Consider the following 72,089-nt stretch of genomic DNA (forward strand, 5'->3'; position numbering starts at 1 on the left):
TTCTCTTGTGTTTCCTGCCTAAAGAAGTTCCTTTAGTACTTGTAAAGCTGGTTGGGTGTTGCTGAATTCTCTTAACTCTCGCTTGTCTGGAAAGATTTTAATTTCTCCACCAAACCTGAATGCGAGTCTTGCCGGGTAGAGTATTCTTGGTTGTAGTTCTTCCCTTTCTTCACTTTAAATATTAATTGTCTATAGCTTAAGCCAAAGTGGCTCTTTGTAATTGGTGATCTTTAGGTTTCAATTTCATAAACTTGAAGCAGTTACAAACCTAGATTTTGATTTGCTTGCCTAGGCTACCACAGCAACTAGCAAGGATTAGAATTCCAGGCTTTGTCTGTGGGTTCAATGTGCAGAGACAAGAATCTGTGATCTGAAAACGTTTGTTTTACAAAAACTGGTTTCCGCAGTGGGATAGACATAATTAGGCAGATGAGAAAAATAAATAAATAAATAAATATATCGTGCCATTTTCTTCTGGTTTGTGGAATTTCTGTTGGAAATCATATTTACTTTTTGTGCTATAATAAATGAAATGGTTTATAATTTTGCTTTAAACCATTTGCTACTCGTATTTAAAAATATGGTTTGTTTTTTCAACTTTTATTCTATAACCTTGCTAATCTATTTCAGTGTTGTATGGATTGTTAGCATTTTCTATATTCTCAATCATTTCATCTGTTAGTAATCTATTAATAAATAGTGGTTTATTAATAGTGAGCACCGAAGAAGTGTTTCTTTTGAACGGTGGTGTTGGAGAAGACTCTTGAGAGTCCCTTGAACTGCACGGAGATACAACCAGTCCATCCTAAAGGAAATCAATCCTGAATATTCATTGGAAAGACTGATGCTGAAGCTGAAACTCCAATACTTTGGCCACCTGACACAAAGAACTGACTCATCTGAAGAGACCCCGATGCTGGGAAAGATTGAAGGCAGGAGAAGGGGACGACAGAGGATGAGATGGTTGAATGGCATCACTGACTCAATGGACATGAGTTTGAGTAAACTCTGCGAGTTCGTGATAGACAGGGAGGCCTGGAGTGCTGCAGTCCATGGGGTCGCAAAGCGCTGGACACACCTGAGTGACTGAACTGAACTGAAATAGTGGTTTAAGTGTCCCTTTCCAACCTGAATATCTTTTATTTCATTTTTAATTGTGTATTTTCCATTCACTCGGTGAAGGACACCTTGATTGCTTCCAGGTTTTGGCAGTTATAACTAAAGCTGCTATAAATGACCATGCACCAGTTTTTGTGTGGATATACATTTTTAGTTCATGTGGGTAAATACCAAGATGTGCAACTGCTGGACTGTTTGGTAAGAGTATGTTTAGTTTTGTAAGAAGCTGCTTGTCTTCCTAAGTGGCTATACCATTTTGAATTTCCACTAGCAATGAATGAGAATTCCTGTTACTATACATCCATGCCAGCATTTGCTGCTCTTAATGTTTTGGATTTTCTCCATCTTATTAGGTGTACAATGGCATCTCATTGTTGTTTTAATTTTCAGTTCTACAGTGATTATGATATCATTTTATCCCAAAAGTTACTACCAAATCCAATGTCATCTGGATTTTCTCTGCTGTTGTCCTTTAGGAGTTTTAGAATTTTGCATTTTCTATATAGCTTTTATATAGAAAATCCTAGGGACTCCACTAAAAAACTGTTAGAACTTATCAATGAATTTAGTAAAGTTGCAGGATACAAAGTCAACATATAAAAGACAATTGCATTTTTATACACTAACAATGAACTATTTGAAAAAGAAATAAAACAATCATGCTTGCAATAGAAAAACAGTAAAATACTTAGGAATAGATCTCTCCAAGGATGTGAATATTTCTACACTGAAAACTCCAAAACTGTGGTAAAATAAATTGAAGGAGACAAACAAATGGAAAGCTATCCTTGTTCATGGACCAGAAGAACTGATATAGTTAAAATGTCCATACTACATAATGCCATCCACAGTTTCTTTTCAATGCATTGAAATATTCCAATCACATTTTCCATGGAAACAGAAAAAAGCCCTAGAATTTGTATAAAACAAACAAAAAAAGACACAACATTGTGAAACAGTTATTAACCAATTAAAAAAATAAGTTTAAAGAAAGATAATACCAGGAAAAAAAGGATGCTGACTACCCATAGCAATCCTGAGGGGGAAAAAAGACAAATAATTGTGGCAAGTCAATTCAATGGAGGAAATAGTCCTTTATCATGTACTGTGCTGGGATAACTAGATAGCCACAGACAAAAGAAGAGAAACCTCTACTTTTCACTATATACAAAATTTTGGTCTAAATGGATCAAAACATAAACATAAGAGTTAAACCTATAAAAAAATCTTACAAGAAAGCAGTTATAAATCTGTTATCGAGTCCTAGCTCACTCTGCTTGCTGCACAACAAGCCAATAAATCTAAAAAATTTGTTGAGGCAAGGAATAAACTTTATTCAGAAAGCCAGAAGACTGAGAAGATGGCAGACTAATATCTCAAAATAATCATTTTATTTGGGGTCTGGATGCCAGGTTCTTTTATAAAACAGAGTAGGGGAAGAGCTTAGGAAGTAAAGTAAAAAGGCCATTTTCCTTGCAACTGTCTCCTAGAATGGTCAGCCTCCAGGAAGGGATGGTGTTCAGGCAGAGGGACAGGGTTCCTTGAGGCAGGCCATTATGTGTAGACAGTATCCTTTTAGTAAACAAAAGCAATGGGAAGCAAAGTAAAAAAATTAGGTATGATACCAAAGCACAAACAACACAACATAAAATTAGATAAATTCAACTTTATTAAAAGTGAAAACTTCTCTACTTAAAAGGACATTATTGAGAAAGTGAAGAGACAGTCCCTTGAATAGGAGAAAATATTTTCAAATTACATATCTGCTAAAGGTCTAGTATCTAGAATATATAATAACCATTATAATTCAACAACTAAAACAAATAGCTCAGTTAAAAACTATATGATTCCATTTGTGGGGCATTTTGGAAAAGGCAAAATGTAAGCATAGAAAACAGATAAAAGGCTCCCAGGGTTAGTGGGAATAGTTGACTAGGAAGGGGAACCTGGGTGTGTTTTGGTAGGATGATGGAACTGAATATCTTAACTGCTAAGTCACTTCAGTTGTGTGCGACTCTTTGTGATCCAATGGGCAATAGCCCACCAGGCTCCTCTGTCCATGGGATTCTCCAGGCAAGAATACTGTAGTAGTTTGCTGTGCCCTCCTCCAGGAGATCTTCCTGACCCAGGAATCAAACCTGGTCTCTTATGTCTCCTGTATTGGCAGGCAGGTTCTTGACCACTAGCACCACCTGGGAAGCCCCTCGCACAGCTGAGGTGCATATCAAAGGAATGATTTCAGTAAGCCCAGACTTTTGCGTCTTCCCTTACATAGAAGAGCACTAAATTCCTTACCTCGAGGTAACTGTTTTTTTTTTTAAATCAACAGTAATTTTTTGAGGTTCCTGACTACCTACCCTTAGTTACAAAACTTCTATATACCCTGGCTCCTCCCCTCGCTTCCTTGGAGGAGTTTCTCAGATCTGGAAACCTGACTCCTGGATTGCAGTCCTCATTTTGCCTCAAATAAAGCTTAACTCCAAACGTTGTACAAATATTTTTCAACATTTATAGCCAATAAAAATATAATTTAATTGAAAATGGTATCTTACCTTTGCATATTGCTATTGGATTTTATTCAGTTGATGTAAATGATGAATTATCTTACAATTTATAAATTGTATATTTAAAACTTTTTTGTTCATATAAAAAATATTCAACCTGACTGTGATCCAGTTGCTCATATATGTAGTAAAAATTTTCAGAATCTGTTTTTATTTTACAGTGTACATCAAGGACACAAGATATAGCAGATGTTTATTAATGCTTATGTTCATAACAATTTTATATTTACCTTTACACTTTATATTATATATATATTATAAATATATTTATATTTATACTGTCAGTTACACAGATGTAAATATTCACAAAGAATCCACTAGTTTGCTAGAACATAGTATGCCATGTAGCAGTATATTATACAAAGATTTATATAAACCTTAACATTCAAAATTCAAAACATTCAAAAATTTTTTGGACTCCAAAATCATGGCAGATGGTGGCTGCAGCCATGAAATTAAAAGATGCTTGCTCTTTGGTATTTTTTTTTTTCATTTATTTTTATTAGTTGGAGGCTGATTACTTTACAATATTGTAGTGGTTTTTGTCATACATTGACATGAATCAGCCATGGATTTACATGTATTCCCCATCCCGATAAGAAAAGTTATGACCAACCTAGACAGCATATTAAAAAGTAGAGACATTACTTTGCCAACAAAGGTCCATCTAGTCAAAGCTATGGTTTTTCCAGTAGTCATGTATGGATGTGAGAGTTGGACTATAAAGAAAGCTGAGCACCAAAGAAGTTGTGCTTTTGAACTATGATGTTGGAGAAGACTCTTGAGAGTCCCTTGGACTGCAAGGATATCCAACCAGTCCATCCTAAAGGAGATCAGTCCTGGGGGTTCATTGGAAGGACTGATGCTGAAACCGAAACTCCAATACTTTGGCCACCGCATGTGAAGAATTGACTCATTGGAAAAGACCCTGAGGCCGGGAAAGATTGAGGGCAGGAGGAGAAGGGGATGACAGAGGATGAGATGGTTGGATGGTATCACCGACTCTGTGGACGTGGGTTTGTGTGGACTCCGGGAACTGGTGATGGACAAGCAGGCCTGGCGTGCTGTGGTTCATGGGGTCGCAAAGAGTCGGACACGACTGAGCGACTGAACTGAAAGTGAATCTTTGTTATTTTGTCTTTTAAAATCAGCAGACATTTTAAAAACACTGACCATAATTATTCAAATACTAATTAAGTAGAAACCAAACATTAAAATAATGTTAGTTTTGTTTGATTTTTAAACACTTTAAGGCACACTAGGAAAACAGTGGGAAAAGAAAAATCAAAGGAAAAGAGTCATATTTCAACCACTTAAGGAAGCATGTATAAACTAAAAATAGTGGATAGGAAAAATGAGGAAATGGATAGGAAAATGTTTTAATAAGCATTACTTTCTCAGACAACTGAAAAATTTGAAATATACTGCAAGTTAATAAAAGTCAAATGGCTAGGTGAATTATGGTTCTTCCATGAACTGATTTATTTTATAACCAGCTAAAATTGTTAAAACTATATTATAAATAATTATAAGTATATGTATGTAAAATATAAACAGATTTCACATAGATTTTTTGTAGTCTGTATGAAATACAGTTTTGGATATGTAAGTTCACTCAGTTGTGTCTGACTCTGAGATCCTGTGGACTGCAGCACGCCAGGCTTCCCTGTCCATCTTTTTGCTTTTTCATACTGTTCATGGGGTTCTCAAGGCAATAATACTGAAGTGGTTTGCCATTCCCTTCTCCAGTGTTTTGTCAGACACCATGACCTGTCCATCTTGGATGGCCATACACAGCATGGCTCATAGTTTCATTGAGTTAGACGTGTAAAAATATATGTAAAAATCAAAGAAAAAAAGGTGAACCACAGTGGCTAATGCAATACGTGTAACTTCTTTATGTATTTCATTATCTATGATCATTTATCTATCTCAGATGATATAATGGACACTTAGGAAGTTATATTTAGAGAATGCTGAGCCTGCTCTTGATTGGGAAATGAAGAGTAAATAAAAAATTACATATGAGAAATGCTTTTTGAAAAGAGTATGGCTTTTAAAAATGCTTTTTGACAAGACTGCTGGCTAAATTATAGTACATCTTTGTATAAAAACAATGGAAATATGATCAAAATGGCTGCAGAAGTGTATAGTTGGGTTTTTTTTTTTTACTTTTATTTTTTACAGTTGGTTTTTAAAGAACTTTTTTGAAAGTTATATTTATTTGGCAGGAATTTTTAGGACTTCAAGCCTGAGGAGGCAGTGTGTCAAATAACCCTGAAAGAACTACTCAGAGGAGGCAAGGTTGGAGGAAGCCAGGTTATATAGAAGTTTTGCAACCAAGAGCAGGTGGTCTGAATGACAAAAGATTAATTAAAAATTAATTTATTTATTTAAAAAATAATTAATTAATTTAAAAACCCAGATATACCAAGTTAAGGAATTTAGTGCTTGTTTGTATATGGGAAGATGCAAGAGTCTGGGCTCACTGAAATCATTCCTTTGATATACAACTCAGTTATCTGCAGCCACCATCCTGTGTTTTCATATCCTGAGTTTTCTCAGGGTTCATCAGCTCACCATCCCTGGTTGCAATTGCTAATGACTAGAGGTGTACAATTTATCATAGGCATATATCTACATTACTTTGCTAAGTGAGAAAGGTACATTCTGGAATAGTAGGTGGAATATAGTCCAAATAAAAAAAATTATTTACCCGCACACAAATATACCATAGAAAACATATAGCAATCTTTTGTAAAATATTAGCAGTTAATATCTCCATTTTATAAGAAATAAATAATTTTATACAGTTTTTATTTCTAATTTATTGTCTGATGTGGGATGAGGGAGAATTTTCAAGAATGAGAGCTGTTTGGCTGTGTGAAATATTTCTTATGTATCATGTAGAATGAATATTGACCATTGAATTCGGCAGGGTAGAGATCACTGTAACATACATGCAACATGAAGGGCAAATGATTGGTATGAGATTAAAAAAATAGAAAAGTATCGGAACCTGAATATATAGAGAGAGCTCTTTCAGGTGTTTTTCTCTGATGGAAACAGAGAAAGAAGAAGGAGAAGGAAAGGGGGAAGAGGAAAAGGAGACAAGAAAGAGGAGGAGGAGCAAGAGGAGGTAAAAAAGGGATACAGAGGAAAAGCAATGGGGAAATATATGGATGCCAGAGGTTTTTGCATGCTTCTTTCCCTCCTTCCTTCCCTCTGAAACTTTCCTTTCCTTCCTCTCTTCCTTCTCTGTCCTTTCTCCCTCCCTCCTCCGAACCTCGTTTCCTCCCTCCCTTCCTTCTGATAGAACAAGTAACAGAATGAATATGGGTAGAGGTGAGCCTGTGAAAATTAAAACCTTGTGATAGAGCAGACAGAGGGAAGAATATATACATCCATGCCCCAAAGTAGATAAGAGAAAGAAGAACTGCACCATTATGTCAAGGCATGCAACAAACCAGGAAAGTATAATCTAGCGATTATCCATAATTTACCTTTTTCCAAATACCTATCTAGAGTAAGAATGAAGTAAGAAGGTGAGCTGGTTTATTTTTCAGACTCTGAATGAGAAATGTTGAGAAAACAGTATTTTGCTTCCATTTCCAAAGTCATATCTTTTTTTGACACAAAACCTGAGATACCTGGTCCCGGATCTGTTTAGTTTTGATCCCATAAATGATGGGATTCAACATAGTAGGAGCCAGAATGCAGACATTGGCCAGTAAGATATGGACATGGGGTAAGATATGATGTGCAAATCGAGGCGTGAAAGCTGAGAAGATCCCAGGTCCATAAAAGAGTATGATGACACAGACATGGGAGCCACATGTATTGAGAGTTTTGTGGCGAGCATCTCGAGAAGGGATGCGGAAGACAGCATGGAGAATAAGCATATATGATACAAATATTAGCACAACATCTAAGGTCACTGTTGACAATAGGACAAAAAATCCATACCAGAAGTTTACTCGTATGTCATCACAGGAAAATTTGGCCACGGCAATGTGCTCACAAACAGTGGTTGGAAAAATGTTACTTTTACAAAAAGTTAGCCTTTTCAGAAGAAATATTATTGGGAAAATTGTACCATAACTTCTCAAAAAGATAGTCACACCAATTTTTCCTATCAGTGTATGTGTAAGAATAGTGGTGTATCTCAGTGGGTAGCATATGGCAATGTAGCGGTCAAATGCCATCACCAGCAAGATCCCTGACTCTGAGATAAAGGTGGAATGGATGAAGAAGAGTTGAGTGATGCAGCGATCCAGGGAGATCTCCCTCGCATTGAACCAGAAGATGGCCAAAGCCTGAGGGACTGTGCATGTGGAGAGGACAAGGTCTGCTCCAGACAGCATGCAGAGGAAGAGGTACATGGGTTCATGGAGGCTGCGCTTTGTGAGGATAATGAAGATGAGCAGGCTGTTCCCAAGCAGGGCGATGACATAGGACATGAAGAAGGGGATGGAGATCCACACATGCTGGTCCTCAAGGCCAGGGATGCCCACAAAGTAGAAGACTGTGTGGCTAACACCGGTATGGTTAAAGGAAGTCATACCTGGAGCAGAGTACTGGGACCTCACCCCCTGTTAACAGACACAATCAAAATTTCAGACTGTACTCAGAGTTCATAGCATCTATCTGATTCTTTTCCACAGTGAGTGAGCCAGGAACAATATAGGATGGGAAGATGAACAAGATATTATCTGTAAATGAGGTAATAATCTCACAGAGAAATGAATGTTTATATAGTTAAAGAAAATTATATGATAAAGAAAGATAACAGTGGTACCAAGAAAAAATACTAGGGGAACCAGATGGAATGAATAATTCTGTCTATTTGGCTATGGGATGTCATTGGATGGAGGTCAATTAGGTGGGGAATGACATGAAGTCTTTTGAGAGTTTAAGGATAAGCTTCTGTCATAGAAATATTTCATGCATTTAAATATTTTTAACTCATTAAATATTTTAAACAGTTTGCCACCCTGTATGTTTGTGTGATCACATCTATATGCAATGGTAAAAAGATAGAAGCAAAAGTATTTCGGCTGTGATTACAAGTTAAGGAGCTTGGATGCTATCCTGGGAGGAGTTTACTATTGTGAGTTTTTAAAATGGAGAAGATTAGATATCACTCTGCTTACTTAACACCAAACAAAGGTCTTAATATTTTCAAATGTCTGATTTGGTTCCCCTAAACAGATTAGTCTTGATGCTGTAATTTTCTTCCCTTCCCCAAAGTTTATACCATATCAGTAAATAACTTACTTACGTGCTTCAAATGCAGTCTTCAAAGAATACAATGTGATGAATCAAGGAGGACTCTGAGAGTTGGACATCAGGGGGCAGAGATTTTTATGCATTTGCCTGAAGACTCCAGGGGAGGCTGTTGCCCCAAGGAACCCAGATTTAGAGCTGTATTTCTTTTTTTTTTTTTTTTTTAAGCTCTTCAATCTCTTGTTGTTCAGGAAAATGTAAATTAAAACCAAAACTATGTCACACCCACTAGTTTGACAGAAATTAACAAGTCTAATAACAAGTGCTTAGAAGGATGTAGATCAACTGGAACTTTCTTATTCTTTGCTTGCCATAGTGTACAACCATAACAAAATTCCATTTAGCATTATTTTTTTTTTTATTAGTTGGAGGCTAATTACTTCACAACATTTCAGTGGGTTTTGTCATACATTGATATGAATCAGCCATAGATTTACACGTATTCCCCATCCCGATCCCCCCTCCCACCTCCCTCTCCACCCAATTCCTCTGGGTCTTCCCAGTGCACCAGGCCCGAGCACTTGTCTCATGCATCCCACCTGGGCTGGTGATCTTTTTCACCATAGATAGTATGCATGCTGTTCTTTTGAAATATCCCACCCTCACATTCTCCCACAGAGTTCAAAAGTCTGTTCTGTGTTTCTGTGTCTCTTTTTCTGTTTTGCATATACGGTTATCGTTACCATCTTTCTAAATTCCATATATATGTGTTAGTATGCTGTAATATTCTTTATCTTTCTGGCTTACTTCACTCTGTATAAGGGGTAGAGCTGTATTTCTAACACCCTTTCCATTGTATCCACATGAGTAAAGTTATTATGGTTCTCTGCATCTGTCAAAACCAACCCCTTCTCCACAACTTTTCATCCTTGAATTGGGTGCGTACATATATTATTTTCAATAAATAAGATATTTATGTCATTATGAAGTAGAGCAGGACCATATGGTCCTTGCCCCCCTCCCATGTCCTCTGTCTTCCTTTTGCCTGCAGAAAACCTTAATCAAAGAATAAATTTAATCAGAAAAGTGAGAAATGCTAAAACAAAGGAAAACTGTCTAAGGCGACTAATGATAATGTAGTCATCAAGCATAGTCAAGGACCTTCAGTTCTTTCTCAAGGGCTGTAGATAATCTGAGCCATATCCTGTGAACTGTCTTATAGATACTAAAACCTGAGGTAGAGAAATTACCTACATATTGAGCGAATGTACCCAGGACATGAGCTTCCACAATTCTGAGAACTGACCACAAAGAAATTGGAACAAATGGACCCTGGAACTGAAGATTAACTGTACCTAAAACATTCAAGATGATGCTGGTCAGACCACTGTGACTATGCTATTTCTGCATGTAACGCCACATCCCCACACCCCCATCCCCTGTGCCTGCCTGTCTATAAATTCTCTCACCCCCTGCTTGTCAGTGGGGGGAGGTGACCTTTGGACAGATGTCTGCCACCCCTCTCCCCCAGTTGCAGGCCTCTGAAATAAAGCAACTTTCCTTTCCATCAATCTGGCCTGTTTACTGGCTTTTGAGCAATGAGCAGCCAGACCCCACAGCACCAGTCCTTCCAACGAATATTCAGAGTTGATTTCCTTCAGGATTGACTGGTTTGACCTCCTTGCTGTCCAAGGGACTCTCTAGAGTCTTCTCCAGCACCACAATTCGAAAGCATCAGTCCTTCGGTGATCAGCCTTATTTATGGTCAAAATTATTAAAACACATAAAAGTTACATTAATAAATTATAAATTCCCATAAAACTTTCATTTAGATTCAGCCACTATTAGTATTTGGCCACATTTCCCTACCTCCTTGCCTCCTTCCTGTACCCCCGCCCCCTCTGCCCCTGGCCCTGTCTCTCTCTCATTCTTAGTCTGATTTTTTTGTTGTGCTATTTAGCAAAATATGCAGTGTCATGACCCTCAGTCTCCAAATATTTAGCAGTGATTTCTTAAGGATAATCTCATAGCAGTGCAATGACCAAATCACAATATTTCACACTGATACAACACTATAATCCAAAATATAGAACATAGTCAAAATTCACCAATTTTCCACAAATTCTTCTTCAGAGTGATTATTATTTTTCTTATCAGATTTATATATTATATCAAATTGTCACATACTTACTTTCCTTCCCGAGGAAGGAGAGTCCAGTCAAGTGACATCCCAGGGACTGTCAATGTCCAGTCAAGTTTCAGAAACCTCTGCTATGAGTCAGTCTTTGGTGGACATCACACCATCCGAAGGGCTTTGTATGTCACAGATTTTGGGCTCCACTCCCAGATTTTCTCATTTTGTGATGTGGAGTCCAAAGTTGTCTTTTTCACATACTCCAGGTTGATGTTAATGCTCTGGGTCTGGGATTCACACTTTGAAAAGGCCGAGTGTGTTTACTGAGATTGCAATGTGACAATCACTATGTTGATGGAGGCACAGGGATATAAAACCTTTGGCTTTCTAAGTGGATGTTTTTCCTGCACCATTTTGAAGGGACGGGACTGTCTCTCCTTACTGTTTCATGTCCCATTTATAATTTTAATGTCTATATCCTTTGCTAGGTCAACGGTGCAAAGTAACAAAAGAAATGGGAAAAAAAATTGCTATATTTCAGCATAGAGTGGTCAGACAGAGCTCTCCTTGAAGACATGGGAAAGACAGTGGAGGCTACTCAGTTCTTGGAGAATCATCATGAATTCAAGAAAATCAAATGGAGGATGTGCAGTGTTGTAACTCCTGCAAACACTATCAGGAGGGATGTTTTCTAGGAATCACTTTTTACACTGGTGAATCATTTTATTACTTATAGGTAAAACTATCTGTATCCTCTCATGATTGACAGTTAAAATTCTAGAGTATCAATTATAGGAAAGAAATAGAAAACAATGTTTGTAATTTTATGCATAATTGAATTAAGTGTAAGCCTCGACATTTCAAACATGTTTTTCACATGCATGTTCTCAGGTCACTGGATGGGGCTGGTGACAAGTTTGGGAGTAGTCTAGGTATTTTGCCTAATATCAATAGTAGCCCCACCCACAATTGAACCCAAGGGCTAAGTGAAGATTTCAAACCACACCCATGGGGTAACCACACCCTTTTGGGAAATTACATTTTTAGGTATTGTTCTGATGCCTGGACTGATCCTCTGGTCAGAGCCCACTATTCAAATCCAATTACTCAAGAGTTAACCCAATTATCAATCAAAAGTTCTCCTCCCACCTGGGGTAGGGGACAATCTTTTCTTTGACACTAGATTAGTCTGAAGAACTTGACCTAGGCTGACTTCTCCCTGGCTTCTGAGTCCTTTAAGAGACTCTAAGCCCACCCATCAGCCTGTAGTTCCAAGTGGCCAACATAATGTCATCCTCCACACTCAGGGTGGCTGTGGTCTGTATGAGCAACATGAACAGGAGCATGGAAGCCCACAGCATTCTCAAGAAGAAGGGATTCAGTGTCAGGTCTTTTGGAGTGGGATCCTGTGTGACACGGCCAGGACTGGCACCCAACCTCCCTGTGGTATATGATTTCTCCACCACATACGAGCAGATACACAAGGACCTTCTCTGCAAAAACAGAATCACTACAGGAGCAATGGTGTGTTACAGATCTTGGAAAGAAATGAGAGAATCAAACCTGGCCCTGAAAGATTTCAAGAGTGCAGAGATCCCTTTGATGTCATCTTCACTTGTGCTGAGAGAGTGTATAAAATGGTGGTGAAAGATCTGTGTGCTAGAGAACAGAAGACCTGGCAACCTGTGCATGTGATCAACGTGGAAATAGAGGACATCCTGGAGGCAGCCACACTTGGAGCTCTGATCTTCTGTGACCTCTGCCAGGGTCTCCAGAAGGAGGATGATATGCAAAGCAGTCTGCCTAAGCTGCTCCAGGCAGTGAAGAAGAAAACAGGCAAGAGCTTTCTGCATACTATCTGCTTCTACTAAAGATCTTGGCTGGATTCAGTTCCTTTGTTGGTAAGAACTTGTGCCTGGACTTTTGGGTTAGCTGGTATTTTCTGTGAGAAGAGTCTTCTAAGCCCTTTTAACTCAAAACCATCTGCACTATTTTTTTCAGGTATACCCCACCCAGGGAAGGAAGTGGAAGAGAACATCATTGCATGGCACAGGAAACATGGAATACCAGCAGACATCTGAATGCTTTCAATTGGATAGATGATGGTGTGGGTACTCAATCTGGAAGCTCACATGGCTCTGCAAGGAATTTAACCTTGAGGGCTCCCTTTTCCCGATGGACAAACCAAGGCTGATCACGCAGTGCGAGACAAGTGATGTGTTGGATATTCCAGCAATACAAAACAAACAAAAAACATTTTCTACTCCATTTATTTATAGTGATAAAAATTTCCTTTTGCTCCTTTGGAGTGGTATACAAATGTGAATTCCTTTTTTTTTTTTAAGTGAGATAGGATTGCATTGAATGCTTGAACTTAGAAATACATTGTTTTTAGGTTGAATGTTCTTTCACTAATGCTGACTTCCATAGAAACTCAGGATAGATAATTGGTGGCTTTCATTAGTAAAATCCTGGCATGATCTGTCCAATTAAACAGCTCATTAAGTAAAATAAAGTGAAATAAAACCTCTCATTTGGTTTTTTGAAAAAATAAACAAAATTGACAAACCATTAGCAAGACTCATTAAGAAACAAAGAGAGAAGAACCAAATTAACAAAATTAGAAATGAAAATGGAGAGATCACAACAGACAACACTGAAATACAAAGGATCATAAGAGACTACTACCAGCAGCTCTATGCCAATAAAATGGACAACTTGGATGAAATGGACAAATTCTTAGAAAAGTATAACTTTCCAAAACTGAACCAGGAAGAAATAGAAGACCATCACAAGCAAGGAAATCAAAACTGTAATCCGAAATCTTCCAGCTAACAAAAGCCCAGGACCAGATGGCTTCACAGCTAAATTCTACCAAAAATTTAGAGAAGAGCTAACACCTATCTTACTCAAACTCTTCCAGAAAATTGCAGAAAAAGATAAACTTCCAAATTCATTCTATGAGGCCACCATCACCCTAATTCCAAAACCAGACAAGGATGCCACAAAAAAAGAAAACTACAGGCCAATATCACTGATGAACATAGATGCAAAAATCCTTAACAAAATTCTAGCAAACAGAATCCAACAACATATTAAAAAGATCATACATCATGACCAAGTGGGCTTTATCCCAGGAATGCAAGGATTCTTTAATATCCACAAATCAATCAATGTAATACACCACATTAATAAATTGAAAGATAAAAACCATATGATTATCTCAATAGATGCAGAAAAAGCTTTGGACAAAATTGAACATCGATTCATGACTAAAACTCTCCAGAAAGCAGGAATAGAAGGAACATACCTCAACATAATAAAAGCTATATATGACAAACCCATAGACAGCATTACCCTCAATGGTGAAAAATTGAAAGCATTTCCCCTAAAATCAGGAACAAGACAAGGGTGCCCACTCTCACCACTACTATTCAACATAGTGTTGGAAGTTTTGGCCACAGCAATCAGAGCAGAAAAAGAAGTAAAAGGAATCCAGATAGGAAAAGAAGAAGTGAAACTCTCACTGTTTGCAGATGACATGATCCTCTACATAGAAAACCCTAAAGACTCTACCAGAAAATTACTAGAGCTAATCAGCAAATATAGTAAAGTTGCAGGATATAAAATTAACACACAGAAATCACTTGCATTCCTATACACTAACAATGAGAAAACAGAAAGAGAAATTAAGGAAACAATACCATTTACCATTGCAACAAAAACAATAAAATACTTAGAAGTATATGTACCTAAAGAAACAAAAGACCTATACATAGAAAACTATAAAACACTGATGAAAGAAATCAAAGAGGACACAAACAGATGGAGAAATATACCGTGTTCATGGATTGGAAGAATCAATATTGTTAAAATGACTATACTACTCAAAGCAATCTATAGATTCAATGCAATCCCTATCAAGCTACCAACGGTATTTTTCACAGAACTAGAACAAATAATTTCACAATTTGTATGGAAGTACAAAAAACCTCGAATAGCCAAAGTAATCTTGAGAAAGAAGAATGGAACTGGAGGAATCAACCTGCCTGACTTCAGACTCAACTACAAAGCCACAGTCATCAAGACAGTATGCTACTGGCACAAAGACAGGAATATAAATAAATGGAACAAAATAGAAAGCCCAGAGATAAATCCATGAACCTATGGACACCTTATCTTCGACAACAGAGGCAAGAATATACAATGGAAAAAAGACAACCTCTTTAACAAGTGGTGCTAGGAAAATTGGTCAACCACTTGTAAAAGAATGAAACTAGAACATTTTCTAACACCATACACAAAAATAAACTCAAAATGGATTAATGATCTAGATGTAAGACCAGAAACTATAAAACTCCTAGAGGAGAACATAGGCAAAACACTCTCTGACATAAATCACAGCAGGATCCTCTATGACCCACCTCCCAGAATATTGGAAATAAAAGCAAAACTAAACAAATGGGACCTAATGAAACTTAAAAGCTTCTGCACAACAAAGGAAAATATAAGCAAGGTGAAAAGACAGCCCTCAGAATGGGAGAAAATAATAGCAAATGAAGCAACAGACAAAGGATTAATCTCAAAAATATGCAAGCAACTCCTGAAGCTCAATTCCAGAAAAATAAATGGGCCAAAGAACTAAAAAGACATTTCTCCAAAGAAGACATACAGATGGCTAACAAACACATGAAGAGATGCTCAACATCACTCATTATTAGAGAAATGCAAATCAAAACCACAATGAGGTACCATTACACGTCAGTCAGGATGGCTGCTATCCAAAAGTCTACAAGCAATAAATGCTGGAGAGGGTGTGGAGAAAAGGGAACCCTCTTACACTGTTGGTGGGAATGCAAACTAGTACAGCCGCTATGGAGAACAGTGTGGAGATTTCTTAAAAAACTGGAAATAGAACTGCCATATGACCCAGCAATCCCACTTCTGGGCATACACACCAAGGAAACCAGATCTGAAAGAGACATGTGCACCCCAATGTTCATCACAGCACTGTTTATAGTAGCCAGGATATGGAAGCAACCTAGATGCCCATCAGCAGATGAATGGATAAGGAAGCTGTGGTACATATACACCATGGAATATTACTCGGCCACTAAAAAGAATACATTTGAATCAGTTCTAATGAGATGGATGAAACTGGAGCCCATTATACAGAGTGAAGTAAGCCAGAAAGATAAAGACCAATACAGTATACGAACACATATGTATGGAATTTAGAAAGATGGTAATGATAACCCTATATGCAAAACAGAAAAAGAGACACAGATGTACAGAACAGACTTTTGGACTCTGTGGGAGAAGGTGAGGGTGGGATGTTTCAAGAGAACAGCATCAAAACGTGTATATTATCAAGGGTGAAACAGATCACCAGCCCAGGTTGGATGCATGAGACAAGTGCTTGGGGCTGGTGCACTGGGAAGGCCCAGAGGGATCGGGTGGGGAGGGAGGTGGGAGGGATGATCGGGATGGGGAATACATGTAAATCCATGACTGATTCATGTCAATGTATGACAAAAACCACTACAATATTGTAAAGTAATTAGCCTCCAACTAATAAAAATAAGTGGGAAAAGAATTTTTTTAAATAAATAAAATAATTAGACCCTCATATTAATAAAAAAGAAAGAAAGAAAGAAAATGTATCTTCTCATTTGTGATAGGGGATGGAGCTTACCAACTGAGCCCTTTGGTTTCTTATTGTTCAAGCTATATAAATTCCACAGTATATATTCCACCACATAGAATATGCATATTCCACAAGATATAGGTCTTCTGAGTTAAATTCACCTATTCCAGTCCATTTTAGTTCTTTCATTCCTATAATGTCAATCTTCATTCTTGCCATCTCCTGTTTGACCACTTCTAATTTACTTTGATTCGTGGGCCTAATATTCTAGGTTCCTATGCAACACTGTTCTTTATAGCATTGGACTTTACTTCCATCACCAGTCACATCCGCCACCAGGTGCTGTTTTCACTTTGGCTCTGTCTCTTCATTCTTTCAGAGAAGGAAATGGCAACCCACTCCAGTATTCTTGCCTAGAGAATGCCGTGGACAGAGGAGCCTGGTGGGCTGCTGTCCATAGGGTTGCACAGAGTTAGACATGACTGAAGCGACTTAGCATGCATGCATACACTGGAGAAGGAAATGACAACCCACTCCAGTATTCTTGCCTAGAGAATCCCAGGGACAGAGGAGCCTGGTGGGCTGCCATTTATGGGGTCACACAGAGTCAGACACGACTGAAGTGACTTAGCAGCAGCAGCAGCTTCATTCTTTCTGGAGTTATTTCTCCACTGATCTCCAGTAGCATATTGGGTACTTACTGACCTGGGGAGTTCATCTTTCAGTGTCCTATCTTTTTGCCTTTTCATACTGTTCATGGGGTTCTCAAGGCAAGAATGCTGAAGTGGTTTGCTATTCCCTTCTCCAGTGGACCACATTTTGTCAGAACTCTCCACCATGACCTGTCCATCTTACGTGGCCCTATATAACAGGGCTCACAGTTTCATTGAGTTAGACAAGGCTGTAGTCCATGTGATCAGTCTGATTAGTTTTCTGTGAGTGTGGTTTCCATTCTGTCTGCCTTCTGATGAAGAAGGATAAGAGGTTTATGGAAACTTCCTGTTGCAGAGACTGACTGTGGGGGAAACTGGGTCTTGTTCTGTTGGGTGAGGCCATGCTCAGTAAATCTTTAATCCAATTTTCTGTTGATGCATGGGGCTGTTTTCCCTCCCTGTTGTTTGACCTGAGATCAAATTTTGGTGGAGGTAATGAAGATAATGGCAACCTCCTTCAAAAGGTCCTGTGCACACACTGCCGCACTCAATCCTCCTGACTCTGCAGAGGGCCACAACTGATCCATGCCTCCAGCAGAGACTCTTGGACACTCACAGGCAAGTCAGGATCAGTCTCTGTGGGGTCACAGCTCCTTTCTCCTGGGCTTTGTTTGTGCACACAAGGCTTTGTTTGTGCCCTCCAAGAGTCTGTTTCCCCAGTCCTGTGTAAGTTCTGGGGGTTCTGTGTTGGGGTTAATGGTGACCTCCTCCAAGAGAGCTTATGCCATACCCAGGTCTGCTGCACCCAGAGCCCCTGCCCCTATGGCAGGCCACTGCAGGAGACACTCAAACACTCAAAGGCAGGTCTGGCTCAGTTTCTGTGGGTTCTCCTGGTTGCACAAGGTTTTGTTTGAGCCTTCCAAGCATCTCTGGTGGGTATGGGATTTGAGTCTAAATGTGATTTTGCCCCTCCTACTGTCTTGTTGGGGCGTCTCCCTTGGACATGGGGTATCTTTTTTTGGTGGGACCCAACATTCTCCTGTCAATGGTTGTTCAGCAGTGAGTTGTAATTTTGGAGTTCTCACAGGAGAAGATGAGCGCAAGTGGGCCCAAAAGATCATAGTCAACAAAAGAGTCTGAAATGCAGTACCTGGATGCAATCTCAAAAATGACAGTGTGATCTCTGTTTGTTTCCAAGGCAAGCCATTCAATATCACAGTGATCCAAGTCTATGCCTCAACCAGTAATGCTGAAGAAGCTGAAGTTGAATGGTTCTATGGAGACCTACAAGACCTTCTAGAACTAACACCCCAAAAGGAAGTCCTTTTCATTATAGGGGACTGGAATGCAAAAGTAGGTAGTCAAGAGATACTTGGAGTAACAGACAAATTTGGCCTTGGAGTACAAAATGAAGCAGAGCAAAGGTTAATAGAGTTGTGCCAAGATAACACACTGAACATAGCAAACACCTTCTTCCAACAACACAAGAGAAGACTCTACACATGGACATCACCAGATGGTCAATACTGACATCAGATTGATTGTATTCTTCACAGCCGATTTTGGGGAAGCTTTATACAGTCAGCAAAAACAAGACTGGGAGTGGACTGTGGCTCAGATCATGAACTCCTTATTGTCAAATTCAGACTTAAATTGAAGAAAGTATGGAAAACCACTAGACCATTCTGGTGTGACCTGAATCAAATCCCTTATGATTATACAGTGGAAGTGACAAATAGAGTCAAGGGATTAGATCAGACAGAGCACCTGAAGAACTATGGACAGAGGTTTGTGACTTTGTACAGGAGGCAGTGATCAAGACCACTGCCAGGAAAAAGAAATGCAAAAGGGCAAAATGGTTGTCTGAGGGAGCCCTATAAATAACTGAGAAAAGAAGAGAAGCTAAAGGCAAAGGAGAAAAGGACAGATATACCCATTTGAATGCAGAGTTCCAAAGAATAACAAGGAGAGATAAGAAAGCCTTCCTCAGTGATCAATGCAAAGAAATAGAGGAAAACAATAAAATGGGAAAGACTAGAGATTTCTTCAAGAAAACTAAAGATACCAAGGGAACATTTCATGCAAAGATGGGCACAATAAAGGATAGAAATGGCATGAACCGAACAGAAGCAGAAGATATTAAGAAGAGGTGACAAGAATACACAGAAGAACTATACAAAAAAGAACTTCACAACCCAGATAATGAAAATTATATAGAAAATGCAAAATTCTAAAACTCCTAAAGGACAACAGAAGAGAAAATCCAGATGACATTGAATTTGGTAGTAACTTTTGGGATAAAATGATATCATAATCACTGTAGAACTGAAAATTAAAACAACAATGAGATGCCATTACACACCTAATGAAATGGAGAAAATCCAAAATGTTGACAGCACCAAATGCCAGCATGGATGTATAGTGACAGGAGTTCTCATTCATTGCTGGTGGAAATTCAAAATGGTACAGCCACTTAGGAAGACAAGCAGCTTCTTACAAAACTAAACATACTCTTACCAAACAGTCCAGCAGTTGCACATCTTGGTATTTACCCACATGAACTAAAAATGTATATCCACACAAAAACTGGTGCATGGTCATTTATAGCAGCTTTAGTTATAATTGCCAAAACTTGGACGCAATCAAGGTGTCCTTCACCGAGTGAATGGAAAATATACAATTAAAAATGAAATAAAAGATATTCAGGTTGGAAAAGGACACTTAAACCACTATTTCAGTTCAGTTGCTCGGTCACGTCTGACTCTTTGTAACCCCATAGACTACAGCACACCAGAACTCCCTGTCCGTCACCAACTCCTGGAGTTTACTCAAACTCATGTCCATTGAGTCAATGATGCCATTCAACCATCTCTTCCTCTGTCGTCCCCTTCTCCTCGTGCCTTCAATCTTTCCCAACATCGGGGTCTTCTTAAGTGAGTCAGTTCTTCACATCAGGTGGCCAAAGTATTGGAGTTTCAGCTTCAACATCAGTCCTTCCAATGAACACCCAGGACTGATCTCCTTTAGGTTGGACTGGTTGGATCTCCTTGCAGTCCAAAGGACCTTCAAGAGTCTTCTCCAACACCACAGTTCAAAAACATTACTTCTTTGGTGCTCACTATTAATAAGCCACTATTTGTTAATAGATTATTAACAGATGAAATGATTGAGTATATAGAAAATGCTGACAATCCATACAACACTGAAACGGATTTAGCAAGGTTATAGAATAAAAGTTTAAAAAACAAACTATATTTTTAAATACTAGTAGCAGATAGTTTAAAGCAAAATTATAAACCATTTCATTTATTATAACACAAAAAGTAAATATGATTTCCAACAAAAACTCTACAAGCCAGAAAAAAATGGCACGATATATTTAAAGTGAAGAAAGGGAAGAACTACAATCAAGAATACTCTACCCGGCAAGACTCATGTTCAGATTTGGTGGAGAAATTAAAATCTTTCCAGACAAGCGAGAGTTAAGAGAATTCAGCAACACCCAACCAGCTTTACAACAAGTACTAAAGGAACTTCTCTAGGCAGGAAACACAAGAGAAGGAGAAGACCTACACAAAATAAACCCAAAACAATTAAGAAAATGGTAGTGGGATTATGCATATTGATAATTACCTTAATTGTAAATGGATTAAAGCACCAATCAAAAGACAGATTGACTGGGCAGATGAAAACAGGTGCATGTATGCATTTCCACATACCACATTACTCTATTTCACCCCCAAAACTGTATGTAATTATTTTATATTGTTAGATTAATCATGTTTCCATTATGGCTTGCAATTGTAATTATCTTTTATTTTTCTGTTTTTGTCTGGCTGTTGATTGTGAAAACTGATAAACATCTTTACTATTGTGACTATGCAACTATTATTCACTTAATATCATTGTATCATGATTGGTCAACAGAAAATAATACAATTCTATTTCACTAAAACTACCATTTAATAGAAAAACTTGTAATCACTTTTTAAAGTCCAGATGCACATCAGGATTATCTTGAAATATTTTGAAAAATACAAATGTCCAGGTACTGCTACTCTTCTACAAAACACCAGATGTGTTTCTAATAAGCAAGCATGTTTAAAAACAAGTGGACTATATGACGATCTTTTACTTTTATCTAGTTTGTTTCACTTTTTCTATTTCATACTGAAGTGTTCCCATTTTATTTAGTTTGTTTTCCAATTTCTCTGTCTCTTTTTGATATTGTTGTTCTTTCTTAAGCCTTTATCAAGCATAGTAAGGAAGCTTTTATATACATGCATATATCCATATATATAACATGTGTAATACATATATTTTAGAAAATTTATGAATTTTTGCTTAGCTAAAAAAATTTATGACATTTTGATTCCACTTTTTCAATTTAGTATCTAGAATGTTAGACTTCTAATTTATATTCATTCAAAGCTTTATACTCCCATGTATTTTGGCATCTAGTATTACTGTTAACATTCTAGACAATTTATTATCTTAAAAAAAAAAAAAAACGAACTTGAATGAGGCTTGAAAATTCTAATCCAATTCTGAGAATATAAAGAAATACTTTGCTGTTAAAAAAAAAAAACCAGGAAATAAACAAGTGATACAGTATTATTAACTGAAGTACAGGTTTTATTCATCAAATTTTGTACATCTTCCCTCATAGCTCAGTCGGTAAAAATTCTGCCTGCAATGTAGGAAACCCGGGTTCAATTCCTGGGTTGGGAAGATCCTCTGGAGAAGGAAATGGCAATCCACTCCAGTGTTCTTGCCTGGAAAATCTCATGGACAGAGGACCCTGCCGGGCTACAGTCCATGGGGTTGCAAGAGTCGGACATGACTTAGCGACTAAACCACCACCAGCACCACAGATTTTGTTCAGATTTCACGAAATTTTATGATACTGTCCATTATTTGTTTTCATACCTTATTCAAGACCCCACATTGTATTTAATTGTACTGAGCAGCTTCAGCCTCATGAAACAAATTCTGTCAAATTCTGTTTTCAGTTTTATTCTGTTACAAATAATTTCTAATTTTCCTTGTTATGGCCCTCTCAGATACACCCATCATTTAAAAGTGGACATTTAATTTCTAAATACAAGGGATTTTATTTAAGGTATCTTTAATATTAATTTCTCATTTTGATTCTAATTTCTCTCTCTCTCTTTTTTTAATTCTAATTTCTCATTTAAATGCTTTTTTCATTGCAAACAACCTTGGTGCTTTTTTCAGTCTAACTTATTGAGGCTTTCAATGGCTAAATTGAAGATCTCTCTTGGTAAATGTCACATTGCACTTGAAAATATGTGTGTTATTTTCAAATATCTTTTAATGTTTATTTCTAAAATAATTTCACAGTGATAAGAGAACAGTTTCTGTATGATTTCAATAGCTTTAGACCATGAAATTTTTCACCTTGCTTTATGTCCCTAGATATATTCCAGGGTCTCCTAGTTTACAGTCTATAGGGGCTTGAATAGAATTTGTATGCTACTGATGTGTGAAAATTGTATAAATTTCAATTACGTTGAATTGGTTCACAGTGACTTTCAGGTCTACTATATCCTTCTCCTTCTCTGTATATTCTTTCTGTTAATTTTTGACAGTTTGGTATTGAAACTCCAACTAAAATCTTAATTTAGCTACTTAAAAAATAATTGCAATATATAGAGGAACTACATGTATTTCCCAAGTGTCCTGTAAATGTGTTATCATACTTTCATAATTTAAAAAAATAAAAAAATAAAAATTTTAAAAAATAAGTAAATTTTAGTAAAGTCATTTTAAAAGGTAGGCATGATAAATTACCCAAAAACTGATAAAACTTAATAGCTGTATGTGGTCAAGAAAAGGGACGTGGTCCAGTTGAAGGGTGGTCAATTGAGCAGAAAGCAGCTTTGAAAGAACAAAAAGTCTAATGACCCTGAAGAGCACTGGGAAGTGTTAATAGATGTGGGGTACTTCTGCAGCCTGTCAGTGAGTCTCAGGGTCTTGCTAACAGAAAGTTTACAAAACCTACTGAGTTCTGTGGTTTTTCTGGTAGTCATGTACGGATGGGAGAGTCAGACCATAAAGAAGGCTGAGCACCAAAGAATTGACGCTTTTGAACTGTGGTACCAGAGAAGACTCTTTTTTTTTTTTTTTCCTCCATTTATTTTTATTAGTTGGAGGCTAATTACTTTACAATATTGTAGTGGTTTTTGTCATACATTGACATGAATCAGCCATGGATTTACATGTATTCCCCATTCCGGTCCCACCTCCCACCTCCCTCTCCACCCGATCCCCCTGGGTCTTCCCAGTGCACCAGGCCCAAGCACTTGTCTCATGCATCCCACCTGGGCTGGTGAACTGTTTCACCATAGATAGTATACATGCTGTTCTTTTGAAATATCCCACCCTCACATTCTCCCACAGAGTTCAAAAGTCTGTTCTGTATTTCTGTGTCTCTTTTTCTGTTTTGCATATAGGGTTATCATTACCATCTTTCTAAATTCCATATATATGTGTTCGTATACTGTATTGGTCTTTATCTTTCTGGCTTACTTCACTCTGTATAATGGGCTCCAGTTTCTGAATTCTTGTTAATGGCCAAGTAATATTCCATGGTGTATATGTACCACAGCTTCCTTATCCGTTCGTCTGCTGATGGGCATCTAGGTTGCTTCCATATCCTGGCTATTATAAACAGTGCTGCGATGAACATTGGGGTGCATGTGTCTCTTTCAGATCTGGTTTCCTCGGTGCTTTTGCACAACAAAGGAAACTATGAACAAGGTGAAAAGACAGCCCTCAGATTGGGAGAAAATAATAGCAAATGAAGCAACAGACAAAGGATTAATCTCAAAAATATACAGAGAAGACTCTTGAGTGTCCCTTGGACAGCAAGGAAATCAATCAATCCTAAAAGAAATCAACCCTGAATATTCATGGAAGGATTGATGCTGAAGCTGAAGCTCCAATACTTTGGCCACTTGATCTGAAGAGCCAACTCATTGGCAAAGACTCTGATGCTGGGGAGGATGGAGGGCAGGAGGAGAAGGGGGCGACAGAGGATGAGATGGTTGGATGGCATCACCGACACAATGGACAGGGGTTTGAGCAAACTCCAGGAAATAGTAAAGGATAGGGAAGCCTGTAATGGCGCAGTCCATGGGGCCACAAAGAGTTGGATATGACTTAGCAACTGAACAACAACAACAATCTTAAATTCAAGTCTATTTTAATAACTTTGCATTCCTCCCCACACACACACACATTCATTTACTATTTGACAGCGTATTTTGCATCTTTTTGTTTTATTTATTCCCTAACAACTTATTTGGATATACAAAATTTTACTCCTTTGGTCTTTTATTTTCTTTGGTTGCACTGGGTCTTTGTTGCTGCTAATGGACTTTCCTTAATTGTGGAGAGCAGGAATTACTCTTCATTTTAGTATCAGGGATTCTAATTGCCGCAGCTTCTCTTGCTGTAGAGCATGCACTCTAGTGTGTGGGGGCTTCAGTAGTTAGTGGTTCACAGGCTTAGTTGCCCTGCAACTTGTGGTATTTTCCCAGACCAAGGATCCACTCTATGTCCCAGCATTGGTGGGTAGATTCACAATCACCAGAAAGTTTTTCCTTTTCCTTTTCTCTTTTTAACCTTCCTGTTAGCTATAAACACCTCTGTATTTGATGTACCATTGAGGTTTTTCCTTTTGTAATATTCACATTTCTAATTGCAATATTTTCTTTTCTACTTAAAGAAGTCCTTTTAACTTTTATTATAAAGCTGGTTTGCTGGAGCTGATCCTCTTTAGTTTTTGTTTGTCTGTAAAACTCTTTATGTCATCTTCAAATCTGAAAATAGCCTTGCCAGGTACAGTATTTTGGTTTTTTCCATTCATTACTTTGAATATTATTATGCCGCACTCTCTTCTGACCTGCAAAGGCTCTGCTGAAGACTCACCTGATGGTGTCATGGGAGTTCCCTTGTATGTAGCTATGAATAGTTGTCTTTATCTTGCTGCTTTTAAGACTCTCTCTTTCTCTTTAATTTTTTCCATTTTAATTAAAATGTGCCTGGGTGTGGATGTCTTTGTATGCATCTTGTTTGGAACTCTGTGCTTCAGGGACCTGGATGTTTGTTTCCTTCCCCAGGTTAGGAAAGTTTTCAGCTATTATACCTTCAGATAAGTTCTTTCCCCTCATTATCTCTCTTCTGATTCTGAGACTCCTATAATGCAAATGTTAGTGTACTTGAGATTGTCCTAGAGGTCACTTAAAACTTATCATTTTATTTAATGCTTTTTTTTCTTCATCTAAATTGCTTTCCACTACTGTGTCTTCCAGTTCACTGATTACTTCCTTTTTTCCAGTTCAGTTCAGTCACTCAGTCGTGTCCCACTCTTTGCGACCCCATGAACCACAGCACTCCAGGCCTCCCTGTCCATCACCAACTCCCGGAGATTACCCAAACTCATGTCCATTGAGTCGGTGATGCCATCCAACCATCTCATCCTCTGTCATCCCCTTCTCTTCCTGCCCTCAATCTTTCCCAGCATCAGGGTGTTTTCAAATGAGTCAGCTCTTTGCATCAGGTGGCCAAAGTATTGGAGTTTCATTTTCAGCATCAGTCCTTCCAATGAACACCCAGGACTGATCTCCTTTAGGATGGACTGGTTGGATCTCGCAGTCCAAGGGACTCTCAAGAGTCTTCTCCAACACCACAGTTCAAAAGCATCAATTCTTTGGCACTCAGCTTTCTTTATAGCCCAACTCTCACATCCCTGCATGACTACTGGAAAAACCATAGCCTTGACTACACGGACCTTTGTTGGCAAAGTAATGTCTCTGCTTTTTAATATGCTGTCTAAGTAGGTCATAACTTTCCTTCCAAGGAGTAAGCGTCTTTTAATTTCATGGCTGCAGTCACCATCTGCAGTGATTTTGGAACCCCAAAAAATAAAGTCAGCCACTGTTTCCCCATCTATTTCTCATGAAGTGGTGGAACCAGATGCCATGATCTTAGTTTTCTGAATGTTGAGCTTTAAGCCATCTTTTTCACTTCTCCTCTTTCACTTTCATCAAGAGACTCTTTAGTTCTTCTTCACTTTCTGCCATAAGGGTGGTGTCATCTGCATATCTGAGGTGATAGATATTTCTCCCGGCAATCATGATTCCAGTTTGTGCTTCATCCAGATTACTTCCTATGTATCATCTAATCTACCATTTATTCTTCTAGTGTATTTTTTTTCTTTTTTTTTCATTTATTTTTATTAGTTGGAGGCTAAATACTTTACAATATTGTAGTGGTTTTTGCCATATCTTCTAGTGTATTTTTAATTTCAGTTATTATATTCTTCAGCTCTCTTTGCTTCTTCTTTATATGTTCTCTTTGTTAAACTTATCACTGTGTTCATCCATTCTTCTTCCTTTGAGCATCTTTAGATCATTACTTTGAACTCTTGATTGTGTAAATTTCTTATCTCCACTCGGCTTAGTTCTTCTTCTGGAGCATTTCTTGTTCCCTGTCAGTAACATTCTTCTCTCTTCTCATTTTGCCTAATTCTTTTTGTTTATTTCTATATAGTAGGTAGGTCAGCCGTGTTTCTTGATACTGGAGAAGTAGCGTTATGAAGATGTCCTAATGGACCTAGCAGCACACCACCCTCCAGTCACCAGAGCTATTAATATGTGTTCTGTGGGTGTCCCACATGTGAACTGCTTGGGCCCTTTTATTGTGGCAGGGTTAAATATCGTGGATGTGTTCATAGGCAGGTCCGGCCCCCCAGCATGATTGACTTCCAGGCCCTGCCTCATGTGATGGCTTCCAGCCCATTGGTATGTGGAACAAAGTTCTGTTGCTGCTGGCTGCAGGGCCTGAGGGGTCCTGGGGTTGGAGCTGGCTCACTGGTGGGCTGTTGGTCCTTTAATGGACCAGAACCTGGTGGTCCGGAGTCGACGATGAGAAAGTGACAGAAGGAAAGAGGCTAATGTTCCCTGGGTTACACAGCCGGCTTTCACGTTCTGGGGAATCAGCCAGAAATAGAGAGAGGAAGAGAAAGAGAGGAAGAGAAAGAAAGAAAGAAAGACACGGGAACCAAAGCTCTGATGGAGCAAAGGTGTTTTAATCAACATGGCGTGGGCATATATACTGTCTTACAAGGTAGTTATTCTCAGCAAAGACAAAGATTAAAATTCCAGACTTACAAAACACAAGGCGATCCCTATTAAAGAGAGAAGAGGGTACTTATCACCATAATGAGAAACTAACAAAGGAAATGCCTGGATTCCTCAGCCCCAGGAAGACGGGAAAGGCGTGCCTCTCCTCTTAATTCCTGAATATTCAGGAATTAATAAGGGTGAGAGGATTCCTGACAGTGGGCAGGGTCATATTTCATAGCGCCGTTGGCTGTATGGGCTGGCTGTGGGGAGCTGAAAGGGGTGCCATCCTACTGGTACATGGGGCTGGGTCTCAGGGTTGCTGGTTTGGGGACCAGGGAGGCCCAAAGCTTGTGCCAGCTCACTGGTGGGCAGGTAAGCCCTTGATGGTAATAGACGAGAGTGAGGACTCTAAAATGGTATTTGCCAGAAGCAGTGTCCTCACGGTAGAATGAGCTCCCCAAAATGACTGCCATCAGCATCTATGTCCCCAGGAAAATTTCCAGTTGCCTCCCACTTCTCCAGGAGGTTCTCCAAGATCAGCAAATGGGACTGATTAAGGCTGCTTTCACATTACTGCCCTGTGCTTGAGATTTTACACACAACCTTTAAGAGCAAAATTTCTGTTTTTTACAGCCCTCTGGCTTTTCTGTATGTGAGCCCTGCTGGCCTTCAAGCCAGATATTCTAAGGATTTATCTTCCCAGTGAGAACCCCCAGGCTAGAAAGCCCAATGCAGGATTCAAACAACTTTCTCCTTGGGGAGAACTTCTGAAATTGTTATTATCCTCTCATTTTCAGGGCACTTACTTGGTGGTGTGATCTTGACTATGCATTTCTGCCACTCCTATTGGTCTTTTTACATTTAGTTGTGGAAAGACCTTTTCTACTCGTCCTCAGGTCTTTCCCATCAATATTTCCTCAGTAAATAGTTATAATTTTGATGTGGTCAACGAGGAGGTGGTGAGCTCAGTGTCTTCCTATTCCATCATCGTGGCCACCAACACAGTACAAATTTAATTCAAGTCTGTTTAAATTACAAAGAAATGCTTTTGTGTAATGTGTTTTTAAAATAATTAACATGTAAATCTTTTAATTATGCTGATTGAAAACAGGATTGATATTTATTAATGCCATAAAAATAGAAACAGGAATATTTGGAGTAGAGCAGCCTAGAGGAGCTACCCCATGCCTAAGGTCAGGGGTGGCGGCCAAGAGGAGCAACCCCCAATCCAAGAAGCTGTGGCTGCATGGTTGCAGGAGGGTCGAGAGGAGCTACTCCATGTTCAAGGTCAGGAGGGGCGGCTGTGAGGAGATACCCCTCTGTCCAAGTTAAGGAGCAGTAGCTGTGCTTTGCTGGAGCATCTATGAAGATATACCCCATATACAAAGTAAGAGAAACCCAAGTAAGACGGTAGGTGTTGCGAGAAGACATCAGAGGGCAGACACACTGAAAGCATAATCACAGAAAACCAGCCAATCTGATCACATGACAACAGCCTTGTCTAACTCAGTGAAACTAAGCCATGCCGTGTGGGGTCACCCAAGCTGGACTGGTCATGGTGGAGAGCTCTGACAGAATGTGGTCCACTGGAGAAGGGAATGGCAAACCACTTCAGTATTCTTGCCTTGAGAACCCCATGAACAGTATGAAAAGGCAAAATGATTGGATACTGAAATAGGAACTCCCCAGGTCGGAAGGTACCCAATATGCTACTGGAGATCAGTGGAGAAATAACTCCAGAAAGAATGAAGGGATGGAGCCAAAGCAAAAACAATACCCAGTTGTGGATGTGACTGGTGAAAGAAGCAAGGTCCAATGCTGAAAAGAGCAATATTGCATAGGAACCTGCAATGTTAGGTCCATGAATCAAGGCAAATTGGAAGTGCTCAAACAGGAGATGGCAAGAATGAACGTTGACATTCTAGGAATCAGCGAACTAAGATGGACTGGAATGGGTGAATTTAACGCAGATGACCATTATATCTACTACTGTGGGCAGGAATCCCTTAGAAGAAATGGAGTAGCCATCATGGTCAACAAAAGAGTCCAAAATGCAGTACTTGGATGCAATCTCAAAAATGACAGAATGATCTCTGTTCATTTCCAAGGCAAACCATTCAATATCACAGTAATCCAAGCCTATGCCCCATTCAATAATGCTGAAGAAGCTGAACGGTTCTATGAAGACTTACAAGACCTTTCAGAACTAACACCCCAAAAGGATGTCATTTTCATTATAGGGGACTGGAATGCAAAAGTAGGAAGTCAAGAAACACCTGGAGTAACAGGCAAATTTGGCCTAAGAGTACGGAATGAAGAAGGGCAAAGGCTAATAGAATTTTGCCAAGAGAACGCACTGGTCATAGCAAACACCCTCTTCCAACAACACAAGAGAAGACTCTACACATGGACATCACCAGATGGTCAACACCAAAATCAGATTGATTATATTCTTTGCAGCCAAAGATGGAGAAGATCTGTACAGTCAGCAAAACAAGACTGAGAGCTGACTGTGGCTCAGATCATGAACTCCTTGTTGCCAAATTCAGACTTAAATTGAAGAAAGTAGGGAAAGCCACTAGATCATTCAGGTATGACCTAAATCAAATCCCTTATGATTATACAGTGAAAGTGAGAAATAGATTTAAGGGACTAGATGTGATGGACAGAGTGCCTGATGAACTATGGATGGAGGTTCGTGACATTTTACAGGAAACAGGGATTAAGACCATCCCCATGGAAAAGAAATGTAAAAAAGCAAAATGGCTGTCTGAGGAGGCCTTACAAATAGCTGTGAAAAGAAGAGAAGCAAAAAGCTAAGGAGAAAAGGAAAGATATTCCCATTTGAACGCAGAGTTCCAAAGAATAGCGAGGAGAGATAAGAAAGCCTTCCTCAGCGATCAATGCAAAGAAATAGAGGAAAACAACAGAATGGGAAAGACTAGAGACCTCTTCAAGAAAATTAGAGATACCAAGGGAACATTTCATGCAAAGATGGGTTTGATAAAGGACAGAAATGGTATGGACCTAACAGAAGCAGAAGATGTTAAGAACAGGTGGCAAGAATACACAGAAGAACTGTACAAAAAAGATCTTCACGACCCAGATAATCACGATGGTGTGCTCCCTCACCTAGAGCCAGACATCCTGGAATGGGAAGTCAAGTGGGCCTTAGCAGACATCACTATGAACAAAGATAGTGGAGGTGATGGAATTCCAGTTGAGCTATTTCAAATCCTGGACGATGATGCTGTGAAAGTGCTGCACTCACTATGCCAGCAAATTTGGAAAACTCAGCAGTGGCCGCAGGACTGGAAAAAGTCAGTTTTCATTCTAATCCCAAAGAAAGGCAATCCCAAAGAATGCTCAAACTACCACACAATTGCACTCATCTCACATGCTAGTAAAGTAATGCTCAAAATTCTCCAAGCCAGGCTTCAGCCATACATGAACCATGAACTTCAGATGTTCAAGCTGGTTTTAGAAAAGGCAGAGGAACCAGAGATCAAATTGCCAATATCCGCTGGATCATCGAAAAAACAAGAGTTTCAGAAAAACATCTATTTCTGCTTTATTGACTATGCCAAAGCCTTCAACTGTGTGGATCACAATAAACTGTGGAAAATTCTGAAAGAGATGGGAATACCAGACCACCTGACCTGCCTCTTGAGAAACCTGTATGCAGGTCAGGAAGCAACAGTTAGAACTGGACATGGAACAACAGACTGGTTCCAAATAGGGAAAGGAGTAGGTCAAGGCTGTATATTGTCACCCTGCTTATTTAACTTATATGCAGAGTACATCATGAGAAATGCTGGGCTGGAAGAAGCACAAGCTGGAATCAAGATTGCCGGGAGAAATATCAATAACCTCGGATATGCGGATGATATCACCCTTATGCAGAAAGTGAAGAGGAACTAAAAAGCCTCTTGATGAAAGTGAAAGAGGAGAGTGAAAAAGTTGGCTTAAAGCTCAGCATTCAGAAAACTAAGATCATGGCATCTGGTCCTATCACTTCATGGGAAATAGATGGGGAAACAGTGGAAACAGTGGCTGACTTTATTTCTTTGGGCTCCAAAATCACTGCAGATGGTGACTGCAGCCATGAAACTAAAAGACGCTTACTCCTTGGAAAGAAAGTCATTACCAACCTAGATAGCATATTAAAAAGCAGAGACATCACTTTGCCAACAATGGTCCATGTAGTCAAGGCTATGGTTTTTCCAGTGGTCATGTACGGATGTGAAAGTTGGACTGTGAAGAAAGCTAAGTGTCAAAGAATTGATACTTTTGAACTGTGGTGTTAGAGAAGACTCCTGAGAGTCCCTTGGACTGCAAGGAAATCCAACCAGTCCACCCTAAAGGAGATCAGTCCTGGGTGTTCATTGGAAGGACTGATGCTGAAACTGAAACTCCAATACTTTGGCCACCTGATGCAAAGAGCTGACTCATAGGAAAAGACTCTGGTGCTGGGAGGGATTGGGGGCAGATATAGAAGGGGACGACAGAGGACGAGATGACTGGATGGCATCACCGACTCGATGGACATGAGTTTGAGCAAGCTCCAGGAGTTGGTGATGGACAGGGAGTCCTGGCGTGCTGCGATTCATGGGGTCGCAAAGAGTTGGACACGACTGAGCAACTAAACTGAACTGAACTGAATACTAACAACTGATTTATTAGAAATAAGTATGTGAGCACATCTGGTCAAGGGATGTATAGATAAAAATAGTGGAAAACGAAGGCTTAAAGAGACCTAAAGACATGATCCACATATGTGGGATAAAGAGATGTTGTTGAAAAGGCAACTCGAAATCTGGTCTCCCTAGGGTGATAGCTGCCCCTGAGGTTTTCAGGCAAATACATAAAGGCTCAGTTCCTGGCACCCATCACTCTGAGAACCCTATTGTGACTAACCCATTGTAACCCATGTGAATTCTATTTGAAGCAGGCGACATTTATTATTGCTGTGGAGTGATATTTCAGGCAATAAGACCATTACAAGACTAGATGCTATGCAGCCTAAAGAAAGTGGTTGAAAATATTGGGACCATTGCCTAGAGTAAAAGAAACAGATTTAGAGAGACAAAAGCAGTTGTGTGCTGGATCCACTTGTACATGCCCCTTTGCCCATTCCATGCAAACTCTACACTCAGTGATATCACCTTGTACCATGAAATACACCATGGGGGAGTACATACACAGAATTTGGCAAGCTCTGCAAATATCTATTTATTTACTTATTTATCCACATACTATGTAGATATACATGCATTTGAGCTGGGTTACCAGCACACCACTGAACCACTGTCATATATATGTGCTGTCCCAGTAGAATGGAAACTGCTGTCTGGGACAGGAGAGTGTAAAGAACTGGGAATCATCATTAGCTCTCACTGTGCCAAGGATCCCTAAGACCTTCCAGAGAAGGTTCTATGTTGGCCCCAGATCCTCACTGGTGTAAATATCTGAGGCATTAAAGAGGGTTATTCACGGCTACCCTGAACTGATCGTTCAGCACACCTACTTGATATATTTCATTTGTTTGCTTTGTTAAACATTTTGAGAAGTTACACTTTGCCTTGATATGCTGAGGTCTAGAACTGCACAAAGGAAAAAGACAATTCCCAGACCACAGAAAGTTTAAAATCAATAGGAGAAACACTGTCAGGTAATCAAATTTTGTCCTATTCTTGAGATATGTGTTTTGATGATTAAATCCCTTGTGAAATCACAGGAAATAAATGACATATGGGGAGAAGACTTTCATAAGCACATTGCTGATATACTGGTCAGATGGTGAACAGTATCCTGAATAGGGTTAGCTCTCTCAGGAACACAGCAGGGAGAAGCAAGTAAATTTGCCATGATACTGAAGCTCTCTGGATCCAGCCTGGGGGAACCAGCATGGGGCCGGTTTTGAGACTTTGCTTTAGATTGATTCAGTAAACAAATAGCTATCAAGTACTCACAATGTACCCATAGACCACACCACAAACACTGAGCTCCTCAGCATCTCTCCTCTGGTTCCTAGAAGAAAAATTCCTCTTTACTCCCAAATATCCAGTGTCTGTCATCATCTCTTAGCTGGTCCTCATTGGGCTCCTCTTTATAATCACTTAACATTTATGTTTCTTCATTTTCATAACCTTATCTTGCTACAACCTTCTCAGCATATGGCTCACACATTATTCCCGTGCCCCACAATGGCATTTTCATGTCTATTTTGATGTCGTCCATCTCCTTCAGGAGGATGGCCTTCCTCAGGGCACAATCTATTCCCAAAGTGGCTGTTCGGTCATAGAAGGACCTGGCTTTAATAGCTGCCCACAGCAGGAACATCTTCACACAGTTCTACTGGGTTTCTGATCCACAATTATATTTTTAGGACAATTTTAGTCATTACTTAGCAGGTAACAGAAATAAAAATAGGAGAGGATTTTCCCAATCTGGTAAATAAATTCAGAGGTGAAGAGATCAATTCTGGAAGGGCAGAGAACAATGATTGTGACTTACTTTGTGCTGGATCTTCAGTTATGCCCCGTTAAGAATGCAGATATTGAAAGTTGTTGATCAGTATACTTCATTATTTCATGGATTCCTGAATTTGCAACTACCTGAGTTTTGCACCAAGCTCCTCTCTTGAGAAGGCAGCTGGACGTGGGAGTCAACTTGTCATAGTCAGAGAGGGCATAGAAAAGGATAAGCCCTTGAGTTTGGCCTTCACAGTATAAAATCACTCCTTTTACAAACAGCAATTTTGGATATTGATTCAGGGGGGAAAGAGACCTCTGTCCACTAAACCACCTGTGTTTCTTCTAGAAACAATTGAACCTTTCTTTCTTCTTCTCCATTAGCTCTTAGAATTTGGGCCCACTGTTTCTCCTTCCATGTGACCTCCCAACTCCTCTTTCTTACGTAGTACAATAGATAACAGGACTATATTATGAACTTCTCAGCCTTCAGCTGGCCTGGATACATGGTGCACAAGTGTTTTAAGTCTTTACCAGAATTTTATCACTGTTGCCTAGAAAGAAACTGACAAGGGACACATTAAATATTGACGAGGTTTCAGAAACTATTTCAAAACTCATGTGATACTATCCTACTCTTTATTCTGTAGTCAAAACAATAGGACATAGCTACCTGCTCAGGGAATACCTTTGTTCTGTTCCTCCCATGATTCCCTACCCATAGTCACAAAACTATTTTCAAAGGTAAGTTCAAAAATAACTCATTCTTAAAATAAATAAGTAAATAAATAAATAAATAAAAGTTTGGCAGAATTCACTAAAAATAAATAAATAAATAACTCATTCTTAAAATCAACACAAAGACAGAGTAAATTATTCTTTCCATTCTGTTTGTGTATTAGCTTAATTTTGGACAAGATGTTAATCATTACCATACTCATTTAATTTTCTCTAATGCTCCATGGGTCTATCTTGCTTGTGAAATTAAGGCTTCATTCAGAAAGCAAGTCATACCTTATTTACCTTTATTTGTATAATATCCAAAATTCCTGACATCCTCAGAATGGAGTGGGATGAAGTAGAAACCAAAATCAAGTGATAATATGAAAGAAATGTTTGCATATAATTTGGATTTTCCTCTGTCTCCATGAATAGGCATGAGATTCTGGAAGAACTTCCCACGTATGAGGACCTTAAACCACACTGGTGTTAGCCACACAGTCTTCTGCCTGCTGGGCATCCCTGGCCTTGAAGACCACTACATGTAGATTTCCATCCCCTTTGTTATTACCTATGCCGCTGCCTTGCTTGGGAACAGCCTGCTCATCTTCATTATCCTCACCAAGCGCAGCCTTCATGAACCCATGTCTTCTTCCTCTGCATGCTTTGAGGAGCAGACCTTGTCCTCTCCATGTGTATAGTACCTCAGGCCTTGGCAATCCTCTGGTTCCATGCTGGAGAGCTCTCCCTGGATTGCTGCATTTCTCAGGTATTCTTCCTCTCTTCCGCTTTCATTTACAAGTCTGGGATCTTGCAGGTGATGGCATTTGACCACTACTTTGCCATATGCTGCCCTCTGAGATACACCACTGTTCTCACACATACACTGATAGGGAAAATTGGTATATCCATCTTCCTAAGAGGTTATTGTACAGTTTTTCATGTAAGGTTTCTTCTGAAAAGACTGACTTTTTATAAAAGTAGCATCCTCCCAAATACTGCTTGTAAGAACATTGTCCCGGCAAAAATTTCCTGCAATGATATCCAATGAAATGCTGGAGAAGGAAGTGGCTACCACTCCAGTATTCTGGCCTGGAGAATTCCATGGATTGTATAGTCCATGGGGTCACGAAGAGTCAGTCACAAATGAGTGATTTTCACACAGAACGTCTGGTTTGATTTTTTTGTCCTAATGTCAACCTTGGTCTTAGATATTGTGCTAATCTTTGTTTCATATATGCCTATTCTCCGTGCTGTCTTCCACATTCCTCCCAAGATGCTCCTCACAAAGCTCTCAGCACATGTGGCTCCCATACCTGTCATCATCCTCTTTTATGGACCTGGGATCTTCTCAGTTCTCATCAGTGGTTTGGATACCACATTCCACTCCATATTTACAGTCTGTCAGCCAACGTCTATATTCTCATTCCACCTACATTAAATCCCACGGTTTATGGGATTAAGACTAAGCAGATTCGGGACCTGGTAGTTCATTTGCTGTTTCCAAAGCAGATATGACTACAGCAATGGAAACTACCCTTGTGCTTTCCTCAGTAATGCTCATCATGCTTTAGGTTAGCTTTTGTATCAAGATGTGGAGGGGTACAGTGGAAATACTAATCAAATAACTCTGTATCTTGTTGTCATAGAGCAAGTTTATCAGGAATGGGTTTGTAAATGTTTCTTGCAAAGTCTTTAATAAATCATTAGATATCACTGCCTTTGGGGTCTTAGTTCACTTTCTTATACATGGAATTCGTAACTAGATTAGTTCACCTCCCTACTCCTAGGCTGGAGGTTAGATTGTAATGACCTGGAAACTGACCTTTCCTGGGTAATTGTTAAACTCTTATTTACTAGGGCATTCTATGCTTTGAATGGCTGCACCTCTTTTATTCCTCTCATTCAGACATTTTCCTGCCATTTGCCCCTATGTTGTAGCTTTCATCATATTTTTGCTTTTTATACAATTATAAAATTCATATATATCTTAAAATTCATATATAGTCACTGTTAACGTAATGTTACCATAAATAATGAGTGTATGTATAAGTAAATCTTTATCCTTTTAAAACATTAAACAGAGCAAATGTTTACTAATTCTTATATTTTATTTATATTACCAACAGTTTGGAAGAAAATATTCAGCATGAGAGCAAATACAGTACAAACATGTAAGAGCACCCCGAGCAAGCATACGTCAAAGCACACGGACATATGTGGAGGTGTAGCCACGTGGCAGAGTTGGAAGACCCTAAGCTCACCTGCTTCCATGGGCAATCCAAAATTGCAACCACTGACAGAACAGCTACCAATGAAAATGACCCTAAGACTAGCAGAACAGCATCTCCACAACTAAAGATATAAAGAAAGAACCACAACAAGATGGGTAGTGGTGTCCGGTGTCTCCTGCACTGCAGGCAGATTCTTTACCATTGAGCAACCAAAAAAGCCCAGGAGAAGGAGAGGGTAGGACAAATGGAAAAAGTAGCATTGACATGTATGCACCACCGTTTGTAAACTAGATAGCTAGTGGGAGGCAGCTGTATAACAGAGGGAGTTCAGCGTGGTGCACTGTGACAGCCTAGAGGAGTGGGACAGGGAGGAGGTGGGAGGGAGGCTTAAGAGGGAAGGGATACATGTAAACTTATGGCTGATTCACCTTGTCATATGGCAGAAACCAACAAAACATTGTAAAGCAATTATCCTCCAATTAACAATATATTTTTTAAAAACGGTCTCTCTATTTTTCTGTATTTTCTCTCTCTTCTCCAGTTGGATAACTCTATTGGAAGATCTATGGTCTGTTTCTGCAAGTGGGGGTACCTTGGTCCAGAGGTAAATGCATTTGTAGTTTTGTCCTAGTGGAAAGATTCCCTTTGTACAGGCTATACTATTTTTCACTACTCCCAGCAATATTTGAGAGTAACTTAGTCCTCACAACAATGCCTGCACAGTATATTGTCCAGCTTTCAGACATTTTCAACTGGATAGTGTTTCCGATAAGGCTGACTATCTGCACAAATGCATGCCAATAATCCTTCCCTACCCAACCCCTCCACTGTCCACACAAGCCAATTCCTCCTTCACGAGGTGCAGTCTGTTCCCCACTCCCTTGCGCCTGTGCCTGCTAATGACTTGCTTTGGCTAGTGGAATAATGTGGAAGTATTATATCCTCTGCCCTATGGATTTAGAGTGAAGTGAAGCAGGAACAACAGTCAGAAGGGGGATATAAAATCAAGAAACAACACAGGGGCAGTATGGTCTTGGGAAATGAGGGATTTTAAATAAATCATGAATGAAGCTACTGACACACTTCTATTGATAGGCTGTTGCCTCTTGGACTATAAAGTATTTCTGTCATTTGGGGATTTTTTTAAAATTGTTATTGTAAACACACACACAAATACAGAAAACAAAACAAATGCACAGCCTAACAAATTCTTGAAAGGCAAATATCACCCAGATCAAGAAATACATCTTGCACTGACATACCCATTGCCATGTCCACGTGCCCCATCAGAGTCCCAAAGCTATCACTGGCATACTTAACATATCTAATTACATGTACATTCATGTCTTTCAGCAATTTGCATTCAAATGCTGCCATTTCACCTACAACAACCGTCTGAATATTTCATTTGCCTCTGTGTCATAACTGGAATTATGTTTGTCTAGTCAAGAAACCACTGTATGTCCAGTAGCACATCTAAATCTTTATTTTTCCATTCCTCACACTGCAGTTCAGTTCAGTCACTCAGTCATGTCTGACTCTTTGCGACCCCATGAATCGCAGTACGCCAGGCCTCCCTGTCCATCACCAACTCCCAGAGTTTACTCTAACTCATGTCCATCGAGTTGTTGATGTCATCCAGCCATCTCATCCTCTGTCGTCCCCTTCTATATCTGCCCCCAATCCCTCCAGGCACCAGGGTCTTTTCCAATGAGTCAACTCTTCGCATGAGGTGGACAAAGTACTGGAGTTTCAGCTTCAGCATCAGTCCTTCCAAAGAACACCCAGAACTGATCTTCTTTAGGATGGACTGGTTGGATCTCCTTGTAGTCCAAAACATATTATTGTTAGTTATCATTAAAAATGACAAATATAATTTCTCCTCCTTTTAGAAAAACCAGCAACACCAGTGGTGTTAATATCACCTGGAAATGATTCTCTCACCGTATTTAACAACACCTGTTCTAGTACCATCCTCCCAATTCCGAGTTTTTTTTTTTAATGGAGTGCCAGGAGACCTGCAGAGAATTTCGCCGCACTCTGGTCCAAACTGTGGCTGATTTGGGTGGATCTGAAGCTGAAAAGAACTTGCCACAGTGAGGAGCATCCTAAGAGGCTGGTAAAAGGATCATCCAATGATGAAGATCAGGACTCAGCATCCCGGGACTGCAATCACCTAGAGGAAGTCTGGAAAATACCTTTGGAATGCTGCCAGCAGTTCATGAGTGCATGCAGGCTAAATCACTTCAGTCATGTCTGACTCTGTGAGACCCTATGGACTGTAGCCTGCCAGGCTCCTCTGTCCATGGGATTCTCCAGGCAGGAACAGTGGAGTGGATTGCTATGCCCTTATCCAACCAGAAGTTTATAGTCCTGGCTAAATTCTGTAGGTAACATCCACCGCTCCACGTAAATGATCTCTGAGTTCCCATCACCCTCTCTAATCTGTCTCCAACTCTCCACACAAGGAAGCCCCAAGTGCTGTGACTTTTAGGAGGAAACCTGAGCCCAGACAGCCTGCCAGGCAACTTTTACTCACCTCTGTTCTCATTCACAGAAACTCTAGCAACCAATAGTTCACCCACTCAATGCCTACAATGTTCAGGGTTTTGACAACTTCCTCATCTGCATTTTTCTAACTCTGTAAGAGACACCAGCTTCTATAGTTCCACAAGATATCTACCACTAGATCAAAATGTGAAACACTAAATTCACCAACCTTAAAGTTCTAACTCCCGAAACATTTTTATATTTTTATGACCTTTAAGGCGACTTAGACAAACCAGGTTCCACAATCTACTTTATCCCCCATCCCATTCATTTTAATTTATTCATAGACACATTGGATGTTTTTAAGTAAACTGAAAAGAAAATTTTTGGTCTATAGTTGATTTAGAATGTTATTTTAGTTTCTACTGTACAAGAAAGTGAATCAGTTATACACACACACATATATATCTCCTGTTTTCAACATTCTTTATCTATATATATCTATATAGGTCACTACAGAGTGAAGAGTTCCTTGTGCCATAGAAAAGGTCCTTCAGCATGTGCATGCTCTGTCGCTCACCATATCAGACTCTTTGCAACCGCATGGACTGTAGCCCACTAGGCTCCTCTGTCCATGGGATTATCCAGGCAAGAATACTGGAGTGGGTTGCTATGCCCTCCTCCCAGGATCTTCCCAACCCAAGGATCAAACCTGAATCTCTTATGTCTCCTGCATTGGCAACTGGGTTCTTTACCTCTAGCACCACCTGGGAAGCCCAGAAAAGGTCCTTATTAGTTATCTGTTTTATATACACTTTATATTTTGTAATTAATTACTGTGATCTCTCCATTGCAGTACCTGAAAGAAAGTTGCATGGCTCAAGGTAGCCTGGAGGTAAAACTCCCCTCCAGGTCCTCCCCACCATTCTAGGACAAACAAAGAACTCTCTCACCTGAAGAAAAACAGGCATTAGGTTGATTACACCCAGCTCCAAGCTGGCTCAGCCTCTGGCTGATCTCCAGAACTCCTTGACCCAGCTGTTTAAGAGATAACTACTCCCAGCAACCTTAGAGAAGAACAGGCCCCCTTAAGACAGTAGCTTCCTACATACATGCCTATCTATACTTACTCTTTTCTTAGATAAGTGCAGCAGCTCGCTAATCTGACTGCTGCCCCTTCTTGCCTCATTAAAGGTGATCTGTTCCTGTAAGTGCCAGTCTTGTTCTTTTCCTGAACCTCGCCTACTCTAACTCCAGACCTTACAGTACCTGCAGATTTTACTCATCTTGTCATTTCTTTTTTTACTCTTTTTTTCTTTTTTTTTCATTTATTTTTATTAGTTGGAGGCTAATTACCTTACAATATTGTATTGGTTTTTGTCATACACTGACATGAATCAGCCATGGATTTACATGTATTCCCCATCCCAATCCCTCCTCCCACCTCCCTCTGCACCTGATTCCTCTGGGTCTTCCCAGTGCGCCAGGCCCGAGCACTTGTCTCATGCATCCAACCTGGCTGGTCATCTGTTTCATCATAGATAATATACATGTTTCGATGCTGTTCTCCTGAAACATCCCACCCTCGCCTTCTCCAAAGAGTCCAAAAGTCTGTTCTGTACATCTGTGTCTCTTTTTCTGTTTTGCATATGGGGTCTTGTCATTTTTGCCATCCCTTGCTCAAACAGATAGGAACTCAACTAGCATGAAGAAAGAACTTCTTAGGAAAGAATGCTTTATCTCCATGGAATTGACGTGGATTGAACAATAAGAAACCAGAGGACTCACTTTGTAAGAACCCTGCACTACCACAAATAAGAGGACACTTTTTCTATAATTCAGAGGTTTTTATTTCATTTTACTTAATGTCATGAGCTCTTTAATTGAAAAAATCATGCAGGGATCTTAGTAAATTCTGCCCATAATCTACACTGTTTGTCTTAAGATTGGCATTAGTAAAAGATATACAATCTAAATATAAATAGATTTCTAAGTAAAAACAATTCACTAGAATGACATCTCAATAAAAATTTATATATTTATATAAAACTACAAAAGAGAAAAAGGATATTGTTTTAAAATGATGCAATAGACAAATTTCTATCCTGATTATACTGAACAAAACATGTCCACCACTCCATTATAAGCCTTTGTTAGCTGATCTGAAAAACAGAATCCTTCAGGGTCACTTCCTTCCAGAGCCATGTGAGCACTGAACGATTCCCTCCAAGTCAAGTCCCCACACCATCATCCCTCACACTGGAAGGTTTTTGATGGCTCCTGGTGATTCAAGTTCCATTATCCATGTAACGCTTTTCTCCTGCATTTCCTTGCTTAGTTGGGGTGCACCTGAAGAAAATCATAAGGATGACTTTTAGCAAAAAGGGCTATGAGATCCTTGCACAGCGAATACCGTCTAGCCCAAAGTCCAGGAACAAGTTCTTACCAACTAAGAAGCTGAAGCCAGTCAAGATCTTCAGTAGAAGCAGACCATGTGCAGAAATTCTTGCCTGTTTTCCACTGGGCTGCCAGGAGCACCTCAACCAGAGGGTCCTCCAGGTAGTCCACCTGCTGGAGGCATTTGCAGAGCTCACAGATGATAAAAGACCCAAGGGTGGCATCCTCTGGGTCGTTGTCCATATGTCAATGAGAGGGTTCCTATTCTCCTGATAATTCTTTATGTGAAGTCACTAGACACACGTCCCATTCTTAGCAAACCCAACCAGCACAAAGATCACCCATTCAATACTGAAGATATTCAGTGTTGCTACATTTGCCCAACTGCTTTTGTCTACACCCTCCCCTGAGACAGCAACTTCCCAAGTTCCATCCAGATCTCTGCACTACATCTAAATCTGAAGCAGGACACTCATCAACCTTCAACTTTCAACCCTCCAATCTTTTGTTATTTTTTCAGCTCTAAGGACTCTTAGACAAACCGTGTCTCGCCATCCATTTCATCCAGTCTCATTCCCTTTAACTTTTCCATGGACATTTTCTCTGTTGAGTTTCATCACTGTAGTCACTCCTTTGGAACACCAGCCCACTTTTACATGCTTTATGTAAAAAAAAGCCTCCTCCATATCTCTACAGACAGGAAATCAACCAAAAGTAAGATCTCCTGGACAGATCATTTCTCTCTCTTATAAAGGGTCCCCAACATTCCCTATTTCCATTTTGTGTTCCCATCATTGGAGATGATCATCTCAGCACACTATCCAATCCCTTTCCCATTCCTGCCCTGACTGCCTCAACATCAGATGAAACACTGACCTTGAAGCTCATTGAATCTACCCGGAAAGAAATCCTCACCTCCCTACTGCCAGCACTGCCCCATGTGGATAGGTACACACCATCACCAGTGTGGAAAGGCAGAAAATTGACATTGCTTGTAAGTTCTTCCCTCTCTCTCCTCTTCAGCATGTCCTGTCCTTTCAACTCCACCATCTTCCTATGATCCCACAGCTTCTCCCCCTGTCCAGAGCTTCCACCTTACTGCTCAATCCATACTTCGCGGTAAATCCTCTACGAGCTCATCCCATGCCCCCAGGTCCACCCTTGCTCCATCCTGCCTTCTCTCTGTAAATAAAGTTCACATCAACCTTCTGACATAGCAAGATACCTCATTCAGCCAGGCCAACTCCCCCTTCCTTTATTTTATCCTGTAAGTTATACAAGTCTAGGTGCCACTGCTGGTCAGATCCAAGAGGATTCACTTCCTCTTGGTAGGAAGGTAGGATCCACTTTTAGAGGAGTTCAGTACTCAATGCACCTTTTATGGGTGAAGAAATCCGCTTGAGGAAAGAGAGCTTTACCCTGTGGAATTCATTCAGCCTGAACTGTAAGAAACCAAGGTGTTCCTTTTGTAAGATTCAACCCCTACCAAAAATTAGAGGATACATTTTCTATAAACTAGAAGCTTTTATTTCATTTCATGAATATTGAATTGAACAGATCATGCTCAAATTTTAGCAATCAATGCCTACTGTTATTGAACCTGAGTTTCTATGAAAGTTGCAGTTACCAACACATACAATCTAAAAACAGATGTCTAAAGGTCAACCATTAAAGATAATCCTATCTCACTAAAAAGAAAAATGCATTTATACTGATGCACAATACAAAACTGATGAAAGGAAATTCTATTAAAATAATGAAGTTAAAAAAAAATGATGGAATGGAAATTGGGTGGGGTTTGTTTATTCTTCTTCCCTGAATATCCTTCAATGCATCACTTGTCCATTGTAAACCTTGGTCTCTTGATGTGGATAATGGAGTCCTCGAGGTTAACTTCCTTGCAGAGCCCTGTGAGCACTGAAGTGTTCCTTCCAGGTCAAGAATCCGTACCATCGTCCCCCGCCGTGGAAGGGTTTGGATGCCTCCAGGGCGTTCATGTCACTTGGGCAGAAAATTATATCCTTCTCCAATTCCTTCTCTGGGTGGAGTGTACCTGAAAAAAGTCATGTAGATGGCTTTTAGCATGAAGGCCTTGGAAGCCGCTTCTGACAGAAAATACCACCTAGCCCAACGTCCAGGCACAAGTTCTTACCCAGAGGAGCTGAAACCAGACTAGATCCTCAGTAGAAGCAGACCGTGTGCAGAAAGCTCTTGCCAGTTTTGCGCTCGGCTGCCAGGAGCACCTCGACCAGAGAGTCCTCCAGGTCGTCCGCCTGCTGGAGGCGCTCGCAGAGCTCGCAGATGATAAAAGCGCCCAGGGTGGCGTCCTCCGCGGTGTCGTCCATGTCCACGTTGATCACGTGCACAGGCTGGCAGGTCTCCTGCTCTCGGACCCACAGCTCCTCCACCACCCTGTCGTAGACGCTCTCCTCACAGGTGAAGATGACATCAAAGCGATCTCGGCACTCTTGAAATCTTTCCGGGCGAGGCTTGATTCTCTCGTTTCTTCCCAAGATGTGTAAGATGCCGTTGCTGTTATAGCGTTCTCGGGCTTTGCGCGCAAGGTCCTTGCGCATCTCCTCGTAGGTGGTGGAGAAATCGTAAACCACCTGGAGGTTGCGTGCCGTTCCTGGGAGCCTGACTCGAGATCCAGCTCCGAAGGACCTGACTCGGAATCCTTTCCTCCTGAGGATGCGGTGGGCCTCCATGCTCCTGTTCATGTTGCTCATGCAGACCACAGCCACGCTGAGCGGATACGAGGGCATGGTGGCGGCCACCGGGACTCCAGCCAGACGCGTGGACTTCAGGGGCTGAGGGGACTCTGAAGGCCGGGGTATGAGCGGCTGGGTCCAGCTCTTCCAAGGAGTGTTAGAGTCAACGAGGAAAGAAGGCGTTTATATGGAGGCACTCGTCCTGATTGGGAGGAGAAATCTTGGTGGATGATTGGCTTAACTCTTGAGTGATTGGATTTGAATGATGGGCTGGGAGCAGAGAACCCAGTGCTGTTTTCAGCACAATCCCCTGATGCCATCACCCAACCTGAATGCCACTATGTGCCCACCCAACCCCCACCCCTCTCCTGAGCATTTTGCCATCTCTCGTTAACCCTATCTCTGCCTGTGTGTATGGGGCAGAATTGGTATCAGGCAAAACAAGTAGACTACTCCCTGGCTTCTCACCAGCCTTCCGAAGAGTTGAAGATATGCATGTGGAAAAGGTCTTTGAAATTCCTGAGCCTCCTAATGCAGGGAGCAAAGAATCACAGTGGTTGTTCCCCAGGTTTTCATGTTAGAGTTGATACTCCAGTAGAGCAGTTGTGCTAAATCCTAGGGAGGCATTCATGGTTCTTCCTATCAGTCAAGAAAAGCATGCACCAGTCAAAGGCAACCTCTGGAAAATATGACTGCCATTTGATAGTGTTTCACAAGTTGCAAGAACACCACATTTTCTCCTTTCGCTTTTCTTTAATTGATCAGAATTCTGGAGTGAACTGAGCAGATCCTCCTCCCTTATCTTATCTCCAAAAGCAGCTCAGTCTGAGCACTCCATACTCAAAATAGAAGTGTTTTCATTGCTTTTCTCCATTTGCATAGCTGATGAAGCAACCAAACAGATATTAAAGTTGGGATCGGGACACTGACCACTAAGGAGACTTAATGCTGTCACTTCCAATTGGCGAGGGCAAAGATCTCTTCATAGAGCCACAGACTGAATGTTCTGTCCATTGCAATGATTCTCCGAGAGCAAAGAGTCCTATGTCAGTAAACAGCCCAAGTGTACTCGAAGTGTGACCCCCAGAGCATCAGCATGAACTGAAGGGGAGCATGTTTAACCTGGAACTGGACTCCCAGACCACTGAATTGGATCGCAGGGAAGGGCACTAAAGATTGAGAGCAACTTGACTAATAGGAGAGATTTCAGAAACCTGACTGGACCTCGAAAGTCCCTGAGAAGCACTGCCTCTAGATGGGAGGTTGAATATTCTGAAGAGAAAATCCAGACTAGAGAAAAGGTCAGGCATACCTGAAAAGGTAGTCAGCTCTTAAATATGATGTGAAAATGTTTTTTAACAGTCACTGCCTGAGACCTAACTCAACCTGCCAGGAGCAAGAGAGAGAGAGAGAGAGAAGAAGGATCTCAGAACCCAACTGCAATCATGATACGACAGGAGGAAGTTATTCCATCATGGTCCTTTCTCTTCATAAGATGGCACTAGAGTCACACAGTGGTGGAAACCCCTACATCTGGTCTGGTGGAAACCCCTACATCTGGTCTGTTTGTGTGCCCCTGAGTTTATCTGTGAGACACAGGGTCGGGGGGGCGGCTCTTGTTTGGCATGCCAGCACTGTGGCAGCCACAGCTGAGCTCTTAGTGCTAGAGCAGTGTCGCTGTGTCATCCCATAAACCTTCCTGAGATCTGCAGTGCTGGTAGAGGAGATCTTACAGGGCAGGCTTTCCTTCACTTTCTGCCAATTCTGAGCAGCATTTAACTGGACACCGTCCTGTTTTTTCACCTTGAGATAACCTTGAATACGTTTTTATTTATATGAAGATTGATTTCCTTTAGAGTCAGTCCTCTTTTGAATGATGTCAGTATCTTTTTGATGATTACTACCTCTTTTTTTTTTTTTAATCAATCCTGTAGACAAAATCTCTTCTCAATGTTATCTTCTGTCTTTCTGGACTTAACCACTCTGAGGAAGTCCATATTCTGTCAATTCTGGATGTAAAATCCACAGATACAGGTCAAATACTTAACAAACCCTACAAGTGCAGACATGACCCTTTCAACACCAACAAAATTTGGTATTGTCACTTCCTCCCCAACTGCCTTTTTCTGCACACTCCCCTGTGACAGCAGCTTCCATACTTCCACCCAGATCTCTGCCACTACATCAAAATCTGAAGCAGAATATTCACCAACCTTCAACCACACACCTTCCAAACTTTTGTTTATTTTTTTCAACCCTAATAGCTATTAGACAAACTATTCTTCAGCATCCATTTCATCCAGCTCCGTTCCCTTTATTTTCCCAGGGATACCTACTATGTTAAGTGGCATTAATAGTCGCTCCTGTGTAACATCAACAGCACTCTGAACCAGTGGCACTCTCTCATATTTACTTCCTCAATATCCCTACAGACAGGAATTCAACCAACAGCTTTTTCTGCATGTGGATTTTCTGGCCAAATAAATTTACCTGGGCAAATCATTTCTCTTTCTTTCAAAGGTCTCCTAAATCTCCCTACTTCAATTTTGTGGTCCCATCATTGGAAAAGATCATCTCAACCGACTGTCAGACTCCCTATCCATTCCTGACCGTGACTGTCCACCATCAGATGAGAGAGTCATCTTGAGTACCACTGACTCTACCAGGAAAGAAAACCGCCACCTCCCTACCACTGACCCCTTCAGATAGAGATGCACCTGCTCACATGTGGGAAGAGACAGAAAGTTGAGAGTGCTTCTACACCACCCCTCTCTCTTCTCTTCATCAAGTCTTGTCTTTTCACCTCCAGCACCTCCCTCTGCTCCCACACTCCTCCCCTTGTGCACAGCCACCTCCCTCCTCCTCAGTGCAGTCCTCTCCTCAGCATTTGCTGTACTCGCTGATCCCTCCAGATCCATGGCACTCCATCCCTCCTACATGGATAACAAAGTCCACACTTCCTTTCTGCTAGTGAGTTAACTTCACCATCCCCACTGTCTCTCCTTTGTTTTCTCCTGTAAGTCACACAGGACTTGGTGACACAGCTGTTCAGAACCAAGAATGATTCATTTCCGCACAACGAGGATCCATTTATGGAGGAGCACAAAACACAAAACAACGAATGCTTGAAGGAGAAGTAAATTCTCAAGAAAAGAGAATGCTTTTCTACGTGGGATTTATAGGCTTTGAAAAAGAGGAAATCAAGACACCCAGTTGGTAACATCCATCCCCTGCCACAAATGAGCAGAACACTTTCTTAAATTAAAGAGTTGTATTTCAATTTATTTAATTTTGTTTTATTTAAATAAGGTACATAGTTGAACAGATAGGGCTTATATTTTAGTAATAAATGCGACCATGGACTACACTGATTTATAATTTTATTTCTTAAATACGCTATTTGATTAAACAAATCATGCTTGCAGTTTGCCCAAAAAAGCCACCAATGATCTACCCAGAACTTATAATCAAGTAGATAATTGTCGAAGACATACAATCTAAAAGCAGAAATATTTCCAATTCAATATAATTTCCATTCAAGGTATTCCCATCCCACTTCAGAAAAAACAACCCGTCAAAATGATACACCAAGCCGAAAGGACAAAAGGAAATTAGTATCCATATAGATGAATAAAATAGACACTGTTCCTTTTTCTTAGATTATCCTTCAATGCATTGCTTGTCCCGGGCTCCGTGATCAGCCTTGATTGTCCATCCAGCAAAGAGAGTCCTCAAGATTAACCTCCATGCAGAACCCTGTGAGCACTGAGTTCTTTCTTCCAGGTCCAGTTCCACACCATCGTTCCCCATGGAAGGGTTGACATATCTCCCGGTGTTCCATGTTCCCTGGGCCAGGCGATGCTCTCCTCCTCCACTTCCTTCACTGCGTGGGGTGTTCAGTTCAGTCCTCAGTCATGTCCGACCCTTTGGATACCTGAAAACAAATCAAACATAGACCGCCTTTAGCAGAAACGGCTTTGAAGAAGCCTCTCCCAGAAAATGCTCAGTAGCCCGAGAGTCCAGGCATGAGTTCTTACTGACAAAGCAGCTGAAACCAACCAAGAAGCTTCCTCAGTAGAAGCAGACGGTGTACAGAAAGCTCCTTCCTGTTTTCTCCTTCGCTGCCTGGAGCAGCTCGGCCAGACGACTTTGCATGTCATCTGCCTGCTGGAGACCCTGGCAGAGCTCACAGATGATCGAGGCTCCAAGGCTGGCTGCCTCCAGGGTGTCGTCTATGTCCACGTTGACGACCAGCACAGGCTGCCAGGTCTCCTGATCCCTGGCGCACAGGTCGGCCACCACCCTGTTATAGGCTCTCTCCCCACAGGTGAAGATGACATCAAAGGGATCTGGGCACTCTTGAAACCTTTCTGGGCCAGGCTTGATTCTCTCATTTCTCTTCAGGATGTGTAAGACTCCATTCCTTTTGTAGTGCTTTTGATCTTTCGAGGAGAGGTCACTGTGCATCTTCTTATAGGACGTGGAGAAGTCATAGAGCACGGGTGGGTTGTGTGCCCCTCCTGGGAGCCTCACGTGGGATCCGGCTCCAAAGGACCTGACATGGAACCCGTTCTTCCTGAGGACGCGGTGGGCTTCCATGCTCCTGTTGACGTTGCTCATGCAGACCACAGCCACCCTGAGTGGGGAGGAGGGCATGGCGGCAGCCTCTTGGGACTCCAGCTGGACAGGAGGACTTCAGGGTCTGAGGGGGACTCTGAAGGCCAGGGAGATGACCGGCTGGGTCCAGTTTTGTAATGAGCATTTGAATCAGAGAAGAGAGAAGGCCTTTATATGGAGGCATGGGCCCAAGGTGGGCGGAGACCACTTGATTGGTGATTGGCTTAACTCTTGAGTGATTGGATCTAGATAGTGCACCCAATTGGGTGACCAGAACAACCCGGTGATCCAATCACCCAATTTGATGGCCAAGAGGTGCCCATCTGGCTCCCTTGCCACCCCAGAGACCTTTGCCAGGTACAGTTAACCCTGTATGTGCCTGTGTATATGAGGCTAAGTTTGGTAATTCAGTCACCTGAATGTCTGCTCTCCACCCTGGTCTGGCTCCCAAGTTGGAGTGGTTTGTAGTCTCCGCTTCGTCCTCTGGGTCACATTTGCAAGGGGCTACTAAGCATATTAGACTTGTCCAGGCTACTTTAATTTTGTCATCATTCTCTCTAGTCACCTGAGAACAAGCATGTGGAAAGTATGTTTGAAGTTTTCAAATTTACAGTTAATTCACTATATATGTAATTGTAATAGTTTTTTTTCATATTTATTTCCCTCAGTTGATGATCTAGAATTGTTATTTTGTTAAATTACAGGGGAAACACATAACTTTGGCCATAAATAATAACAAGATTCACCAGTGTACAAAGCAACTGTTTGGAAAACGTCCCTCCTGTTAGTGTGGCATGAGCTTCAAAAACACACACATCCTGCATTGGATTTTCTTGAGTTCATGATGCTTCTCCAGGGACTCAAGGCACTACCATGGCTTTCCCATGTTTTCAAGTACAGCTCTGTCTGAACACTCTATACTGAAATATAGTAATTTTAAATTCCATTTCTTTTGTCTATTTGCAGAGTTGACACACCAAGGATATAGACCTAAAAATTATGAACCATACACCAAACAGCAAGGAGACACAGTCTTGTCCCTTCAAAATGATTCAGGAGGAGCATCCATTTAGAAACTCACAGATTTTATATCTCTGTGCCTCTGTCAATTGTAGTGATTGTCACATCGAAGGAGTCCTACCTCCGTGAACACACTTGATCTTCTCCAGGTATGAATCCTAAAGCCCGGATATTAACATTGACCCAGAATGTGGGGAAAGGTAACTTTGGACCCCAGGCCACCAAATTGGAAAATCTGGGAGTGGAGCCCAGAGATCCAGTGAAAGCCCTTCAGATGATTGCAATGTACACCAACATTTGAGAGCAACTGACTCAAAGCAGTGGTTTCCGAGCCTTGATTGGAACTTGGAAGCCGGGAGAATGTGTTCAAGCAGGGCATCAAGAATACAAGGGAAGCAGGACATCAAAAGAGAAAAATCTTGTCAAAGGAATTCCAGGCATAGATGAAGAGGTAGTCAGAAGCTACATACAGCGTGAAATTTTATTAGAGTAGTGACCCAAACCTAAAAGGGTCTAACAAACCTGTATAGCAAGATCTTGGGCTCAAAGTGAAACAGAACAGGACCTGTGGTCTTTCACATTATGTCCTCTGTCTGCCTTTTTCTGTGAAAAAAATTAGCTAAAGAATAAGCCTAATCAGAGAAGCAAGAGAATGCAGAAATAAAGGAAAACAATCCATCTAACAAGACTAAATAATAATAGTTTAATCATTAAGTATCAAAACATCTGCTTCATTAACTACAGTAAAGCCTTTAACTGTGTGGATCACAACAAACTGTGGAAAATTCCTAAAGAGATGGGAATACCAGACCAGGTTACTACCTCCTGAGAAACCTGTATGCAGGTCAAGAAGCAACAGTTAGAGCCAGACATGGAACAACAGACTAGTTCCAAATTGGGAAAGGGGTATGTCAAGGCTGTATAGTGTCACCTTGCTTATTTAGCTTCTATGAAGAGTACATCATGCGAAATGCCAAAGTGGATGAAACAAGGTGGAATCAAGGTCACTTGGAGAAATATCAATACCCTCAGATATGCTGATGACACCACCATTATGGCAGAAAGCAAAGAGGAATTAAAGAGCCTCTTAATGAATGTGAAAGAGGAGAGTGAAAAAGCTGGCTTACAATTCAGCATTCAAAAAACCATGGTCATGGCATCCAGTTCCATCACTCCATGGCAAATAGATGGAGAAACAATGGAAACAGTGAGAGCCTTTATTTTCTTGAGCTCCAGAATCACTGCAGATGGCGACTGCAGTCATGAAATTAAAAGACACTTACTCCTTGCAAGGAAAGTATGACCAACCTAGACAGCATATCAAAAAGCAGAGACGTTACTCTGCCAAGAAAGGTCCGTCTACTCAAAGCTATGGTTTTTTCAATATTCATGTATGGATGTGATAGTTGAACTATAAAGAAAGCTGAGTGCAGAAGAATTGATGCTTTTGACCTGTGGTGTTGAAGAAGACTCTTGAGAGTCCCTTGACTGCAAGGAGATCCAAACAATCCATCCTAAAGGAAATCAGTCCTGAATATTCATTGGAAGGACTGATGCTGAAGCTGAAACTCCAATACTTTGACCACCTGATGCGAAGAGCTGACTCATTTGAAAAGACCCTGATGCTGGGAAAGATTGAGGATAGGAGGTGAAGGGGACTACAGAGGATGAGATGGTTGGGTGGCATCACCGACTCAGTAGACATGGATTTGGGTGGACTCCGGGAGTTGGTGATGGACAGGGAGGCCTGGCGAGCTGCGGTTCATGGGATCGCAAAGAGTCAGATGTGACTGAGCAACTGAACTGAACTGAACTTTGAGAAAATACACAGGAATTCATGATATATATCTACCTTTGGAGCTCTGAAAAATCTACTTCAAAGCTTTGAAAGCCCGGGTTTTCAACTTTAACAGTAATTTCTTGTTCAACCTCCTCAGTTGAAGGACAGTCAGTTGAAAGAGAAACTCTCATGTTAGGATGTCACCCAGTATAGAGTTGGAATACTGCAGTGAGTAGAAATACAAGAAAATTAATGTTTTCATGCAATTAAAATGTTTCCCTACTTGTTTGAGGCCCCAAATGAGAATTTCTGGAAAAACATAGATATACCAATGGATGCACCAGCATACCAATATATAATTTTTTTTTCTAATTTTGCCTTCCACATTAAACACTGTCATTTTGTAGAGGGAATTAATCTAAATTGACCACAAGTATTCAGAGTTATTTTTTTCTGTCAGCTTTCTCCTCAGCTTCCTGAGTTCCAAACACTCTTATCCCTGAAAAGATCCTTGAGACACTAAAGTGGGTTCTAGCCCATAGTTCAGATTTTAACCTCAGAAATAAGCCCAGATCTGGCTGGAAGACAGTCTTGGAGTAAAAGAATGAGGAACAGTAGCCACTGTATGTTACTGTTCATGGTCCCTCAGATCTGAATGATAAGTGGCCACCTGAGAAAACAACATCTTTGGGCATGAGGAGGCTTGGGTTTCCTCTACCTGAATCTATGTTTCCCAGAGGGAAAAGGGGGGGGGGGGGGGGTTGTGGAGAATAAATTAGGAGTATGGGATTAACAGATACAAACTACTATACAGAAAATAGATAAGCAACAAAAATTTACTATATGGCACAGGGAACTATATTCAATCACTTGAAATAACCCAAAACAAAAAATAATCTGGAAACATGCATATGTATGTATACAACTGCCTCACTTTGCTGCACACCTGGAACCTTACACAATATTGTAAATCAACCAGACTTCAATTTTTTTAAAGCTGTTTTTTCGTATAGCCAGTAAGTTGTGAATGTAATAAGTGTCTTTATTTTTACTTTTTTCCCCCCATTTTTTAAAGTCTATTCTGGAAAAAGTACATTGCCCTCAAAGTTCTTATGTCTTTCTGTAATTACCCCTACAAAAAAATCCATATTCTCCAGACACTTTTTTATGTGAAGTCAGTAGAGACTCTCTTGTATTAATATTTCTGTGGCCGAATAGTTTATGTCCAAATTACTTCAAGAACACAGGCCACGGTTTATGCCTCATGTACTTTGGGACATCAGTGAATTGAAATTTTTTAAAGCTACATTTGTTCAGGTGAATTCTTTGAATTTCTTACAGAAAGTTTTGTAGTGCAGTTGTTTGACTTTTCACAGTTAATAGTTGACTCAAGATAAGGGTCCAATTTTATTGTTTTGGATGTTGCTATCCAGTCTTCTCAAAACTATTGCAGAGAGACTATCCCCTCCCCATTGTGTGTTCCTGGCACCCTTGTTAAAGGTGAGTACCTGCCAGTGCCATACTGTAGCTTTGCTATATATTTTGAAATCAGGAACTGTTATGTCTCCAGTTGTGTTCTTCTCACTCAGTATTGTTTGGCTATTCAGGGTCTTTTCAAGTTTCATATGAATTTTAGGATTATTTTTCTATTTCTATTTAAAATGGCTATGGAAAAATCTCAAATGAATAACTGAATAATACATCTAATTCAAGTAGAGAATAACAACTAAAACCTACAGTTATCAGAAGGAATGAAATCACAAAGATCAGAAGCAAAATACATGAAATAGAAATTTAAAAGAAACAATAGAAAAAATCAATAAACTTAAAGATGGTTCTTTGAGAAAATAAATAAAACTGATAAATCTTTAGCCAGATCCATCAAGAAAAAATGGGGAGAGGGCTCAAGTCAATAAAAGTGGAAAATAAAAATGAGGAAGTAACAATTGACATCACAGAAATACAAAGAACCATAAGAGACTGCTACAAACCAGTATATGCCAATAAAATGGACAACCTAGAAGAAATGGACACATTCTTAAAAAGGTACAATCTCCCAAGACTGAAGCAGGAAGAAATAGAATATGTGAACAGACCGATTATAAGTACTACAACTGAGTCTGCAATTTAAAAATTCCCAACAAACAGAAGTCCAGGACCAGAAGGATTCACAGGCAAATTCTATCAAACATTTAAATAAGAGTTAGCACCTATTCTTCTTAAACTATTCCAAAAAATTGCAGAGAAAGAAACACTTCCAAACACAGTCTACGAGGCCACCATCACCCCGATACCAAAACCAGACAAAGATATCACAAAAGCAAGGAAAATTACAGGCCAATATCACTGATGAACATAAATGCAAAAATTCTCAACAAAATACTATCAAATCAATCAATCCAGTGAAACATTAAAAGGATCACACACCATGATCAGGTAGAACTTATCCCAGGGATAAACATAGGAAGAAGACTCTGACAAAAATCGCAGCAACATCTTTTTGAATCCATCTCCTAGAGTAATGAAAATGAAAGCAAAAATCAATAAATGGGACCTACCTAAGCTCAAAGGGTTTCCCTGGTGGCCCAGATGGTAAAGAGTCTGCTGGTAACCTGGGAGACCCGGGTTCGATCTCTGGTTTGGGAAGATCCACTGGAGAAGGGAATGGCTACACACTCCAGTATTCTTGCCTGGAGAATCCCATGGATAGAGGAGCCTAGTGGTCTACAGTCCATGAGGTCACAAAGAGTCAGACACAACTGAGCGACTAACACACACAAACACACTGCAGCGTCAATAAGGCACATAACTGGTATCAGAGGAATCATCAGCTTTCCCCAGGTTTCACCTTCCTGTAAGTGAGAACTTAGAGCCAGAATCAGCCAAGATTCCACTGTGCCAGGACCACTGCAGGGTGGCCTCATCCCAGGTGGGTCCCAAACCTCCCTGTCATCTCACTGACCCACCAAACAAGTCTTACTTACAGATCTAACCATTTGCCAGAGGTTTTGGGTTTCAGTATAAACCAGAGTGAACCAAACTGCCTTGTGGCTCCCATAGCAATGGGATAGGGACCCACCCCAAACCTGAGCAAGCACACACACACATGCACACACACACACACCCCTACACGGGTGGGGGAGGGAGGAGTAGAGACGAGGGGAGCAGGAGATGAGGGCTGCCTGCAGCGGCTGTGGGGCTGCACCCAGACTGTGGCTTTTCAGGGTGACCTCAGTGAGGGCTGGGGCCTGAGTTCTGCCCAAGGAGAGCACCAGGGGTCCCCCTGGTGCCCACCACCCCCAAGGAATGGAAGCCTCTCCCAATGAACAGTTGCATCCTGAGGGTCCCAGCTCCCTCCCTGAGTTGTCACCCCTACACTGCCCCCCACCACCTTCATAAGGGTCCTCTGGACCTTGGCATGATCCTCTCAGCCTGGACAGCAGCACCTGTCTGGGCCACACCCACTGGTCTCTCAGCAGCTAACCTCAGGCCACAAGGACACCACTCTCCTCTTCGGGGTGGAAAAGAGCAATAGTTAGTCCAGGAGAAGTTCTTCTCGGGTCCTGATGCAGCGGCGGAGCAGGGATGGAGTCCACAAATTGATCTGCTGGAACCAGTCCCATCGTGGGGGGCCTGGTGGAGGTGTTAGTGTTCCTCACTCTGTCGTGTCCAACTCTTTGTGACCCCATGGACTGTAGCTCACCAGGCTCCCCTGTCCATGGGATCCTCCAGGCAAGAAACTGGACTGTGTAGCCATTCCCTTCTGCAGGGGTTCTTTCCAGCCCACGAATTGAACCCAGGTCTCCTGCATTGCAGGCAGATTCTTTACCTTCTGAGCCACTAGGGCAGCCCTGATGGAACTCAGTCCCATTTGGGATGGCCTAAACCCACAGGGCTCACCTGAGGAATAAACCCCACACCACAAAGCCCCCCTAAGCCCTGGGGCCAGGCAGATCCACTGAAGGACGGGCAGGCCAAGGTCAGGGAGCCAAAGTCATCACTGAATCATCACAGAGTCTGGTTGAAACGGCCTTGGCGGCAGCCTGCTACAAACCACACAAGAAGGATTAGCTAGTTCATAAACTCTTACAAACTTCAGTTTGCCTCCTTCAGTTTGGGAAAACAGCGTTTCCCCAAATTTTGACACTCAGGAGGTGGTTCAGAACCAACCGGGGGATCAGTTAGCCCATCCCAGCTCCACCTTCACCTCTGTGTCTAGTGAGTGCTCCTCATCGGGCAACTTCCCAGCCCACTCCCAGCCCCAAATGTCCCATGAGGCCTAAGAACCAAGACACCAACCTGACTGTGTTTTCTCATTGCCCCTACAGATCAACCGCCAAGCTGCTGCTCTTGTAAGAAAACTTCCCTGTCAGTTTCAGATCCGCCCAGTGGGCACCACAGCAGCTACAGATTCTTCTCACCCCTTGGATGCCTTCCCCGGAAGAAGAGGCCGCATGGACACCCCTGACTAGACAGCCACACATGTGCCCCATCAAGACCCTCAGGACACGGGCTCCCAACAAAGCCCTGGCTGAGGGCCCAAAGGCAGAGTCAGAACAAATCTGTCAGGAAGCCTGCACACCCCGTGCACCCTCAATCTCAGAGCATCACTTCCTCTTTAAGGGGCTTCTGAGCATCTGAGAAGTGAAAAGGCAAAGAAGAAAAGGAAAGATATACCCATTTGAACGCAGAGTTCCAAAGAATAGCAAGGAGAGATAAGAAAACCTTCCTCAGCAATCAGTGCAAAAAAATAGAGGAAAACAATAGAATGGGAAAGACTACAGATCTCTTCAAGAAAATTAGAGATACCAAGGGAACATTTCATGCAAAGATGGGCACAATAAAGGACAGAAATGGTATGGACCTAACAGAGGCAGAAGATATTAAGAAGAGGTGGCAAGAATATACAGAAGAACTGTACAAAAAAGATCTACACAACCCAGATAATCATGATGGTGTGATCATTCACCTAGAGCCAGACATCCTGGAATGGGAAGTCAAGTGGGCCTTAGGAAGCATCACTACAAACAAAGCTAGTGGAGGTGATGTAATTCTAGTTGAGTTATTTCAAATCCTAAAAGATGATGCTGTGAAAGTGCTGCACTCACTATGCCAGCAAATTTGGAAAACTCAGCAGTGGCCACAGGACTGGAAAAGAACAGTTTTCATTCCAATCCCAAAGAAAGGCAATGCAAAAGAATGCTCACACTACTGCACAATTGCACTCATCTCACATGCTAGCAACATAATGTCCAAAATTCTCCAAGCCAGGCCTCAACAATATGTAAAGGGTGAACTTACAGATATTCACCTGGATTTAGAAAAGGCAGAGGAGCCAGAGATCAAATTGCCAACATTTGTTGGATCATCAAAAAAGCGAGAGAGTTCCAGAAAAACATCTATTTCTGCTTTATTGACTATGCCAAAGCCTTTGACTGTGTAGATCACAACAAACTATGGAAAATTCTTAAAGAGATGGGAATATCAGACCACCTCACCTGCCTTCTGAGAAATCTGTATGCAGGTCAAGAAGCAAGAGTTAGAACTGGACATGGAACAACAGACTGGTTCCAAATCAGAAAAGGAGCACATCCAGGCTGTTTACTGTCAGAGTGCTTATTTAACTTGTATCCAAAATACATCATGCGAAATGCCAAGCTGTATGAAGCACAAGCTGGAATCAAGATTGCCAGGAGAAATATCAATAAACTCAGATATGCAGATGACACCACCCTTATGGCAGAAAACGAAGAACTAAAGAGCTTCTTGATGAAAGTGAAAGAGAAGAGTGAAAAAGTTGGCTTAAAACTCAACATTCAGAAAACTAAGATCATGGCATCCGGTCCCATCACTCCATGGCAAACAGATGGGGAAACAATGGAAACAGTGACAGACTTTATTTTGGGGGGCTCCAAAGTCACTGCAGATGGTGACTGCAGCCATGAAATTAAAAGACGCTTGCTCCTTGAAAGAAAAGCTATGACCAACCTAGACAGCATATTAAAAACAGAGATATTACTTTGCCTAGAAAGGTCCGTCTCGTCAAAGCTATGGTTTCTCCAGTAGTTGTGTGTGGATGTGAGAGTTGGACTATAAGGAAAGCTGAGCACTGAAGAATTGATGCTTTTGAACTGTGGTGTTGGAGAAGTCTCTTGAGAGTCCCTTGGACTGCAAGGAGATCCAACCAGTCCATCATAAAGGAAATCAGTCCTGCGTATTCATTGGAAGGACTGATGCTGAAGCTGAACTCCAGTACTTTGGCCACCTGATGCAAAGAACTGGTTCATTTGAACTCTGTGGGAGAATGTGAGGGTGGGATATTTCAAAAGAACAGCATGTATACTATCTATGGTGAAACAGATCACCAGCCCAGGTGGGATGCATGAGACAAGTGCTCAGGCCTGGTGCACTGGGAAGACCCAGAGGAATCGGGTGGAGAGGGAGGTGGGAGCGGGGATCGGAATGGGGAATACATGTAAATCCATGGCTGATTCATATCAATGTATGACAAAAAAAAGAAAAGACCCTGATAATCGGAAAGATTGAAGGCAGGAGGTGAAAGGGATGACAGAGGATGAGATGGTTGAATGGCATCACCGACTCAATGGACATGAGTTTGACTAAACTCTGGGAGTTGGTGATGGACAGGGAGGCCTGGTGTGCTGCAATCCATGGGATCAGAAAGAGTCTGACACGACTGAGCGACTGAACTGAACTGAACTGAACTGAGCATCTGATGAGATAAACTACAAAAGTGCATTATGGGGCATTTCCCTGGTGGCCCGGTGGTTAAGAATCCACCTTGCACAGCAGGGGACTCGGGTTCGATCTCTGGTGTAGGATCTAAGATCCCACATGGCGTGGGGCAACTAAACCCAAGCGTGGCAACTACCAAAGCCTATGTTCTCTGGAGCCTGCATGACACAACTAGAGAGCCCACACCCCACAGCAAAAGATTCCACTTGAAGTGAGGAAGATCCCAAATGCCAAATAAATAGATAAATAAATGTTTCTTTCTTTCTTTTTTAAATAAAGTGCTTTGTGAACAGTTAAAGCACCCTGCCAACACAAGGAGAGTTTAAGGGGAAAAATCCAGGGGCTGGACTAGCAAGAGAGGTGCTCTGGAGGCTCCCAGGGGAGTTCTACAGGGAATGGGACCACCCAGGAAAGATTCCAGGGAAATAGATCCAGTGCCAGTGATAGAAGCAGGCGTTCCTCATAAAGATACCCGACATGCAGCTCTGCCCCGGAGGGCTCATTGCCAGGAGCAGGCCACAGGGAGATTAGCTATGGCAGGAACTGGCCAAGAGAAGCAGGGCCTCAGCCTGCCAACTTATCCACCTGCAGAGGGCAGAGGAAGAAATGGCCCGCGGCCTCCAGGAGGCACCAGCTCCCAGCAGGACTTGGCTCCCAGGACTGCAGCCAGGGGCTCGTGCCAGGGATGGCGAGCAGGGAACCCAGGCAACTGGGGTGTGCTTTGCCAAACAGATGGCCCTGCCCAGGGGAGGAGATGCCAGAGCCTGTGGGAACCCCAGTGGGCTGGACTTGGCACTGACAGCCTCTTTACTACCGCTGAGGAAGGCCAAAAACCTGCCAGATTTTGCCTCGCTGTCCGCCACAGTGGAGAGACCAGACGCCCAGAGCACAGTTCCTCACTCTGCTGTCCCCACCCTTACCCAGCAGTGATTGTTAAAAGACTTAACGATGCGTGAAAAGATGTTAGATATCACTATTGATCATACAGATGCAAATCAAACCACAATGAGCTATCATACCAGTCAGAATGGCCATCACCAAAAAATCCACAAACAATCAATGCTGGAGAGTGTGCGGAGAAAAGGGAACCCTCATATACTGCTGGTGGGAATGTAAATTGGTACAGCCACTATGGAGAATAGTGTGGAGTTTCCTTAAAAATCTAGAAATAGGAATACCATATGATCCCGCAGGACTTCCCTGGTACCTCAGACAGTAAATAATCTGCCTGCAGTGAAGGAGTTATAGAAGACACAGGTTCAATCCCTGGGTCAGGAAGATCCCCTGGAGGAGGGCATGGCGACCTGCTCCAGTATTCTTGCCTGGAGAATCCCATGGAGAGGGGCCTGGGGGGCTACAGTCCATGTGGTCGAAAAGAGTCAGACTCGCCTGAAGCGACTTAGCGCATGCACACACCTGGTCCTGCAATCCCACTCCTGGGCATATATCCGGAGAAAACCATAAGTCAAAAACATACATGCATTCCAATGTTCCTTGCAGCACTACTTACAATAGCCAACATGTGGAAGCAACCTAAATGTCCCTCAACAAAGGAATGGATAAAGATGTGACTACATTTATACAATGGGATATTACTCAGCCATAAAAAAGAATGAAATAGGGACTTCCCTGGGGTTCCAGTGGTTGGGAAACTACACTTCCACTGCAAGGAATGTGAGTTCCATCTCTGGTTGGGAAAGATCCTGCATGCTTTACTGTGTGGCCAAAAAATAGGACATTTGCAGCAACATGGATGGATCTGGAGATTATCATACTGGGTGAAGTAAGTCAGACAGAGAAAGATAAATCTCACACGATATCGCTTATATGCAGAATCTAACCAAAAAAAGGGGGTACAAATGAACTTATCTACAAAACAGAAATAGAGTCACAGATGTAAAAACAAACTTCTGGTTATCAGAAGGTAATCGGGGGGAGGGATAACTTGGGAGACAAGGACTGACACATACACACTCCTACATGTAAAATAAATAGCTAATAAGGACCTACTATATAGCACAGGGGATGCTACTCAATACTCTTTAATCACCTATGAAAGTCACTCAGTCATGTCCAACTCTTTGCAACCCCATGGACCATACAGTCCATGAAATTTTCCAGGCCAGAATGCTGGAATGGGTAGCCATTCCCTTCTCCAGGGGATCTTCCCAACCCAGGGATCGAACCCAGGATCTTCACATTGCTGACATATGAGAAAATAATCTAAAAAAGAGTGGATATGTGTATATATATATGAAAGATTCATTTCATTATACAACACAACATCGTAAACCAACTATACTCCAATAGAAATTAAAAAAAAAAAAAAGAATGAGTAGGAATTTTCCAAGGATAGAAGATATAGCACCTTTTACAAAAGCAAAAAAAAAAAAAACTTAACAACAGATACAGTTCACAGTGGAGGCAGGAGCTCCCACAAGCTGCCAAATGAGAGTGACTCTGGCACCACCCCGCAGCCACAGCCTCGGGGGTCCACGAGTGCATCTGGGAACTCCAGCACCATCCCTGGGAAGAGGTCTTCCCATCAAGGTCCAGGTGCACACCCGGGTCAGTGGACACACAGAGACAGGGGTCGGCCCAGGGACAGCAGTGCTGACCGTGTGTGAGCCAGTGAGCCCCAGGTTGACCAATGATGGGGCCCAAGGTGGCTGGGGGTTCTCTGGGACCTCGGGGCCCCAGCCATTTCCAAACAATATCTAATATTAGTAACTGGTACTGCTGTACATGGTACAGGGGCTGAATATCCAGCCTGCCCTTCCACATTTTGAGCTCTTCCTAATACCCTACTGCCCATCCTCGCATGTGGGGTGCCCCCCCAGGCAGAGGACTAGAGCATGAGCCCTCCACCCACCCTGCAACCTCCTTCCCCAGATCCTGAATACTAACAACACCCCAGCCTTGCCCATGATAAAGCAGGTCTCTGTCCTTGTATTTCCACCCGGTTTCAGGGTCACAATTTGATGTGAGCCTTATGATAAAGAGTTTGGCGCCAGATAAGAACTGGGGGGGGGAGGGAACTGAGCATGTCAGCCCCCCAGCTCTCACTTATGTAAAGCCTTGAAAGAGCCTGAAGGTTCTCTGTCAGCCAAGACTCACTAACTATTCTGTCCCATACCTGGGTCTTACTCAGCCCTTCTTTTTTTTTTTTTTTTTTTTTTGAGATTTAGAATCAGTTTATCTATACCAGATGAGTCCTTTTCAGAAGGACTGACTGACTCATTTAATTATAACAAACAAAAGAGAAAGAGAGAAAGTGAGAAACTCAATGAATGAAATTTACAATAAATTTCTTTTTTCTTTATGATTTCTTAAAATTATTTAAAATATAATTTTAATGTCTTCTAGTTTTTTACATACAACTTATGCTGGTTTATCAATATTGTTTTTAGAATCCAAACATTCAAAGAGGCAACAATATTTATAATGTTATTAATGTTATATAATGATCCGAGCCCTCCTCATGCAGGTTCTGCTGTGAAGTACACTAAACCATCTACACCTGAATGCGGAAGGAGACTCTGGAGGTGAAAGATCCCTGAAGGACTATTCTGCCCAAGATGCTGGTAAGGATGAAGAACTGACTTGTCCAAGGCCCTGGTGAGTGGGAGACCAAGCATATCTGACTCCCGACTGGTGCGTTTTTCCTCGTAGACCCAGGAGAGGGCCCTCACCCTCTGAGCAGAAAAGAAGCGTGTCTCCTCAGTTCCTGCCAAGATGTGGGTCCTGACCAAGCACTAGGCCCACTGAAGCCCTTGGGAACCAATACAGGCTAAAGAGAGGATCAAGGTCATCCCTGGTGGCTCTGTGGTAAAGAATCCACCTGCCAATGCAGGAGACACAGGTTTGATTCCTGGTCCGGGAAGATCCCACATGCTGCAGAGCAACCAAGCTCAAGCACCACAACTACTGAGCCTGCACTCTAGAGCCGGGAGCCGCAGCTACTGAAGCCAGCCTGCCCTCGAGCCCCTGCTCCGACAAGGAAGCCACCGCAGTGAGCAGTACGTGCACCGCAACGAAGAGTAGCTCCTGCTCACCAAAACTGGAGAAACGCCCACACAGCAACCAAGACCCAGCACAGCCAGAAATAAATAGTAATTAACTAACTAAATAAATAAAAATTTGAAAAAAGAGAGAGTTTAATCGTTACCCATAAAACTGATATTAAAAAAAAGAGAAAGACAGGATCATTCTGGGCAGAACTAAAAGTACACCAGGCTCCATGCAGGGGTTTTGTTTTTTGTTTTGTTTGTAGGGGTGGGGAGGAGTTGTCAAAACAGTACCACCGGGGAGGGTCTCCCCAGACTCCTGAAGAACCTGCCTCCAGTGCCACCGTTGAACCTTCAGGAACAGAGTGGCCATAATTGCCACCCAAAGTGGTCAAGTGCTTTCATCACAACTGAGTCCAAAGTTACGATGCCAGTTGTACCCTTAGAGGGTAGGCCAGGTGCAGAGGGAACAGAGGGCCTAGAGAACTGCCTCGCCCGCCCCATGCAGATTCTGCCTGGGAGCCAGAACAGCACTGCCATCCATTCTAACACACCACATCCACGCCCTCATTCCCAAATGGCTAGCCAGCCCCCAAAGTCAGGCCTTTCCTGAGAACGCCCTCCTTCAGAGTTACCACCCTCATCACAATCTCAGAAGAGGTCCTCAAGCAGCCAACTTCAATCTTAGGTGATGATGTGGGTCTTTAAAGAGGAGGTAAATTTCCTTTGCAATCCATGAACTCACACCTTAATGTTGGCCTGCACATTTGAAAGGAAAATAAAAACCCTTTTATAAAATATGAGATGTTAAAGAGTTAGAGCGGTAACTTCTTTTTTTTTTTTTTTTGCATTTATTTACTTATTTATTTGGCTGCACTCGGTCTTAGTTGCGGCATGTGGGATCTTTTTTCAGTTGTGCATGAAAACTCTTAGTTGCAGTATGTGGGATCTAGTTCCCTGCAGGGATCAAACCAGGGTGCCCTGCACTGGGAGCACAGAGTCTTCGCCACTGGACCACCAGGGAAGTCCCCAAAGAGGTAACTTCTTGACCCAATTTCATTATTAGCCAGGACTGGACTTCTTGACCTTTTCTACATAGCAGCCAAAGCTTCCCTATCCCACCCCGGTCAAACATGACCCTGACCAAGGGCAGGGGTCTGGAGGTGGGGCTGGGGTGGGAAGGAAGAGTGGAGTAGTCATAGTGTGCAGGCTACTATTGTTAGGAAGCCAGCTGCAAATAGACATCAGGAGGTGCCAATGCAGACAGCTGGCAGCACAGTCCAGAGGCAGCACAGCATGAAGTGGGTATTAGGAAAGATGAGCTATTTGCAGAGGGATAGCATTATAGCTTTCTGGGCCAACAGGACAAGGATGCAGCAAAAAGGGGAGAGAGGCAGCACTAGACCCCCACTCTGAATGCTTGACGTGAAACAGAGGATCACAAGCAGAGCCCTGGTCTAGTAAGTGATGGGCATATGCTCCTGTGAGGCCACGAAGGCCCTGTGGCCACAGACTGTGCTCCCCAAAACAGTCAGGCTACTTGGGGAGCTGTGCACATCCTGAGACCTGGAATACTTTCACCTATAAAGGCTAACAAGTGAAAATACAGGCCTTAAGATGAGGCTTAGACATCCTAGATTGATTTTGTTATTTTCCCTTTGGTAAGAGGTGGAGATTAACTGGGTTTAAGGTTAGAACAGAAAAAAATAGTCATTGAGAAGAATAAACTACTGCCAGGTAATAAGGTAGAGAAATTCAAGTGAGGCATCCACAAATCTTAAAGCCAAGACCTTCTTTAGTGCCACCAGCCTCAGACAGTGGCTTCAGGCCCTCAGAGTTGCTCTTAGCTAGTGGGACCCTGCTGTAAAGCAGAGGAGGCTCAGCTGGGCACTCTGTGATGATCTGGGTGGGTGGGACTGTGAGGGAGGGGGGTGTCCAAGAGGGAGGATATATGTATACATAGAGTTAATTCACTTCACTGTACAGCAGAAACTAACACAACATTGTAAAGCAATATTAAAATTATTTAAAATTTCTTTTTAAAATATTAAAAAGAAATCATAATAATTTAAAGATTTTTAAATTGCAACTCAAATAGCCGAGAGAGCAAGCATCAGGATTGGTGCTTCATCTGGCAGGCCACCCTGTGCCCCAGGTCCTACCCTACTGGCTTCTGCCCTCCCCTCAAAGTTGGAAGGCTAGCCGCAAGCCCCTTGGTGCGCCTGCCAGGGCCCGCTGGGTCTGGGCGGCAGCGCGGCGCTCCTCTCCTGCCGGCCGCCCCTCCCGAGTCATTCCGTGGACTCAGGCGCCCCCGCGCGGCCGCAGCCGGGCGGCGCACCTGCCTCGAGCGCCCCGGGTCCCCGCGGCGGGTCCCCAAGGCCTACAGCTCGCCGGCATGCCGCCCGCCCGGCTGCTCAAGACCCCGCCAGCCTCCCCCGGGCCTCATCAGCGCGCGGCAAGCCCACTGTTTGCTAGGTGACCGGCATCCCCAGGGCAGGGGTGGCGGCGGCCGAGCTGGCAGAGCTAACGAGCCCCTCAGGAGCGCGGCAGCAGAAAGCCTCGGCGGTGGCAACCTAACTGAGCCGAGTTGCTGGGCGCCGAGGCCGTCTCCTAGCAACGCAGACGCCGGCGGCAGCGCTTCCCCTGCCTTTCCCCACGGGCGTCCGCCGCGGCCCCGCAGCAGTACAGTGGGAGCCCTCCCACACCGCCCCGCGGCGCTACTGCCACCAGGACGGGGCTGGGAACCCCAGGACACCCTCCCCCGCCCCACCAAAACCATAACCCTAAAAGGGAAGGTCTATGGCGCCCTCAGCCGGGGCTGTGTAGGCGCTCTAGCCAGACTCACGAAATTGAAGGGTCTCAGGGGGCTACCTGCTAACCTCTGAACTCCGCTTATTTGGATGGGGGTAATAGGATTGCCATATGGATAAGGCGCATATTGCCCACTTACCTCTAGCCAGGAATTAGGCTGTGTGCATTGTCACACCACTTAACCTCATTTAGTCTTCATAGCAACGCTGATGGGACCTGGCAGATTTGTACCATTATTTCCATTTCACAGATAGGAACACTGAGGCCTGACTACATGGCTTGACCCTAAGGCACACAGCCAGGAAGCAACTCAAACCCAGGCTCTTTACTGCAGTGTTTTCAGTGTCTTCGGGCCTCAAAACCCACATAGATGCTCCTCAGAACAGGGACTCCCATGGCTCAAAAATCTGGAGAAATACTGGATATTGTATCTCCCTCTGCTTTAGTGGGGGGCTTTCAATGCATTTTAGTGAGTTGGATCTCTCAGAGAAGAAAAACTGTTTGCCTTGGTTTAATTCAGTGTTTTCCAAACTAAGTTGAAAGGGAAGCCTTTTTTTTTTTTTAAGACACTCTTATTAGCATCCTGTGGAAATGTGTTCTATGAAATACACTGTGGACACACTTGCCTCCTTAGTCTCCAATAGAGACTCCGATAGGTAGATGAGGAAGTTCCTAAACACTGGCCCTGAGAAGTGCTGTGGAGCGATGAGGGCAGGGTATGTTCTTTTTGTTATTATTGTTATCATCGTGTGCTTCATTGTTTTTAGAGATCCTGACTGGAGCCTTCTGGCCACAGTGTAGTGCTGCATACTAATAATAACTAACATTTACTGAGTACTTCCTAAGTGCCAAGCAGTGCTCTAAGTGTATGTATTAACTTATACCTTACAACTACCCAAATGTTATCCCCACCACGGGGAAAAGGGGCATAAGATCATGATAATTAAGTAAGTCATAGATGTAAAATACTTAGAAGAAAACACTTAGAATTACTGCAAGCATTTGCTATTATGTTTATTCCTATTTTACAGAGGAGGAAACTGAGGCACAGAAAGATTAATGTTCTCTAGGTCACACTGATAGTGAGTGGGTTAGAACCCAGGGAGGCTGGGAGCAGGGTCTATGCTGGTAACCACTATACAGTCTGCCTCTCGGCCCAAGGTGGACGGGAAGCCCTGGATCTGGGCCCTCATCCGCAAAGCCAGAATCGCCTATGAAAGCACCTCTTCTCTATCTAGGGCCACCTCCCCCATCCTGCCTGTCACAGCCACCACCACAAGCTCCCTCCTAGGAGAGAAAAGGGAACAAGACTTGGAGTTAGACAACACTGGATTGGACCCCAGCATGACCATTTACTGACTGGGCTCTTACGCAGGTGACTTAACTATCAATTTTCTCTTCAGTAAAAAGAGTGCACCATCCATCATGGCTAATTATTAGAGAAATGCGGTCAAAATTACAGTGAGGCACACCTCACACCAGTCAGAATGGCCATCATTTAAAAGTCTACATGGGGCTTCCCTGGTGGTCCAGTGGTTAAGACTCCTCCTCCCAGTGCAGGGGATGCAAGTTCAAACCCTGGTCAGGGAATGGAGATCCCACGTGCCACAGGGTGACTAAACCTACATGCTCTAGAGCCGGCAAGCCACAGCTACTGAGCCCTCTGGAGCCTGTGCTCTGCGACAAGAGACACCCCCGCGTCGCAGCAAGGAGTCCACACACCACAACGAAGACCCAGTCAAAATTTAAAATAAAATAAAAGTTTAAAAAAAAAAAAAAAATAGAAACCTACAAATAACAAAAGCTGAAGAGGGTGTGGAGAAAAAGGAACCCTCCTGCACTGTTGGTGGGAAAGTAAGTTGGTACAGCCGCTATGGAGAACAATATGGAGGTTCCTCAAAAAAAAAACTAAAAATAGAGGTACCATGTGTTCCAGCAATCTCACTCCTGGGCATATAGCCAAACAAAACTGTAATTCAAAAAGACACTTGGCCCCAGTGTTCACAGCAGCACTTTTCACAGTAGCCAAGACCTGGAAGCAACCTAAATGCCCATCAGTGGAAGAATGGATGAAGAAGATGTGATACAATTTATTACTCAGCCATAAAAAAAGAATGAAATAATGCCATTTGGAGCAACATGGTTGGAAGCCTCCCCTGACTGTTGTGCCTGCCTCCATCCCCGGACAGGGTCAGGACCCCTTGGCTGTGTTCCTGGCTTATCCAACCCCCTCAGCCTGCCTCACCTCCTGGTCTTGAAATTATGGTTTTATTTCACAAAATTGAGCCCCAAAGGTCAGTCTCCTTCACAGCCATATCCCCAGGGCCTATCCCACCAAGCTCAGCACACAGTAGGAGCCCAGTTAATGTTTGCTGACTTAATTATTGAATTATAACAAGAAATATAGCTAATGTTAATTGAGAACTACTGAGCACTAGGCCCCATTCCAAATAGTTTGCACAGATTCTAGCTCATCTGATACAACAGCCATTTGAAGTAAGCACTGTTGTTTTGCTATTTGAGGAAACAGATACAGAGATGTGTCTGGTGAGTGCACACAGGTTTGAACCCAGTATGTCTGGCTTTGGAGCCTGTAAGCTAAGCCACAATAAACAAGCGAACAGATGAATGCCTGCCTGCCTACTCTCATGATTGCTGAGAAGGACAAAAATACTAAAAACCCTACATGTGCACAGAAGTTTATTGTTACAAAGCCCCGAAAAAGGAAGGAATCCCTGGTTCGGGGCCTGCTCCTCCCAGGCCTTTGTTTCCCCATCTGTGAAGTAAGGGTTGTACTTAATAATACCAAGGCTCTTACACACATGATGGTGCTTCTCGGGAGGCCTAAAAGGCAGGGAGGAGAGCAGGAAAGGGTGTTTGGGCCAAGAGAAACCTAGAAACAGCACAGGAGTTTGGTGTGCCCAGCTAGGAGCAGAGGGCAGGTGGGGGTCAGCAGAGCAGGGAGGAGCCCCACCGCTGCCTCTGTGAACACTCAGGTCAGAGCTGGCTTAATTCAGCTAGGACTAGGGGTCAGAGTCAGGGTCTCAGTCAAATTAAGGGTGATAGTGACTATTCACAAGTAAGACGCACTTTACAGTTTGCATTATCTCAGCTGTGCCTCACGCCAACCCTGTGATTATGACCCCTGAGAACTGAGGGCTAGAGAGGACTGCGTCTTGCCCAGGGTCACCCAGTGACCCTGCATTGCCCATCTACTGATTGATGAGTGTGAACTGCAGTAAGCCATATTCCAGAAATCGTTCTGGCTCTTTAAGGAGCAACTGAGCAGGGCCCAGGTGGCAGGCCCTGGGAGCAGAATTAAGCGAGACAAGTAGCCATTTCCACTCATTAAAAGTTTGGCGAGACAAGCAAAGTGTGCACCCGGAGGCCAGTGGAGCCCCTTGGGGCTCAAGCCACCGCCAGACCCAGCGTCAGGCTCAGGCTGCTGTAATTGGGCCCCTGGTGTCCTGCTGAGCCCTGGTCTCCAGGGCAGCCTCACAGGGCACCGAGGTCCAGCTCATTATGGTCTAATTGTGGCAAATCACTGAGTCAGCCTCAGGGACGCGGAGCCATGAGCTCAGAGCAAGAAAAGTTTTAGTTGCCACAACTTTCTCCCACGCGGCCACAACTTTCTCCGCGGTGGCCCAAACTTTCCCAGCCCTGGGGGCCCCAAGGTCCCTGTTGGTGCCCGGGTTTCTCCAGGATGCCCGGGCCCAGGTGCGCTACTGATCCACGGCCATCACACCGAGGCTGGTGTAACCCTCCCCTCTAGTCTGGTTGTCGGAGGCGCCTACTGGCTTCCTGGAACCTCAGCCTGGGGAGTGTTGCCCTAGCTCTGTCCTCCACTCCCCCACCCCATCCCAGGACACTTGGTGGAGCAGCAGCCCCATCCACACCTGAGGATGGGATCTGGGCACCCCCAGAGCTGAGCACCACATCCATGATGGGGGAACACGTCTGGTGGTTAACAAGACTATGGGCCCCCCATCCCCCGAGACAGTTCACAGAGGCCCTAACCCTTGCTTGACCATCATTTCTCACACAGCCTCAGGAGGGAAGCAGGAAGGGTGATGTAAAGATGATGACAGCAATGAACAAACATTTACTATTTCTGAGCTAAATGTCTGCTAGGCATCAGTCTCTGTGCCCTTCAGTAAGCCCCTGAGGTGGGAATTATTAGTATCACCCCTATTTCATAGACAAGTAAACTGAGACTCAGAGATATTAAGCTGGCACGCCTCATACAAGTTCTCCCTGTATGAACATTTCAGCTTTGAAGTAGACTAACTCGGGCTCCAATCTCTGCAACTTAACTAGCTGTGCAAACATACACATATTGAACTTCTCTGAGACTTCGTTTCTTCATCTGTAAGTCAGGGATGTCTGTTTCATGATATTGTAAGGTTAAACACAACATCTATAAACTGCCCATCACAGTCTTGGCCCAGGGTAAACATTTGTTAAGTGACTGATCACTTGGTGGAATGAAAAATGCACAAGGTTTGAGACTTCCTTGGTGGCCCAGTGGCTGAGACTCCACACTCCAAATGCAGGGGGCCCTGATTCAATCCCTGGTCAGGGAACTAGATCCCGCATGCTGCAAGTAAAAAACAAAGAAGAAGAAAGAAAGAAGGGTGGGTAAACACAGGATTTGGAGCCAGCAATACAAAAAATTTTTTGCCCCCTTGATCCGTGCCAGGCTCTGTCCCACTGGAGTTGCAGTGTTAAAGGCTCTCCCTGCCCTCCCCAAGCTGGATGAGACCTGGGAATAAGTGTACTTGGAGGGGAGGAGGTCAGAGGTCAGTCTGAGATGTCACTTGGCCTCTCCAAGCCCAGCTTTATCGTTTGTTAAATGATATACCTTCTCTGAAGGGTTATTGTAAGAGCTAGGTGCCAGCCCACGTTCAGGTGCCAGCTCTGCCACTTACTGGCTTCATGGGCTTTATCTGTTTCCTTCTCTACAAAATGTGAGGGCTAACCACATAGGGGTTATGAGGATTACAGAGAAAGTCTTAGCCAATATTTATAGAGTCTGTATTCCGTGAGTAACTGTGCTAAATGTTACAGACAATACCTCATTTTATCCTCAGAACATCCCTGTGAGACTTTGCTTGTAAACAGCTGCATACTGCACCTAGCCTGTGGGGTGCTCAATAAATATACGTTGAATGAATGAGTAGATGGAGATAGGACTGGTGTTATTATTATGCCCATTTTTCAGGACACACTGAGACTCAAAGAGAGAGCAAGCAACTTGTCAGGACCACGCAGAGCCAGGTCTCCTGTCCCGGGGTCCTGACCTCAGTGTGTTCTGACAATTTAGGCTCACAGTCTTGGGGCGGCGGGGGGGGGGGGGGGGGGGGGTGTGCACCAAGTATGTCCAAGAATGAGGCATCTCTAGCCTGACCAGGCCCAGAATGTTCCTTCCCCAGACGCAGACCCTGCGGCCCAGGCCTGAAGGCAGGCAGCCTCTGCCTGACGTGGCACTTGGATGCCACCTTGTGGCTGCACTGGGCAGTGCAGGAGGCCTCACGGTGTGGAAGTATGTCAGCCCTGCAGGCAGAGAGCTGTCAGTCCACAGATCCTGGGTGAGGCACCCCGCCCAGACATGGGAGTAGGGAAGGCCCGGCTGTTCCAAAAGCTCCTCTCGGAGATCAACGGACCCTCAGCGCAAAATAACTTGTTTATGGGTAGGCTCAGATGGTAATGAATCCGCCGGCAATATAGGAGACCCGGGTTCGATCCCTGGATCAGGAAGGTCGCCTGAAGAAGGAAATGGCTACCCAAGCCAGTATTCTTGCCTGGAGAATCCCATGGACAGAGGAGCCCGGACTACTATAGGCCATAGGGTTGCAAAAGAGTCGGACACGACTGAGCAGCCAACACTTAAACTTTTTCACAGAAATAAGGGCAGGGGGTGCCCATGTGTCTAACAGGGTCCTGTGGCCTCTGACTTTCTGGACCACCAACCCCAGGTGGCCCCTCACCTGCACTCACACACACCACACAGACAGGCGCCGTATCAGGCCACTTGCCAGATTTCCCACTGCCTCAGCCTGAGGTCTTCAGGTCTGCAGCCTGGTGTCTTAAGCCTGGGGTGTTCGGCCCAAAGGACCCTCAGAGTGGAGAGTTTCTACTCTTTCCTTAGGTATGTGAGGCCCATAGTAGGTAGGTCCTGGCCAGGTGGGCCCAGGACACAGGCCTCCAGGCTGTCAGGCTAGTGGATTCTCGGTAAGGACCCCCTTCTCCTACGAATGAAGCAGCAGAGCAAGTACTGAGATTCAGGCATGTTTTTGCTGCTGAGTCCGTCCCTAAGTTGTGTGCAACTCTTTGCAACCCCATGGACTGTAGTCCACCAGGCTCCTCAGTCCATGGGATTTCCCAGGAAAGAATACTGAAGTGGGTTGCCATTTCCTTCTCCAGGGGATCTTCCCAACCCAGGGATCAAACCCACGTCTCCTGCATTAGCAGGTGGATTCCTTACCAATGAGCCATCAGGGAAGCCCCAGAGATTCGGGCATGCATTTATTCAGTCTGAGACCAGCCCTCATGGACTGACAGCCTATTGAGTACCCC

The 72,089-nt window shown here is 42.5% G+C and overlaps 3 protein-coding genes and 2 pseudogenes across 3 annotated transcripts; 2 read left to right on the forward strand and 3 right to left on the reverse strand.

Annotated features, from left to right (window-relative positions):
- Positions 1-7,300: 7,300 nt before the first annotated feature.
- On the reverse strand, positions 7,301-8,245 carry LOC133059612 (olfactory receptor 52B4-like). The gene has a single exon (XM_061147010.1). It carries the CDS (start codon positions 8,243-8,245, stop codon positions 7,301-7,303), a length of 945 nt encoding a protein of 314 aa, XP_061002993.1.
- Positions 8,246-12,330: 4,085 nt separating this feature from the next.
- Positions 12,331-12,914, forward strand: LOC133054550 (RNA polymerase II subunit A C-terminal domain phosphatase SSU72 like protein 5-like; annotated as a pseudogene).
- A 22,240-nt stretch (positions 12,915-35,154) lies between these two features.
- On the forward strand, positions 35,155-36,208 carry LOC133059668 (olfactory receptor 52B4-like; annotated as a pseudogene).
- A 7,783-nt stretch (positions 36,209-43,991) lies between these two features.
- Positions 43,992-44,576, reverse strand: LOC133054556 (RNA polymerase II subunit A C-terminal domain phosphatase SSU72 like protein 3-like). The gene has a single exon (XM_061139651.1). The coding sequence runs from the start codon at positions 44,574-44,576 to the stop codon at positions 43,992-43,994; it is 585 nt and encodes a 194-aa protein (XP_060995634.1).
- A 4,017-nt stretch (positions 44,577-48,593) lies between these two features.
- Positions 48,594-49,178, reverse strand: LOC133054562 (RNA polymerase II subunit A C-terminal domain phosphatase SSU72 like protein 3-like). Its single transcript, XM_061139664.1, has one exon. It carries the CDS (start codon positions 49,176-49,178, stop codon positions 48,594-48,596), a length of 585 nt encoding a protein of 194 aa, XP_060995647.1.
- Positions 49,179-72,089: the final 22,911 nt, after the last annotated feature.

The sequence above is a fragment of the Dama dama genome, chromosome 1, assembly GCF_033118175.1.
Source record: "Dama dama isolate Ldn47 chromosome 1, ASM3311817v1, whole genome shotgun sequence".
Classification (NCBI taxonomy): Eukaryota; Metazoa; Chordata; class Mammalia; order Artiodactyla; family Cervidae; genus Dama; species Dama dama.

Excerpts from the sequence above, each read along its gene's own strand:
- LOC133059612 (XM_061147010.1), bottom strand. The coding sequence starts at position 8,245 with ATGACTTCCTTTAACCATACCGGTGTTAGCCACACAGTCTTCTACTTT.
- LOC133054562 (XM_061139664.1), bottom strand. The coding sequence starts at position 49,178 with ATGCCCTCCTCCCCACTCAGGGTGGCTGTGGTCTGCATGAGCAACGTC.
- LOC133054556 (XM_061139651.1), bottom strand. The coding sequence starts at position 44,576 with ATGCCCTCGTATCCGCTCAGCGTGGCTGTGGTCTGCATGAGCAACATG.